Below are 60,948 nucleotides of genomic sequence, written 5' to 3' on the forward strand. Positions count from 1 at the left end.
AACATATTCTTGCATAAGGTTTGAGGTAGCGATCTAAAATTTTCTTCCCAAAAGGTTAGCTAATATCCCAACATCATCCCTCCCTCACTATCATGAAATGCCATGTATCCTATACTGAATTCTCATACTAGGATTTGTTTCTGGAATTCTACTTCTGTTTGTCCATGTCTTTTCTGCTATAGGATCACAGTTGTAATTATTACTGCTTCATTATACTGTGTTCCCTCTTGTAGTTCTGACATGATGGTTCTGCTACCGGCAACCACGGCTTTAGTCAAGAGAGAGAGGCAGGCAGGGCAAGTGCCCAGCCTTGATTCACAAGTACCAGCAACTCTCAAATATTGCAGTGCTTTAGGAAATTCCATTGAAGATTTTAGAGAAAGGCACTCACGTAAGGAATCTGAAAATGAAGCCTGAGTGGTATGTGTTTGTGATTGAAGAAGGGGGGGTGGTGGGGAGCTCATTCATGAACTTCCACTCCATCGTGTAATTTTACTTTCTGTTCATTTACATGGAGATGCCAGGTTGCCACTGTGTCCTTTCTGGTGTGGAAGAGGATTTTGCTTTTAGAGAAGTAAATGTCACTCCACTGACATTCTAAATGATTGGAAGAGAACTTTTAGCATGGTAGGGCCTTCTTGGGGCTCTGGGTCTCATCTCATTTAGGGGTAAGATGATAAGCCAAAGACAAGTATGCTACTCCTTCCTGAATTCTTACAAGTGCTAACATTATTGGAATAAAAATAAGATATCCCAAGCTCTGCTCACTATCACAGACCACTGAACCAAGTAAGGATATTAGGTTGAGATCTTTAAGGTCATTGCTTTTTTTCAAAAGTAAACTTTTGCCTTCAGTGGAAATGGCACACAATGTAACCATATTTAATAGACTAAATAGTATTCCTAAAGGGCTTATCATCCAGTTCTGAAGAATGACTTATTACGCACATTTTTACTCTTTGCGAGTACCCAATTCTTTCAAAGCATTTCAAGAATACATAAAGTTCTTCTCATGGTTTTGTTTCATAGTACCTCCATAGTAGACACTTCTTCTGGTTATCCTCTTTTCAGACTTGTCTTTGTCTTGCCTGAAAGAGAAACTCTGATGCTTTCAGTGAACTCAAGTCATCCCTTCTCTTGTTTCAGCCTGCTGTTGCTATTGCTGCTGCCTTTGGCCTTGGGGATGGATTCCTGTGCCAGTGCCAGGAAAACTTGTTAGTCATTCTCCTCTGAGTTAAGGTTTGCACTGCTGGTGTTCGAGTGTCAAACTGTAATCGTCTGTGATATATTTAGAATTTGAACTCACATTGCATTTGAACATTCGCTGCATGTCCACAAGAAAATAAATGGTCGTCCTTTAGTTGTGAAGCCATGCCTGGGCAGAATGCCATATAAAATTGTTCATAATAACACTGTTCATAGTAACACTGATTCTTTATCAAATTATAAATATTCACACTCCAGATTCCTCTTCAATCAGGAAACCTGAAAAGCAAATCATTATCATGGGGCCCAGGGCCTTTTAAAATTATTGTCCTTGAGTCTTAAAGCAAGAAGCAAAGAGCATTCTGTCCTGAGACAAAGGAGCTGTATTTAGCTGAAGGGAAACCAGCACAGGATACACTGAGTCCTGATGAATTTGATACCTTAAACAAAAAATGATAAAAAGAGTTTTGCAATTTGTAGAGGAGAGATGCCAGCTGCTACTAGGGCAGGATAGCTCCCTGCCGGGGGGTCCCTCTGTACTCAGGAACAGGACAAGCCAGAGCAAAACTGGACTGAGCAGGTCAGAGTCATGTTTCTGTCCTAAGTGGACCAGACCAACAGGCTGGACTTTGGGGGTGGAGTTGAAATGTCAGCTGCTAAAGGTGGAAGGCGGCTGAGTCTGGGGCTGGTTGAGGAGAGGGTGGAGTTTATTAGGTAAGGAGATTGTGAGTCAGGTCAGGAGAATTACCAGTGACCAAGGGAACTAGATGAAGGGGTTAAATTTTCCTGATGATATCAGCTTGGTGGCCTGGAGAATTCTGTGTAAGTGTATCCAGCATTTTAAGATTATAAAGAGGGAAAGAGCTGGGATTGATGATACTGCAGGACATATGCATAAGAGTAATCAGCCCAAATAAGGGAAAAGAGTGAGACTTTGGGGAAGGGCCTCAGAGTGACAGCATAGCGCTACTATGTAAGCAGACCGTATGATAGAAGGAGGAAGGACATTAGGATTTCAGCCAATTTGGAGTTAGAGGTGAACTGTAATGGTAGTTTCTATATCAAAAGAGTGTTCTGATTAGAAAAATGCTTAAGGGGGAAAAAATCGAGAGACTAAATTGTGCTACATGCTCAGACACTCAGTCGTGTCCAACTCTTTGCGACCTCATGGACTGTAGCCCACCAGGCTCCTCTGTCCATGGGATTCCCAGGCATGAGTACTAGAGTGGGCTGCCATTTCCTCCTTCAGGGAAATTGTGTTATACTACTCTTCATACTTATACTTGTTATATTTCCATTTGTACTTAAAATTAAACAATGTTTAAACAGGTTTATTTTAGGCTTTCTCAGAGCCTTTAAAATGACATTATTAACCTCAATATCTCATGGAATGCAGCTTGGGAAAGGCTGGTTTAACTGAATTTTAAAAAGTGAGTGAGTGAAAGTCCCTTAGTCGTGTCTGACTCTTTGTGACCCCATGGACTGTAGCCTACCAGGCTCCTCTGTCCATGGGATTCTCCAGGCAAGAAAAACATGAAAGTAAGGAAAGTCTTCCAAAAGGTCTGTAGTGAATGACTCTAGATGAATTAATTTCTCTTAATCTTTTGTAGCCTGGAGTCCTGCAGTCCATGGGGTTGAGAAAAGAGTCCTACACAATTTAGTGACTGAACAACAACAATTCTTTTATTTTACATATTTACTCTAATACTTCTTGGTGGCTCAGATGGTAAAGAATCTGCCTGCAATACAGGAGATGCGGGTTTGCTCCCTACATTGGGAAGAGCCCCTGGAGAAGGACATGGCAACCCACTCCAGTATTCTTGCCTGGAGAATTCCATGGACAGATGAGCCTGGTGGACTACAGTCCATGGGGTTCCAAAGAGTTGGACACAACTGAGAGACTAACATTTTCACGCTAATGAGGCTTTATAAAGAACACGAGCTTAAAGAAAGCAGTGGTATAGTTATAGGAGGCCACTTTGAAATCAGAGTTTTAAAAGTTATGTGACCTTGACCAAGCTCTTTAACCCCATCAGGTCTGTTTTCTCATCTTTAAAATTGGAAAATAACGCCTACCTAATGGGTTTGCTGTGAAGATTAAATAGATTATACCCAAAATACCTCAGCACAGATACCCAAACAACTCAGCACAATGTGGCACATACTGTAGGAACTGGAGATGGAGTAATTACCATTATTCCTGAGTTGTTAGAATTTTAGAGTTCAAGAAAGGAGCGCTGGTTCTGTTGCCAAAATCTTGGCTCTCTGTGCGCCAATGCCAAACAGAAATATGGAGACAGAGTTATGGAGGAGAAAGAGAGAGTGGCTTTATCACTTTGCCAGGCAAAGGGAAACACAGTAGGCTAGTGCCTTAAGAACTCTGCCACCCGCCCTTTGCCTTCACTCCCTGGTAGGTTGGGGGAGAGGTTTTATGTATATAGTTAGATGGAGTATGCGATAAGGATCAAGGCAGTAACAGTTTTTCATCCTTTCTTATGCAGAGTTTCAAAAGGATGGGGTGGCTGAAAATATGGGGGGTCTCAGGTAGTCTCATCTCCTAATCTTGGTGAGTCTCTCTGGTCCCTTTAGTTTTGCCTCTCGTGGTTTTGCTTCTGCTTCTCCTTTAATCAGTAAGCGTTCTGCCCTTTGGAACTCAAAGAAGGTCACGGAGGGTTGAGTCTTGCTGACAAGCAATGGGGGACAAAAAGGCCTTCATGCCCAGGAGTCCCTCTGGGCCCTGCTTGACATCAATTTGATGAAGGGACCTGGTCTACTCACTGTGGTACCAGGGAAGTCAGAAACCACCATTATCTGAGCTTGCAGCTTACTTGTGAAACAGATAATTCCAGAAGCCACTGCAGAATGTAGGACAGGACTCCACTGGACACCTGGTAGGGAAGATTATGAATTTCCAACTGAATTTTGTCTTACGGTGAGCAGGCTATGCACACTGTATATTTAAAATAAACAAACACTTAACTGCTTAGAACAAGATATATTTATTAAAAATTTTTTCTAAAAAATCTTTATTTATGGCTGCACTGATTCTTCATTACTGTGTGCAGACTTTCTCTAGTTGTGGCAAGTGGGAGCTACTCTCTAGTGGCAGTGTGTGGGCTTCTCATTGTAGTGGCTTCTCTTGTGGACCATGGGCTCTTGGGCCCACAGACTTAGTTGCCTGGTGGTATGCAGAATCTTCCTGGACCAGGGATCAAACCTATGTCCCCTGCACTGGCAGACAGATTCTTAACCACTGGACCACCAGGGAAGTCTATATTCAATTATTGTGTCAGAGAAAGGCATTTAACAGGTTCCTTCTAAAATACTCAAAATGCTCTGCTAAACGAAAAGAACTTGTGCTACACCCATGGTATCTTTAACATTAAATATTTTGGCAACCTTACTGCTTTACAGTTGATTCTTGGCAACTTGTCCCTTTATTCTTTGAAATTCTTAAGTAGCTTTTTTTCTGACTTCATTTATTTAAATATCCCAGAATAGCCTCTTGAGCTATAAGTTTGATGATCAGGGAAACTATTTTTAGCAGGATGAGCACTCTGTGTGACGGATGTTAGCTATACTTTATTTTGAGAAGGACAAATTGTTAAAAGGATTGATAGGGTATTTTAAACTAAAAGCTGTGCCAAGGCAAATAAGGCAGGTAGATATGAAGTTTGAGACAGATCAAGGGTGTGTTTTTGCCAGTTTAGCTTAAGGTTGTCGAGGCCTCCCACAGGATAAAAGACAGAGAGGCCACAACCCAGACATAGTGATCTTTTAGGTAGTTTAGACTCTTCACCCTAGGGTAGGCTTGTTTACCGAAAACTGGGTTCTACTTTTGGTGGATGTTGAGCTAAAAATCAACCAAGCCAAAGATGGGGAGAAAAGAGGATTTATTACATGCAGTTAGAATGGAGAACACTGGGGATATCTTCTAAAACAGTGTCTCCCTGAACAGCAAAATTGCGGAAGTTTTAAGCTAAGGAAGGGTACATGCATATCCATGAAAAGCCTTGTGTAGTGTATGCATATTCATGAAGGGGCTTGAGCTGAGAATTCTCGACATAGAATTGAGACACATTGTGAATGAAGCCACAAGGGTCAGAAAAGAAACGTCATCATTCCATCCTCCACCTGGGCAGGGGCCTTAGTTCCCATAGAACTCAAAAGATGTGTATCAGATTATGTATGTCCTTTGAGAAGGAACCAGGACTCTGTTTTCTACTGCTGAACTTTTGTTTCTTGACTAGTTTTCCTTTATTCCTGCATTCCCTCACTTTCCTTATGATAATATGGTTAATTACTGAGACTTGTTTGAAAAGGGCAAGCATTGTGCCCAGTTCAGTTCAGTCGCTCAGTCGTGTCCAACTCTTTGTGACCCTATGAACTGCAGCACGCCAGGCCTCCCTGTCCATCACCAACTCCCGGAGTCTACCCAAATCCATGTCCATCAAATCGATGATGCCATCCAGCAATCTCATCCTCTGTCCTCCCCTTCTCCTCCTGCCCTCAATCTTTCCTAGCATCAGGGTCTTTTCCAATGAGTCAGCTCTTTGCAGCAGGTGGCCAAAGTATTGGAGTTTTAGCTTCAGCATCAGTCCTTCCAATGAACACCCAGGACTGATCTCCTTTAGGATAGACTGGTTGGATCTCCTTACAGTCCAAGAGACTCTCAAGAGTCTTCTTCAACACCACAGTTCAAAAGCATCAATTCTTCTGTGCTCAGCTTTCTTTATAGTCCGACTCTCAAGTCCATACATGACTACTGGAAAACAATAGCCTTGACTAGATGGACCTTAGTCGGCAAAATAATGTCTCTGCTTTTGAATATGCTATCTAGGTTGGTCATAACTTTCCTTCCAAGGAGTAAGCGTCTTTTAATTTCATGGCTGCAGTCACCATCTGCAGTGATTTTGGAGCCCAGAAAAATAAAGTCAGCCACTGTTTCCCCATCTATCTGCCGTGAAGTGATGGGACCTGATGCCATGATCTTCATTTTCTGAATGTTGAGCTTTAAGCCAACTTTTTCACTCTCCTCTTTCACTTTCATCAAGAGGCTCTTGATTTCTTCTTCACTTTCTGCCATAAGGGTGGTGTCATCTGCATATCTGAGGTTATTGATATTTCTCCCAGCAATCTTGATTCCAGCTTGTGCTTCTTCCAGCCCAGCGTTTCTCATGATGTACTCTGCATATGAGTTAAATAAGCAGAGTGACAATATACCGCCTTGACATACTCCTTTTCCTATTTGGAACCAGTCTGTTGTTCCATGTCCAGTTCTGTTGCTTCCTGACCTGCATACAGGTTTCTCAAGAGGCAGGTCAGGTGGTCTGGTATTCCCATCTCTTTCAGAATTTTCCACAGTTTATTGTGATCCACAGAGTCAAAAGCATTGTGCCCAGGCATAGGTCAAAAAAAAGTCTTCCACCAAAAATGGCTTCTCTTACATCAAGAAAGCCATGCTTGGTTCTTTTTCTCCACGAACTGCCCCCCTCCCCCACCCAGTCTGCTTACAGAAACCAGTCTGGTTTCTGTTTGTCCAGTGCTTAATAACCCAGAGTAGACAGATGGAGACAGGACTCTGTAATAAGCAAGTTCAATAATATCTTTGGTGTTACTGATATCTGTCTAGGTGGGAAAAAAATAGGAGATAGAGGAAGGATGGTTAAGTGAAACAAAATATACATAAGAAAACTTACCATATAACCATTTAAAAAATTCATTTATTTTTATTTAGTTATTTTTGGCTTCACTGGTCTTCATTGCTATATGTGGGCTTTTCTTTGTGGTGGCTTCTCTTACCGCAGAGCCTTGGCTCTAGGTTCAAGGGCTTCAGCAATTATGGCTTGCAGGCTCCAGACTGTGGGCTCTGGAGTAGTTGGGATGCATGGGCTTAGTTGCTCCATGGCATGCAAAGATTGAACCCGGGTCCCCTGCACTGGATCACCAGGGAAGCCCCATTATAACCACTGTAAAGAGCACAAATCAGTGGCATTATGTATGTTTACACTGTTGTGCAACCATCACCACTATCCATTCAGAACTTTTTCATTACCCCAGACCGAAACTGTACCTATTAAACAATAACTTTCTAACCCCAACTACCAGCCAGCCCTTTGCACGCACATGTGTGTGTGGGTGTGCGCTCAGTCTCCTCTGACTCTTTGCAACCCCATGGACTATAGCCTGCCAGGCTCCTCCATCCATGGGATTTTCCGGGCAGTAATACTGGAATGGATTGCCATTCCCTCCTGAAGGGCATCTTCCTAACTCAGGAATCAAACCTGCATCTCCTGCACCAGCCAGCCCCTAGTGACCACTATTCCATTTTTTTTAAAGTTTCTTTTCCCAGTATTCTATTTTCTATCTCTATGAATTTGCCTAGTCTAGGCGCCTCGTGTAAACATAGTCAATATTTTTTTTTTTTTATGTTTAGCTTCTTTGACTTAGCATGGTGTTTTCAAGGCTCATTCATATTGCAGTGTGTTAGGATTTTGTTCCTTTTAGTCTGTATAATATTGCGTCATAGGTGAATTTGTTCTTCAGTCACTTTAACTCTGTGATTCTATGGACTGCAGCATGCCAGGCCTCCCTGTCCTTCATAGTCTCCTGGAGCTTATTCAAACTCATTAAATCAGTGGTGCAATCCAATCATCTCCTCCTGTCGCCCCCTTCTCCTCCTGCCTTCAATCTTTCCCAGCATCAGGGTCTTTTCTAAAGAGTTGGCTCTTCACATTGGTGGTCAAAGTATTGGAGCTTCAGCATCAGTCTTCCAGTGAATATTCACGATTGATTTCCTTTAGGATTGACTGATCTCTCCTTGCTGTCCAAAGGACTCTCAAGAGTCTTCTCCAAGACCACAGTTCAAAAACATCAATCCTTTGGTGCTCAGGCTTCTTTATGGTCCAAATCTCACATCCATACATGACTACTGGCAAAACCATAGCTTTGACTATATGGATCTTTGGTGGCAAGTAATGTCTCTGCTTTTTAATATGCTGTATAGGTTTGTTATAGCTTTTCCTCCAAGGAGCAAGCTTCTAAGTCTTTTAATTTCATGGCTGTAGTCATGATCCACAGTGACTTTGGAGCCCAAGAAAATAAAGTCTCTTACTGTTTCCATTGTTTCCCATCTGTTTGGCATGAAATGATGGGACCAGATGCCATGGTCTTCATTTTTTTAAAAATGTTGAGTTATAAGCCAGCTTTTTCACTCTTCTCTCTCACGTTTGTCAAGAGGCTCTTTAGTTCCTCTTCATTTTCTGCCATAAGGGTGGTGATATCTGCATATCTGACGTTATTGCTATTTCTACTGGCAATCTTGATTCCAGCTTGTGCTTCATCCAACCTGGCATTTCATATGATGTAGTCAAGGCTATGGTTTTTACAGTGGTCATGTATGGACGTGAGAGTTGGATTGTGAAGAAGGCTGAGTGCTGAAGAATTGATGCTTTTGAACTGTGGTGCTGGAGAAGACTCTTGAGAGTCCCTTGGATTGCAAGGAGATCCAACCAGTCCATTCTGAAGATCAGCCCTGGGATTTCTTTGGAAGGAATGATGCTAAAGCTGAAACTCCAGGACTTTGGCCACCTCATGCAAAGAGTTGACTCATTAGAAAAGACTCTGATGCTGGGAGGGATTAGGGGCAGGAGGAAAAAGGGACGACAGAGGATGAGATGGCTGGATGGCATCACTGACTTGATGGATGTGAGTTTGAGTGAACTCCGGGAGTTGGTAATGGACAGGGAGGCCTGGCGTGCTGCGATTCATAGGGTTGCAGAGTTGGACACGACTGAGCTACTGAAATGAACTGAACTCTGCATATAAATTAAATAAGCAGGGTATAGATGACAGAGGATGAGATGGCTGGATGGCATCACTGACTCGATGAACGTGAGTCTGAGTGAACTCTGGGAGTTGGTGATGGACAAGGAGGTCTGGTGTGTTTCGATTCATGGGGTCGCAAAGAGTCGGACACCGCTGAGCGACTGAACTGAACTGATACCACGTGCTAAAAAAATTCATGCATCAGTGGACATTTGGTTATTCCCAACTTTGACTGTTGTGGTAACACTGTGAATAGGGGTGTATAGCATCTGTCCTTGCCCTCTTTTTGAAAGGTTTTCTTTCTGTCTTTACACCTCTTATTATAGCCTGAGGGCACACTCTGTACTTGTTTTTGAAGACAAAAACAGGTATGAAAAAAACAAAACAAAACAGGTATGAGTCAGCCAAAATTTGAGAACCATGTGGTGATTCCTTCCTGACTCAGTTGGTAATGAATTCACCTGCAATGTAGGAGACCCAGGTTCCATCCCTGAGTTGGGAAGACCCCCTGGAGAAGAAAATGGCAACCTCCTCCAGTATTCTTCCTGGGAAATCCCATGGACAGAGAAGCCTAGTGTGCTACAGTCCATGGGGTCGTAAACAGTAGGCTACATCTTAAGGACTAAACCACCACATGTGGTAGCTAATGAGTTTAAACGCACACAACCTGGGTTTTAGGCATTGCTCCTAGAGACTGAGGAGCCTTCTTAGGTAGCAGGTATGAAATAAAATTCATATTTTATGGCAAAATAAGAAAAATTCAAACATAAAAAGCTTTCTCTGCCTCTCCCCTCCCAATTATGAGTGGCTCAAACTTGCTACCTGTCACTGGGACTCCATTTACTCCTTTACCTACTCTTGTGACCAGCTGGATTTGGGTTTTAGGGGACTTAAGCTCCTAAAGGTGACTTTGGCCACCTCATGCATTCCAAGAGTTGACTCATTGGAAAAGACTGATGCTGGGAGGGATTGGGGGCAGAAGGAAAAGGGGACGACAGAGGATGAGATGGCTGGATGGCGTCAACGACTCGATGGATCTGAGTTTGAGTGAACTCCGGGAGTTGGTGATGGACAGGGAGGCTTATTCAGTGTCAGCGGCCCTTAAAAGAATCAGAGTAAATACTTAAAACAAGGTGCTGTGCTTAGTCAGTCGTGTCCGACTTGTAACAAGACATCACAACAAATCAGTGGAGACATGGAGATTCAGACTCCATGTTTTCTGAGCTTTCAGCAATTCATCAGAAATGCTGAATACTTAGAATTGCTTCCTGATTGCCAGGTGGCTTCCCCTCCACACCTTGAAGCCACTTTCAGAAGCTTCTCTCTTCCAGATGCCCAAGCAAGTAAGGGGCCCTGAAGATTCAGTCCCGTTCAGTTCAGTCGCTCAGTCGTGTCCGACTCTTTGCGACCCCATGAATCGCAGCACGCCAGGCCTCCCTGTTCATCTCCCGGAGTTCACTCAGACTCACGTCCATCGAGTTAGTGATGCCATCCAGCCATCTCATCCTCGGTCGTCCCCTTCTCCTCCTGCCCCCAATCCCTCCCAGCATCACAGTCTTTTCCAATGAGTCACCTCTTCGCATGAGGTGGCTACCTTCAGTTTCATCCTGCCATTTACCAGGAGCATATCATCTATTTCTGTGTGTCAGGAATCGAGTTCAAGACTTGTGGTTAGAATGGGTTGGGGGCTGAAAGTCTTATGTGCTGTAGGCCCCTCAATCTGACCTAACTGCAAGAGTGGTTCAGAAAAGGGTGCGACAAGGCTGACGAACAAAAAACAAGGTGGAGTCCTGGCCTCCGGTGCAGAGGGCACTGTCTTTGACAGAGCTCGATCGAACACTCTGCTGAGGGTCGCGTTTCAAAGGAGGCCTCCTTCGCCCAGTAACCTTCCCCAAGCAGAGGAGATGAGAAGTCCCTCTGGACTTTGAAAATCATTTTGCGATCCCACTTCCCTACACAAGGTGGGGCGTAGGAGGTGCCACAACCAGAACTTCCTTTGAGATAAAGAAAAAAGACGGAAGTAGGCCAGAAGCACTTCCTCAGTTTTTGCCTCAAACCTGCTCTCCCTCGTACTTTCTACAGGAAAGGAGGTGCTCCACTGCTCTTTACCGCTGCAGGGAGTGTTGCGGAGCGTTCTGTGCGCAGGCTCAGTGACCAGCTCCGCCTCCCAACTATCTTTCGGCTTCTCTGTCGCTCCTCTGTATCTTGGGCCTGGGCTTGACGCACTCTTGTACGTAACTGGGGGGCGGAGCCTCAGGAAGAAAGGCAGCTGAGACGGGGTCTCGCGAGAACATTCCCTCTCAGTTCTCGCGCTGCAGCTTTACTCTCGTCGCAACGAGATCTTTCGAGATCTTCTCCGCCCCCGCTACCGGCGCCCACTGTGCGGCCGCTGAGCCGGAGCCGGCCTGAGCAGTGCCCTCAGCGCGGCCCTCTTTCCAAGACCGTAGGCTCTCGCGTGGATCTTCGCACGTCCCCCACTATCCCAGGTCCCCCTGTCCCACGCGGCCAGCTTTCTGCGCGCCAGCCCCGCCGGGGTCCGTGTCTTCTCTTGCCGGCCGGACCTGGGCTGGAGCCTGAGCTGTAGCCGGCGCCATGTCGGTGGTGGGCATAGACCTGGGGTTCCAGAGCTGCTACGTCGCTGTAGCCCGCGCCGGCGGCATCGAAACGATCGCTAATGAGTACAGCGACCGCTGCACGCCGTGAGTGTGGGCCAGGCTAGCCGCGTGCACTGGGGGTGGGGAGGTAGCGCTTGTCCGGGCTGTGACCCTCGCGGTTTGGGGAACGCGGACCGGCCAGTCACCTCCGTTCCGAGCCGAGGCTCCGGTTGGTAGGGGAACCCCATTGGGTTTTAGGTCATTAGGGGCTGCGACCCTTCTTGTGGGTCTGCGCTAAGGGCGACGCCTTTTTTCTGTGACTGGCCGGCCGAACAAGGGCTGTGAGTGGTTCCTTGGACTAGCGGAGGCCATGGGTAGGAACTGGAGGGAAGGCAGGCCTGGGATGTGGGATGGACCGAGACCCTCTTTTAGAAGGCACATTGTAGGCGCGGAGTGTACTAACGTTTCTTCAGGCCAGCACAGAGTTCGGGGCTATGCACACAGCAAGCGCTTAATAAAAGTTTAATTGAACCGCTTCTGGCATCTGCCGGCAGGCGTAAGACCATGCAGCGGCCAGAGTCCCACGTGAGTGGGGGTGGGGTGGCGCCCGGAAGAGAGGGAGTCGGAGCACCGGAGATCTCAAGATTGGCTTGGCACGGAAAGATTCCGAAAAAGATATAATAAAATCGATGCCTTTTGGATACCTTTGCATTCACTTTGGCTTTTCACGTCGCTTCAGTAGTGTATTGAACTGTGTTTTGTCATTTTCTGCTATCCTGTGCGCATCCACCCCAACAGCGTTCCACTTTTACGGTAATATACATTCCAGCCAGGGTGTTGGTCCCAATTGTTAATGAATGACTCAGGGGCTCACTTTGGCTTTTAAAAGAACCTATAGTAAGTTATGGGACCAATAAAGACACAGCACTAAAAAAAATAATGACTCACCCACGTTTTTCCTTGCATAGGGTAAGTAAGAATCTACTTGTATTCTTAGAGGTACCTTTCAATCATTGTCTTCCTTTTGGACAAAATCTTTTAAGAAGTTTCGTATTATTTGTTTGGTTCTCATTGTGTCTCATTAAGGGCCTCTGTTCTAAGGCTCCTTTTTTGCCCTGATTTTTGTTAAGCTTCGGTGATAGATTTCTGGCCAACTCGATTGCTCCGTTTACCAAACTGACAACATTTTCCTTAAACCTATCAGATTTCTACCTCTTATTTTAGACCTAACCCAAGTGCTTCCCCGAAAACCCATCCCAGATTCAAAATCTCAGTTTGATGTTCCTTTCTCAATTTTGTAGTTTTTAACAGCATTAATGAGATATAATTCACATACCGTACAGTTAATTAACTCTTTAAAAGTGTACAATTGATTTTTAGTGTAGTCACAATTGTGCAATTATCAACACAATTTTAACGGTTTCTTTTCCCCACAAGAGAAACCCTGTACTCATTAAGAGCCACAACCCAATCCCCCACCCTCCCATCTTCATAGTTTGTAATAGTGCGTCTAATTTGTATTTCCAGGCAAGTGTATTGTACACGAAGTTTTTTAAGTATTTAAGCATTAATTTCCTATTTGTTACTGTCTTTCTGGATCCTGTTGTGCTTCATCTGTAGAGATAGTTTTCCTCAAGAAGTTAAAAGGACTAGAGCACTGAGTTAATCATGTAACTTTTTGGTCTTTTCACCACCTAGAAGTGAGCATATTTTATTTAGCTCCAAAGGTAAGAATATCAAGTATTAGAATGAAATGTTCCTGACCTTTCTTTTTAGCCTATTATGATGCCCCATCTTTCTCCTTTAGACAGATAGGAACTGTAACAGAATTACCGTGAATCTCATTATTTGGAACTGAAAGAGTTGTTTCAGGAAAGGATAGATAGACCATGTAATTGTGACAAAGAATGTCTGTTTAAAAATAGTTTTCCTTATATCTCTTGGAAACTTAGATGCCATATGTTCAAGTAATTTTTGAACTATGATCTTGATTAGCTTCGATTTCTGCCTTGGAGTCTTTGGTTAAGTAGAACATGGGGGCAGAAAGGTTGATTTTTTTTTTTTTTTTTAAGTAATTAACCAAAGCATGGATTTATACCTCAAACATACACAGGGACTGATGTAGATTTGCTTGAGTGTGAGAGTGGAATGAAATGGAGGGTTGGGTATGATGAAAGTAATGCATTTCAGATGAGATCAGGAGCGTTCAGAGTGGTATGGCAGTAGATATAACTCATTTCAGTGTGTGGGTACGACAGGATTTGATTTCCATTTTTGAGGGGCTAGTTGAATTTTACCTGGAAGAGATCCTTGCTTTCTCAGCAAATAAGATCCTTCCATCATGGACACATGGCTGGTGGGCAAAGCCAAATGTTAAATGTATAATTACTGACTGTGGTAAGGACCCTGATGGGAAAGTATGGAAAACAGTGATGGGGGACCTAATTTAAGTGGATATGAGGGGTGGTGGAAGGCATTCTTAAAAAAGTGTCATGTAAGATGTAACCTGGAGGATGAATAGGGTTTTACCATGGAGATCTGTGGTGGGAGTGAGCAACAGTTGTTTAGGCAAAAGAAATAGCAGGTGAGGAAGACCTGAACTTGGCACGTTTGACTCTACTGGGGGGCTTTTGGCCTTTTGAAATGTTGAACTGAATGTAGAGAGAGGTTAGGCAGGGTGGATTAGATCATGGTAAGGCATTGCAAATCATAGATTTTTATCTAGGTGCTGTGGGAGGTGATTCAGTTGATACTTCAAAAATGTGATTGGCTTTTTTTTGTGGAGAGTGGATTTATTTGAGAAGGGGGAGAGAAGCCTGTTGCACCCGAGGATACTTATGAGGCTACTGCAATATTTGGTCCACGTGGGAGTTGCTGTTGCTCTCCACTGGCATGGAACCGGGAGGAAAGTGTGGGCGGCTTAGAGATAAACTGTGGAGTTCTAAATTATGAGTGTTGACATTTTATGACCATAGGCTTTGGTATAAGATGGAAAGCCTATTTTTATATTTAGTTGGATTATTATAATAGGAAGAGTACAACCTTAAAGCTTTGGAATTGAAATGTTAACAGACTGCCAAACTTTACAGGAGTGAGTTGGACTGCATTATGCAGAGTTTATAGGGTAGAGATGAGTTACCTAAGAAAAGCATTCTGTGTATGAATAATTTATATTATTTTCATGGACTTAGTTCCTAATAGAACAATATATTAGGAATTTGAAGAGATGAAATTGTCAATAAGTACCTTTGAGAGGGAAAGCTGAAAATAAGTATAGGTTCTGGTTAACTGGCAGATTAACTTCTGATATGTAATTTGTGCAAGAAAAGCATTCCTCTCTAGACTAAATGTCTTTAATAAATGTTGTAGATCTGTGTAGAGCTGCAAGATGACTTGGATCTTTTGGGTTCAATGAAAAGGAAAGTTGATTTGTTAACTAAAGCTTTAGACTACTTACACTTCCCATATATAATTTTGAAGGTTATCAAAGTAGTTTTAAAAAAGACTCAAGAACTAAAAAGCTTGTATACAGAATTGGTGGGCATAGTCTACAGGAGCTTTGTCATCAGGTTCTAAATTGGATTTCCGATATTATAACTTTTTTCCTGACTTAACAAAATACTTGTTTGCCACAACAACAACAAAATAAAGTACTAAGTAAAATTGTTTCTTATCTAATTATTTGCTGTTATATACATATATATATATCATTTCATGACTTTTCTAGATTTATACAAATATAAATATATGTATATTTATTTATATTTGTAAATGTACAGATATACCCGTATAAACAAATAGGATCATACAGTATTTTGTAACTATTTCACTTATGTTTTAGACAACTTTCAGAGTCAGTAAATACGAAGTCACCTCAAGTATATGAGTCCATATTATGACTTGAACATGCTTTACTCAAATGTTGAGGTGGTTTCTAAATTTTTGCAATTAGAAATAATCTTCAACAAATAGTCTTTTATATTTATGTTTGCATGTTGTACTTTTATTTTTGTTGGATAGATTCCCAGATGTGGTTGGACAAAGGATATATATATGCCTAGAATTTCAGTGCATATTGCCTGAATACTTTACAAAAATTTAAGAGATTAATTCACACCAGGAACATAAGTGATTTCTCTGTTTCACTGGAATTTGTGAGGATTATGAGTTAAAATTACATAAAGTACTTAGAATACTCCCTAAGTGTTTGTTAATACTGCTTTTATTACCTTTTTGTATTTTTTATTATTTCTCTTTATTGACGGACTACATTGGGACAGTAAAAGGAAATGTATGGAACTTTGCCTTTAGCACTTATCAGATATGTAGCTTTTAATGTTCAAATCTTATTGACTCAGGAGTTTAGTTCTTTAGAAACTGCATAGCTTGCAAGTATGAGTTCTGTTTGATACTGTTTTGGGTACTTTCTAGCTCAGGGCTAAGACAGTGGTCATGGGATACACTAATTAATGTAACCATTTTCATGCCAGTTTCACCATTATCTCTTATTTAATAGTCTAAATACTCTTGTAGGTTCTCTGTAAAACTCATTTTCTTACATTGTTTAAAACACTGAATTAGAGCAACAGCTGACTTTATCCTGAGAACAGTTCCACACACACATATAAACATGAAGCTACCTTTTAAGGATCTGTGCTGGTTGCAGCTGTTGGTAATATCCTATTAGAATGTGCATAAATGTTTGGTCAGTGGTATCTCATACCCAGGAAGGAGAACAACATTGTTACCTAGTTTAAATGGATAATTTTTTCTAGGACTTAAAGACTAGAACAGAGATGTCTTGAACTTGATTTTTGATGTCAACCTGTAATTTGGAATGGAGGAAAAGTAGTATCAGTCAAGTAGCAAGTGTCTTGAGTACTACTGTTCTTAGCAGCGTTAAGTTAGCCTTGTGTGGAATATAGAGGAAGTGTAAGATAAAGAGCCCTGCTGTGGAGGGCTCTTGCAATCAGTCTAGTTGGAAGTATGAAAGCAACAGTAAATAGAATAAGGGTAGAGTATAATTATGGGTGAAGTTATTAAGTACATACCTTAATTAAGTACAAGTTAAATGGAGAGGGAGCATTAGTGGGGGATGGGTGATATGGAAAGGCAGGACTGGGACTTGCAAATAGGGTTAGAATAACGGAGCCTGGATTGGGACAGTCTCAGTGAAGGCATAGAAGTAGGGATAAATCTAGAGGGTTTGGTAAGCGTTACAAAAGTATGTTTATGGATAGGATTTGGAGTTTGAGAGTCCTGATTTTGAATGCTGGACTCTAGTTATGTTTCTAGGCACATAACGACTTTATTCAATTCTTCATTTACAAAGTAGGGTCAGTAATAGTTCTTTTCTCAGAGTGTGTGGGAGAAGCAAATGTAGAATGCTTAGTGCACTGCCTGGCATAGAAAGGTTCAGCAATGAAAGCTGTAGAACAAGAGAACTTGACCTGCTTGGATGAAGGGCTTCCTGCCATACATGGGGACTCCATATAGGCTGTGTGCAAATTTTGTCCTGGTGAGTGGTAAGTGGTACATGTTTACTTTAAATATCTGGTTCGCTATCAAAACTCGGACAGAATTATTCAGTTACTGAAGATTTTAGAGCATGTTTGTTGAGAAATTTACTGGGGGTATGTAGCTTCTGTTTTTAAAATAATTACTTATTAGGATTGCATAGGAATATTTACCTAAATGGTAGTGGTGGCCATTTATGGGGGGAGGGTTTTGGTTGTGGAGTTGCTGATAATACTTACTTTATTCTTTACACTTTGCTAATTTTCTGCAATGAGATTGTTCTAGTGGTGGCCCCAGTATCTGAGGTAATCTTTTTGGACCCTTTTCATATTTAAGTATTTGTAAGCTTGTAGTTGAAAAACCTCTGCGGTTAGTGCTGTTTAACATACTGATCTCATTCAGTTGTCCTATTGAGAAGGAAATGGTAGAATTTTTATTTCTTATGATTTAAAGATGACTGAGTGGGTTTTAGTAAATAGTTTGAGAAGGTGAAGTAGAACTTTCAGGGCAAACTATTTGGTATATTTTCATCTTGTTTTGGTCATCTGCTCAGCTTGTGGAATCTCAGTTCCTTGACTAGTGATTAAACCCAGGCCACCGCAGTGAAAACCCTGAATGCTAACCACTAAGCCATTGGGGAACTCCTTAGTTGGTATGTTTTTTGTATAAAACTTGCAATTGTTGGAGGATTAATAATAGCTATTATTATTTATGATGTGCCAGTCTCTGATAATAAAGCCCTTTATAAGTGGATCTCTGATACCTCAGTTGGTACAGAATCGGCTTGCAATGCAGGATCCGATTCGATTAGGATCAATTCCTGGGTCGGGAAGATCTGCTGGAGAAGGGAAAGGCTATCCACTCCAGTATTCTGGCCTGGAGAGTTCCAATGGATTGTACAGTCCATGGGGTCCCACAGAGTTGGACATGACTGAGCGACTTTCACTTTCACTTTCAAAAGTGGATCAACAAATTTAGTCCTTAGAGCAACCATATGTAATCCTCCCTATTTTAGAGATGAGCAAATTGAATTTCAGAGACGGTAAATACCACAGGTCACACAGCTTGAAAGCTAGAGAAGGGATTCAGACAGACTCATACTGTCTAATTCTAGAGCCTGAGCCCTTTTTTTTCCCCTTCAAACTGTACATATGTTGTACTCAGTCAAGTTGATAGAGTGGAAAAGCCAAGGATTTCTTTCCGTAGTGTAATAGTTGGCTTGTTACAGAACTTGTTTTAGAATGTAAACGTTATATAATAATATATTAGTGATTTTCTACAATATGACAAGAGTGTGAACTCTGCCAATACTTTACAAGAGCTATGCTTTGTTTGAGGTGTGTGCTATATTATGTGGTAAAGATTGATGTTCCATTAGTAAGATTTGATTGCTTTGTAGCAGAAGTGGGGAACTGTTTGTAGCATGTGCATGCATAGACAAATAAGAGGATGAATAATTTGAACTGAGACAGACTTGTATTCGGCCTTTCAAAATCTATGAGACACTTGCAAACTATTACTGTTAAGGATATGTCGTTTTTAAGGGTAGGTGAAAATGTTAACTGACTTCAAACAGAACATTGCTTGGAGCATCTCTGCACAGTAGAACATTGCGTGATGGTGGACATTTGCATTGCCCAAAGTCCAGTAAGTTGTAAGAGGTTGAAGTGATTAACTTTTACTTGAGAGGAATTGGGAATGCATCACAAACATCACAAAGTGTGTGCTGTTTCTGGGAAATGAGTGAGATTTAGAAGGACCAGGGCATTTCAGGTGGTGAGAGTGATAGAGCAAAGCAGGAAGATTGGAAGACTGCCTGACTTGTGTTGAGGCACAGTGTGCATGAGATGCAGCTGGAAAATGGGAGTGGGGTTGGAATTATGAGAGGCCTTAAGTTCTGCATTAAGGAATCTGGACACTATTTGATGGTAATTCATTTTGTTTGGAAGATAAGTAGAAGCAAAACAGTTACCAAGGTAGAACAGAAAATTAAACCTTCAATAGGACATACAGTAAAGTTGGGGACATTAATTTTTTCATGCTTAGAGCTTGTCCTGTTTTGAGGAGATGAAGGTTTGAAAACGGCTGCAGGAAACAAAGATGAATAATATGGGCTTTTAGTTTTGTTGGGATACATCTTAGAAATTCAGATCTGATGGCTTTTGGAAAGATGTATGTTTGCATGTATAGGCTAGAAGCAGTGGAGAGGGTGAGTGGAGTGGATGAGATTACAGTGGGCAGTTTCCTAAAGGGCTCTATGGGCTGTGATATGCATGTGTGTTCAGTCACTCGGTCGTGTTCGACTCTTTGCGACCTTATGGACTGGAGCTCTCCAGGCTCTTCTGTCCATGGGATTCTCCAGGCAAGAATACTGGAGTGGGTTGCTGTGCCCTCCTCCAGGGGATCTTCATGACCCAGGGATCGAACCCACGTCTGTTATCTGCCACATTGACAGGCAGGTTCTAGCACCACCATAGGAGAGACAGGTAAGTGTAAGTACTCAGGAAATTTTTTTTTAAAGTGATAGGTCGTCTATTTGCAGGAAGGCTGATCTTGACACCTGTGCTTCTTGAAGGGCTCTCCCAGCATGTTCCTGGCCTGTAGAGCTTAGAGTTCTTAGGAAATCTCATGAGATCCCAGACTGTGCTGTATGGATACAGGGCATAGCTGCCTATAACTGCTCTGGGACTTGGAAAGGGCTGTTGAGGCACAGAGTAAGTTTATCTAAGTGAAATGGTTCTATTTAATTGTGTCAGATTTGGACCAAGGCAGTATGGCGCCAGAGCTTTCATTCCTCCTCATTCCACTAAATTAGAAAAATTAGGGGTCCAGGGAGGCTAGGGAGATGAAAGCTAGCTAGTGGAGAAATGATCTATAGTCCTGACTCCTGTTGTTTTCAGATTTTATGACTTGGGGTGCATTTACCTATAATACCTTTTTATGGACTCAGTTTCCTCTTCTATACGGTAGAAATAAGATAGGGTGCTTATGAGGATTAAATAAGATAGTGCACATAAGCAATTTATTACTTTAGTAATTATGTAGGAGTAGAAGGGTTTACTAACCTGAGGGGGAAATGGACTCTGGGAACAACTTTGTCTTTTAGAATTTTTTGGGTGGCATGGGTGAATTTGATCTTAGTTTGAGAGAAATCTGCCCCTGGAAAGGGAGGCAACATAAGAATATGAGAGTAAAGGGAACACAGGCAAGGGAAACACAGGGAGAAGCATAGAGGCCGTGATAACAAAGGCATCAACTCCCAAATATAACTGACTTTCTAAGCTTAAACACGGTATTTTAAAGTATTTATACCTTTAAGCAGGTATAAATTTTGCTTCCTAAAATAAGTGTCATATAGGTGAAACCAGCAGGCAGTATATGAATTGATTTGGAGGAATGTGTTCAGAAGTGGGAATGAAGTTCCTTGTCAGAAATTGTCTTTTTTTAAAAAAAGAAAAATTGAGTCCTTGAAAACTAGTAGAAAAACAACTTCCCATATATTTACAATAAGATAAGAGTTGTTTTCAGGGCTTGTAGACTACTTTCTTGGCGAAGTTATGAGCTGTTTCTAAAACACAAAGAACATTTAATTGATGTGTTAATATGACAGCATATTATTTTATGTTGGAATTTTGAACACCAGACTTGAAGAATTAGGATAGTGGAGACTGGTTTAGTCCACCTTTCTCTAGTATTTTAGACAGATGGTCATATCAGACTTGTGCTTCAACATCTCAGTGACAGAATTCCCATTATTCTAAGAAGCAGTGCATTCCGTGGACAGTTTTACTCAGTAGAAAGGTCAAAATCATAGACTTATTGTATGCAGTTAAAAAAACAGGGCTTTTTGGCTGAGGCTCAGAAATCTTGTCTGCTCTGGTTTTGGATGTAATGTTGCAGTAAGGTTTAATGCTTAAATGTTTGTTTTATCTTTTAGGGCTTGCATTTCTTTTGGACCTAAGAATCGCTCAATTGGAGCAGCAGCTAAAAGCCAGGTAGAGTTCTGTTTTTTTTTCTTACTTATTTCTGTGGTTGATCCATCCTTCACATGCAGGAGCTCTTTTCGGTGCCCATTGTGTGTGGAGCACTGGGAGCCCCTACGTGTACAACTGAGAGACAAACCTATTCTCATGTACCTGAGTGAGAAGCAAACAGCTTTTTAAAATAGCACGAACAGTGGTCTGTTTAATGCAAACTACCAGGATGTGTTTTACCTAGACACTGTTAATGCAAGGTTTTACTTGTTCCTGAGTTGTTGTTAACAATTTTTCCCCCCGGATATTTAAAATAATCGGTAAAATCTGTCTTGTTGAATTTCCATCTTACTCATATTTAGGGTCAGTGTTGTCTCTAGATTTGACCTTGTTGATCAGGGTTCTCAAGGAAGGAAAGCATACTTGGAGAAACACATTTACCATTAGTTTACTTTTAAACCAGGAGCCTGACTTATTTGCTTGTTTCTCAGTAAGCAGAGCAGCAGAACTTGAAGAGTTGTATTTTCCTCAGTGCCTGAGGTTGCTATAAAATTAAGGAGTTCCATGTTAGATCTTTCTATAGTTCAGTCTGGAGCAACATAATAGAATGATAACTGTCTTTCTGGACCAGTCTGGGCCTAAGATTTATAAGCCCCCACCAAATGGTGCTTAACCAATTGATTTTTAATTAAATTGGGTGTTTTATAAGTTGCAGAAAGTTCAAGATGTTTTAGGAGACAGCAGGTAGCAAATACAGAGCTGTTTTGGTTTTAAACTTGCTTTCATTATTGAGAATAGTTGTTATACTAAACTGGCTGCCTAGTTCTAGGTTGACATAGTTATTGTGGTATTGAATTTCTTGGCAGCTTACTGAAGCAGAGCCTGACTTTGGAGGCTTCATATTGTTTTACAAAAGAACTTCTGTTTGTGCCTTTGACATATTGGATTCAGAGGAGCTCTGTTGTTGTTTTTCCTTGGGACTTGTTGCACTCCTGCATTGGGAAGAAGAGTCCATAAGTCTTGAGCAGAAATTCATTTTCAGTTTTTGAATATCTTTGCCAGCATTTTTTTCATAAAGTACAGTAGTTTTTGTTAGAGATAAATTAGGAAATGCAGGTGTACGAGTATAAGGCATTTAGAAGTTAGCATCCTACCACTGTCCAAAAATTACTGTTACTATCTTAATGTGTAACCTTTTATATTATAAGCATATAAGTGTTTTTCTCCCCCACTCTAAGAAGGTGACATCATATCATATAGATACTTGTCTCCAGACTTCTAAAATAATTTGTCCATTGTATGGATAGACTATAATTTATTTACTCATTTCCCTGTCATTGACCCTCTAGGCTCTTTCCAGTTTTCTGTTGTGATAAATAATACTGTGTCAGTTTATCTGCATTTGTCTTTGTGGGCTTAGTGTCATCTGTTTTTTCTTTATGGTAAGTTTCATTCACTAGGATAACTGGATTAATATATACTGTTGGATTGACTCCTGGGAAGTTTGAATCACAAACTACAGGTAATTTTTAAAAGATGAAAATTATTTAATATAAAGGTTCATTAGAAGTATGAAGGGTAATGATCTGTCTTACTGAGGAAGTAAGACAAACTGGGCTCTGGTCCTAGCCTGCCACTATGTGACCTGTATAGGTTCATCACTCCTCACTTCAGAAGGCATCATTTAGAAAGGTTTAGTGCTGGAGGAAACAAACTAGGAAGGAAAGGTTGTGGCATGAAAAGGATTCTAATTTAATCCTGAGATTTTTGAATCTCCCCCCCAATTTAATTGCTGTTATAATAGTCTTTCTACTCTTTAACTCTGATATCCTTTCTCTTAGGTAATTTCCAATGCAAAGAACACAGTCCAAGGATTTAAAAGATTCCATGGCCGAGCATTCTCTGATCCATTTGTGGAGGCAGAAAAATCCAAACTTGCATATGATATTGTGCAGTTGGCCACTGGGTTAACAGGTATAAAGGTAAGGTTCTGAAGATAATGCCTTATGATTGAAATACAGTATTTTATGTTATCAGATCAGTGTATAGAAGTGAGTAGCCATTCCCTCCTCTAGGGGATCTTCCCAACCTAGGGGTCAAACCCAGGTCTCCCATACTGCAAGTGGATTCTTTACCAGCTGAGCCACAAGGGAAGTCCAAGAATACTAGAGCGGATAGCCTAACCCTTTGCCAGCAGATCTTCCTGATCCTGGAATCGAACTGGAGTCTCCTGCATTGCAGGTGGATTCTTTACCAACTGGGCTATCAGGGAAGCCCTTGAGAATGTTATCAGATCAATATATCATACCATTCTAGTTTTAAGTTGTAATGAAAATTGTTACAAATGCTTTGGAAAGTCTTGCTGGTGAAGACCATTTGGCAATGGTTTTTTAAATGATCTGGCTTTTATTTGGGAGCCATAGGTAGCACTGTTAATAGGGGTTGGACAGATAGGTGGTGATGATGTGAAGTTAACTTCTTGTCTTGTTTTCTAATGCAGCAGTCTTCCCAGTAGTCTTTCTGTTATGATTTTAGTGAGTGATCACTGGAAGAGCAAGAAAAGAAATCAACTTTAAAGTTACTCCCAGATATGTAGTCATACTCTTGACAGTAGGATTGGAAAGCGGTGGTGTTTTTTTGGAGAAAAGGAAGTTTAGTCTTTGCTATCTCTGGAACATCTAGGAGAATCTCTTTGTGAAGCATGGTGTGAGCTGACCATTCGAAAAAGATGAGAGGCTGAGCGATGGGTGGTGAACACATCTGTCTCTTGCACTCAGGTCATAAGAGGAATCCAGAAGTATGTTTGAGCTTTCCAGACAACTGAGTTTAGGGAAAGGAGATTTGATGTTTGAGACACCCCATTTGGAGAACTAAGGATCATGGGAACAGGTTCAAGTCCAAGAGATGTTGAAAATTGTGGGAAAAAGATAGTCAGTTTTGCGGTTGTAACTGAGAACTCAGTTGAATTTGAAAGTAAAGAATTCTGATAACTGAAAAATGATCACTGGGTTTACTTAGGGTATTTTCAGCAGTAATTTTTTAAAACAGTTTTAAAGGGCCTAATGATGGATAAGAAGTGCAGAGGAGGAAAAGAAATGGAGATGAGGAAATGAGGATTACTTAATAGTTATGGAAGAAATAGGGTGGGCATTGGCAGATTTAGTCCGAAGAGCCAAGGGAGGAAGAGACTAGGGAGAACACCTGTGGATCCAAGTATGAGGCTGGAGGAATTTTGGAAGACTTATATGAGAAAAGAAGAGGTAGCCTTGAAAGAGGCTCACCGGGAGGATTATTTTCCCATCTATATTCAGTAAGGTGAGAAACTGTTCTAAACCAGAATAAATTATGGTTGGGTTTGGGAGGGAGAAGGTGAGAAGATGGTGTTCAAGGTGGAGCAGGAGCTAAATGTACAGAGTTGACATTTTTGGTCTGTATTGTAGTTGGGAAGTATGGACGTGGAATAGGACCTTACCTCAGCCAGTCTTTTCTGCATTTACAGTTTGAAACTTGTCAGAATTTCATACCTTTATGCAGGGTGTAGGATATCTTGAAGGTGTCAGCAGTTATTTATTTTGTCAGGTGTGTCCTTGATGTTGGGGCTAAGACAGTGAATAGTCAGTTTAGCCGCTCAGTCGTGTCCGACTCTTTGTGACCCCACGGACTGCAGCATGCCAGGCTTCCCTGTCCATCACCAACTCTTGGAGCTTGCTCAAACTCAGTTCCATCGAGTCAACAGTGAACCGATCTGACAAAAACTATTACCTTAGATTGGATCCTAATTGAGGTGATGATTATAAAGTCAACACAGTGAGCAAAGTAAAATATACATAGTATGTCAGATGGTAAAATAGTTTCCACCACCAGGCCCTTTAATGGAGGGGCAGTGTGGGTTATGGGGAGCTATACACCAGTTCGCTTCTTCCCAGGTAGTTGTCTTAAGTTTTGTTGGTGGTCAGAACATACCATTTACATAGTGGTCTTCATGGATGCCAGATGAGAGTAGTAGTGACCCTACAAGAGACTGAGTCAGACTTGCCTGTGAGTGTCCAGGAGTCTCTGGAGGAGGTGTGGGTCGGCGGTGGCCTGCTGCAGGGTTGGGGACACTGAGTGTGGCAGTGCAGGCGTGGGACCTTTTGAAGGAGGTCACCATTACCTTCATTACTTCCGCCACAGTTTGATCTCCCAAACAGTTTGGTCAAACAACAGGGAGGGAACACAGCCCTGCTCATTGACAGAAAATTGGATTAAAGATTTACTGAGCATGGCCCTACCCATCAGAACAAGACCCAGTTTACCCCACAGTCATTGTCTCCCATCAGAAGCTTCCCTAAGCCTCTTATCCTTACCTGTCAGAGGGCAGACAGAATGAAAACCACAATCACAGAAAACTAATCAAACTGATCCCATGGACCACAGCCTTGTCTAGCTCAGAGAAACTATGAGCCATGCTGTGTAGGGCCACCCAAGACAGATGGGTCATGGTGGAGAGGTCTGACAAAACGTGGTCCACTGGAGAAGGGAATGGCAAACCCCTTCAGTATTCTTGCCTTGAGAGCCCCGTGAAAATATGAAAAGGCGAAAAGATATGACACTGAAAGATGAACTCCCCAGGCCAGTAGGTACTCAATATGCTACTGGAAAAGAGCGGAGAAATAACTCCAGAAAGAATGAAGAGATGGAGCCAAAACAAAAACAGTGCTCAGTTGTGGATGTGAATGGTGATGGAAGTAAAGTCCGATGCTGTAAAGAACAACGCTAGCAAGGTAATGCTCAAAATTCTCCAAGCCAGGCTTCAATAGTACGTGAGCTGAGAACTTCCAGATGTTCAAGCTAGGTTTTGAAAAGGCAGAGGAACCAGAGATCAAATTGCCAACATCCCTTCAATCACAGAAAAAGCAAGAGAGTTCCAGAAAAACGTCTGCTTCTGCTTTATTGACTATGCCAAAGCCTTTTGACTGTGTGTATTACAGCATACTGTGAAAAATTCTTCGAAAGATGGGAATACCAGACTACCTACCTGCCTCCTGAGAAATCTGTGTGCAGGTCAAGAAACAACAGTTAGAACTGGACATGAAACAATAGACTGGTTCCACATCAGGAAAGGAGTATGTCAAGGCTGTATATTGTCACCCTGCTTATTTAACTTGTATGCAGAGTACATCATGTGAAATGCTGGGCTGGATATAGCACAAGCTGGCATCAAGATTGCTGGGAGAAATATCAATAGCCTCAGATACGCAGATGACACCACCCTTACGACAGAAAGTGAGGAGGAACTCAAGAGCCTCTTGATGAAAGTGGAAGAGGAGAGTGGAAAAGTTGGCTTAAAGCTCAACATTCAGAAAACTAAGATCATGGCATCTGGTCCCATCACTTCATGGCAGATAGATGGGGAAATAGTGGAAACAGAGGCTGACTTAATTTTTCTGGGCTCCAAAGTCACTGCAGATGGTGATTGCAGCCATGAAATTAAAAGACGCTTACTCTTTGGAACGAAAGTTATGACCAACCTAGACAACATATTAAAAAGCAGAGACATCATTTTGTCAACAAAGGTCTGTCTAGTCAAGGCTATGATGTTTCCAGTGGTCATGTATGGATGTGAGAGTTGGACTATAAAGAAAGCTGAGCACCGAAGAATTGATGCTTTTGAACTGTGGTGTTGGAGAAGACTCTTGAGAGTCCCTTGGACTGCAAGGAGATCCAGCCAGTCCATCCTAAAGGAGATCAGTTCTGGGTGTTGATTGGAAGGACTGATGCTGAAGCTGTAACTCCAATACTTGGATGTGAAGAACTGACTCATTTGAAAAGACCCTAATGCTGGGAAAGATTGAAGGCACGAAGAGAAGGGGAGGACAGAGGATGAGATGGTTGGATGGCATCACCGACTTGATGGACATGAGTTTGAGCAAGCTCTGGGAGTTGGTGATGGATAGGGAAGCCTGGCATGCTGCAGTCCATGGGGTCTCAGAGTCAGACATGACTGAGCTTCTGAGTTGAACTGAATCTCATCTCCAGGTATCCTGGTTGGTAAGCACATTTAACAAGCTAAAAGTGACCTTTAAATTATTTTTGCTTCCAAAACTAGCTTTCTTAATTTCCTCTTGAGATAATGTTCCACTGATGATTTAGAAATTATTCATTTTAGGTTTTTAGGACATGAAGAAATACAATAAGTTTAGATCCTTTTGTTTTTTATTGCAGGTGAAATACATGGAGGAGGAACGTAGTTTTACCACGGAGCAGGTGACTGCCATGCTTTTATCCAAACTGAAGGAGACGGCAGAAAGTGTTCTTAAGAAGCCTGTTGTGGACTGTGTTGTTTCGGTAAGTTTCATCCCTTTATTAGGGTCTATGAAGAAGCAGAAAGAAGAAAGCTGTTAATTGAAAATAAAATTGCTTTTTGTCTTAGGCGGTAACCATTATTTTAAGAACTTTTCAGACTGGTTCTCATATTGAATTTTTTTTCCTCTTTAGTTTTTGCTCTTGCTTCTATTCTGTCTGTTTAAAGGCTTATCTCTGACTAAGCCCGCTTCTTCCTGGATTCCTTCTAGCACCCCGCATAGTGCCTGGCACATGGTAGCCTCTTGTTTGTTGAATTAGTTGAATACTCTCAATAAGAAATGCTTTTTCTCTATTCCTGTCTCTGTATCTTTGCTGTTTTTATATCCGGCACTAAAGGCAAGACAGCAGTAGACCTCATCTTGTATTTTCTACTTGCCTATTTAGATGGAAGCCTGGCTGTTTATAGCTTTGTGCTTGTAGTGTGGTGGCGTCCTTAGGTACTGTTGAAATTTAGGTGGTTGTATTTGCTTTTCCAGTGAATCTCCTCATTCTGCAGTAGTTATCTGATATTTTAGCTCTTTGGCTTCTTTTGTCTTTGTAAATTTTTATTAAAATTTTTTTTGACATACAGCTGATTTACAGTGTATAATTTCCCTGTATAGCAGAGTGACTTGGTTATATTGAATATATTTATATATGTATAGATGTAATGTGTTAGTCACTAAGTTGTATCTGACTCATTTGTGACCCCATGGACTGTAGCCTGCCAGGCCCCTCTGTCCATGGGATTTTCCAGGCAGGAAGACTGGAGTGGGTTGCTGTTCCCTTCTCTGGGAGATCTTCCCCACATAGAACCCAGGTCTTTTGCATTGCAGGCAGATTCTTTATCATCTGAACCACCAGGGAAGCCCCATATATGTGTGTGTGTATGTGCGTATATATGTATTCCTTTCCATTATGAATTGTGACAGGATATTGAACATAGTTCCCTGTGCTGTACAGTAGAACTTTGTTGTTTATTGGCCTATTTTGTCTTAATTTTGGTGCACTGATTGGCAAAGCAAGTGGGCTTATTTCACCCCATAGTTTTTGTCTGATGGAGTTCTTGTTTTTTGGCTATCTGGTAAAATCGTACTGACTTTCGTCAGGAAGAACTGGATTATGGCCCATAATCCACATTTGGAGGACACAAAGAAGAAGAATGCTACTTTCTTTAAAGAGCTCAAATTCAGTACAGGCACTGTGTTTCTTAGATGGTTTCTGCTTTCCCCCAAATCTCTAGTGGACTTTCAGGTTTCAGTGGACATTTCCCCCACCTACTGTCCTAACTTGGATTCTGAATTTTGCTTTGCATTCAGTTCACTTCAGTCGCTCAGTTGTGTCCGACTCTTTGCGACCCCATGAATCACAGCATGCCAGGACTCCCTGTCCATCACGAACTCCAGAGTCCACCCAAACCCATGTCCATTGAGTCGGTGATGCCACCCAACCATCTCATCCTCTTTTGTCCCCTTCTCCTCCTGCCCTCAATCTTTCCTAGCATTAGGGTCTTTTCCAGTGAGTCAGCTCTTCGCATCAGTTGGCCAAAGTATTGGAGTTTCAGCTTCAGCATCAGTCCTTCCAATGAATACCCAGGACTGATCTCCTTTAGGATGGACTGGCTGGATCTCCTTGCAGTCCAAGGGACTCTGAAGAGTCTTCTCCAACACCACAGTTCAAAAGCATCAATTCTTCGGCACTCAGCTTTCTTAATAGTCCAGCTCTCACATCCATGCATGACCACTGGAAAAACCGCAGCCTTGACTAGATAGACCTTTGTTGGCAAAGTAATATCTCTGCTTTTGAATATGCTATCTAGGTTGGTCATAACTTTCCTTCCAAAGAGTAAGCGTCTTTTAATTTCATGGCTGCAATCACCATCTGCAGTGATTTTGGAGCCCAGAAAAATAAAGTCAGCCACTGTTTCCACTGTTTCCCCATCTATCTGCCATGAAGTGATGGGACCAGATGCCATGATCTTAGTTTTCTGAATGTTGAGTTTTAAGCCAACTTTTCCACTCTCCTCTTCCACTTTCATCAAGAGGCTCTTGAGTTCCTCTTCGCTTTCTGCCATAAGGGTGGTGTCATCTGCATATCTGAGGTTATTGATATTTCTCCTGGCAATCTTGATTCCAGCTTGTGCTTCCTCCAGCCCCACGTTTCTCGTGATGTACTGTTCATATAAGGTAAATAAGCAGGGTGACAAAATTTGCTCTGTATAGAGGTAAATTTTATGTAAAATGGCAAGACTGCCTGAGATGCTTTTCCAGCTTTTGGGATCAAGTTAAAAGGTGATGGGTTAAGTTATGTGTTGTGGGTCGAGAATTTTGGTGATTTGCTTGGAGAGTTTACAAGACTCAGAATAAAGCCATATTCATGGCTAAGATTTATTATAGTGAAAGGATGCAAAGCGGAATCAGTAAAGGGAAATGGTGTGGGGAGAACATCTGGAGGAAACCAGCTAAAAGATTCCAAGAGTCCCCATCTATTGGAGTTAGACCAGAAGTGCTTAATTCCTCCAACAACAAGTTGTAACAACACACGTGAAATACTATACACCAGGGAAGTTCTGCCTGAGGCTCAGTCCAGGATTTCTGTTGGAGGTCATTCACAGAGGCATGCTATACCTTGGATGTACCAAAATGCGAGAATTCCAGAAGGAAATTTAAGTATAAAAACATAAGCTACATAGTATAAGCAGTTTAGGCACAGTGAAGCACTGCAATGATTTAGGGAAATCTTTCTGTCGCTTTAGGGGACTACTTACTCAGCTTCCTGGATTCAGGAAGGGCCAGCCTTGCCATCGGGCCTGTCTCAGGATAGTGGCCTCTGACCTCTGTGTGAGCTCTCTTCTGTGCAGCCGCTGCTCTAGATGTTGGTGCTATTTTGTTCTATTTGTAAACTGATGATTGTTTAATGTAAGCTTTATATTTTGGGAAACATGGTAATAGCCCTCGTGTTCGAATCAAATCACACGTATAAGAGGGTGTATGGGAAGCTTTAGCACCTCTGCTACCTAGTAAGTAGATTTTCTTTGCCAGAGATGACTAGTTTTACCGTTTTATTACAGATCTTTTCAGAGGTTTTTATTTACCCAATCAAGTAAGTACAGGTCCTTCTTTACTTTTATTTTTCTTTTAATAAATTTTGGATGGTTTACCTTATTTGTTCCATAGCTTTAGAGAGGTGCTTCGTTCCATGTAGTAGAGCAGAATGTCCCAGTTTATGCATGTACCATAATCTATTAATACTTAAATATAGTCTCTTTTTTTGGGGGGGGGGTTTCCCTGGTGGCTTAGCTGGTAATGCATCCTCCTACAACAGAAGAAACCCTGGTTCGGTTCCTGGGTCGGGAAGATCCCCTGGAGAAGGGATAGGCTACCTACTCCAGTATTCATGGGCTTTCCTGGTGGCTCAGACAGTAAAGAATCTGCCTGCAATGCAAGAGACCTGGCTTTGATCCCTGGGTTGGGAAAATCCCCTGGAGGGTGGCATGGCAATCCACTCCAGTATTCTTGCCTAGACAATTCCCATGGACAGAGGAGCCTGGTGGGCCACAGTCCATGGAGTCAAAAAGTCGGATAGGACTGAGCGACTAAACACACAACACAGCATAGTCTCTTTTTGTTGGACATCTCGGTTACACTTCCAGATTTTGTCTCTTTAATTGCAAAGAATACTACAGTGAGTAAAAGTTGGACAAATATATTTTGCTCTTACATGATAAGTTTGTAGGTTATAGGCTAACTTCCTAGAAGTGCAGTTGTTGGGCCTGAGGATACATGTTTTAAATTTTAACAACTATTGTTTAATTGCCATTTAGAGAATTTGTACTAATTTATACTTAGGTCAGCAATGCATAAGAGGGCTTGTTTGACCACAGCCTCATCAGCTCAGCTTATTGGCATGTCAAATAATTCTGATCGATGAATAATGGTAGCAAAGTATGTGCGATTTTGATATTTTACTTTTTAGGTAAACTTGAATGTTTTAGAATTTATAAACCATTTTGTATTTCACTGTTTGTGAAGTATTCCTATCCTTTCCTCATCTTATTTTGAATTTATGGTCTTCAGTTTTTTAGAAAACATTTTTTAAAATCCTTTTCTCCACTGCATTTTTAAAACTTAATTAAAAAAAATTGTCTATTTTTGGCCGTGCTAGGTCTTTGTTGCCGCATGAGCTTTTCTCTAGTTGCTGCAAGAGGGGCTGCTGTCTAGTTGTAGTGTGTGGGCTCCTCATTGTGGGTTCCTCTTCTGTGACAGAGCACGCGGGCTTCATTAGTTACAACTCCAGGGCTCTAGAGCACAGGCTGAATAGCTGTGGCCCACAGGCTTAGTTGCTCGGTGGCATGTGTGATCCTCCCGGATCAGGCATCGAACCTGCGTCTCCTGTGATTGGCAGGCAGATTCTTTATTAGGGAGCTACCAGGGAAGCGTGGTCTTCATTTTGATTTGCAGTTCTTCGAATATTAGATTAGCTCTTTTTGCTATTTTATAATGTGAGTTGCAAATATTTTCCCTCATTAGGTTATTAGAATTTTTTAATGAGTCAAATGTTTCAGTTCTGCTCCCCCTTTTCCTTCCCTAGCGAAACATTCTCTTTATCTTAGCAAATGTTCTCATTTGGCACCTGATTGACATTAAAGCAAAGACATCAGTCCAACAGACGTGGGCTGTGATCCCTTGTAAACTTAACATTCGTAGGTCTCAGTGCCTATGAGCATTAGAACACCTGCCCCTCCCTCTGATCCCTTGTGTGTGAGCTCAGTCATGCCCGACTCTAGCCTGCCAGGCCTCTATGTCCATGGAATTTTCCAGGGCAGAATACTGGAGTGGGTTGCAATTTCCCCCTTCAGGGGACCTTCCTGACCCAGGGATCAAACCTGCATCTCCTGTGTTGGAAGGCGAATACTTAACCACTGTGCCACCTGGAAAGCCCCTCTTCTTACCCCTTTGTTGTTCAGTCACTAAGTTGTGTCTGTCTCTTTGCAAGCCCATGGACTGCAGCACGTGAGGCTTCCCTGTCCTTCACCATCTCCCCGAGCTTGCTCAAACTCGTGTCCATTGAGTCAGTGACACCATCCAGCCTTCTCATCCTCTGTCACTGCCTTCTGCTCCTGCCCTCAGTCTTTCCGAGCATCAAGGTCTTTTCCAGTGGGTTGGCTTTTTCCACTAGGTGGCCAAAGTATTGGAGTTTCATCATCAGTCTTTCCAATGACTTTTCTTTAAGATTGACTGGTTTGATCTCCTTGCTGTCCAAGGGACTCTCAAGAGTCTTCTCTAGTTACCACCATTGGAAAGCAGCAATTCTTCAGCACTCAGCCTTCTTTATAGTTCAACTGTCCCATCCATACATGACTACTGGAAAAACCATAGCTTTGACTGTATGGACCTTTGTTGGCAGAGTTATGTCCCTGCTTCTTCTTATGCTAAGTTTGTCAGTAGCTTTTCTTCCCAAGGAGCAAGTGTCTTTTAATTTCATGATTGCAGTCACCATCTGTAGTGATTTTGGAGGCCAAGAAAATAAAATCTGCCACTATTTCTACTTTTTCCCCATCTGTTTGCCATGAAGTGATAGGACTAGATGCCATGATCTTATTTTTTTGAATGTTGAGTTTTTAAGCCAGCTTTTTCATTCTCTTCTTTTACCACTCATCAAGAAGCTGTTTAGTTCCTCTTCGCTTTCTGTCGTTAAAGTGGTATCATCTGCATAACTGAGGTGGTTTATATTTCTCCTGGGAATCTTGATTCCAAGTTGTGATTCATCCAACCTGACATGTCACATAATGTACTCCGCATATAAGTTAAATAAGCAGAGAGAGAATATACAGCCTTGATGTACTTCTTTCTCAATTTTGAATCAGTATGTTGTTCCATGTCTGGTTCTAACTGTTGCTTCTTGATATGCATACAGATTTCTCAGGAGACAAGTAAGGTGGTCTAGTATTTCCATCTCTTTTTTTTTGACAGTTTGTTGTGATCCACACAGTCCAAGGCTTTAGTGTAATCAATGAAGCAGTAGTAGACGTTTTTCTGAAATTCCATTGCTTTATCTGTGATCCAGCGGATACTGGCAATTTGATCTCTGGTTCCTATGTCTTTTCTAAATCCTGGTTGTACCTCTGGAAGTTCTTGGTTCATGTATTGTTGAAGCCTAGTTTGAAGGATTTTGAGCATGACCTTGCTAGCATGTGAAATGAGCACAATTGTATGGTGGTTTAAAGATTCTTTGGCATTGCCCTTCTTTGGGATTGGAATGAAAACTGATCTTTTTCAGTCCTGTGGCCACTGCTGAGTTTTCAAAATTTGCTGGCGTATTGAGTGCAGCACTTTAACAGCATCCTGTTGTGGAATTAGAAATAGCTTAACTGGAATTCCATCACTCCACTAGCTTTGTTCGTTGTAATGCTTCCTAAGGTTCACTTAACTTCATATTCCAGGCTGTCTGGCTCTAGGTGAGTGAGCATGCCATCGTGGTTATCCAGGTCATTAAGACCTTTTCTGTATACTTCTGTGTATTCTTGCCGCGTCGTCTTAATCTCTTCTGCTTTTGTTAGGTCCTTGCCGTTTCTGTCCTTTATTGTGCCCATCTTTGCATCACATGTTCTCCTGGTGTCTCCAGTTTTCTTGAAAAGATCTGTCTGGTCCTAAATCTGTTTTAGGTGTGCTAACAGTGCTGGCCACAAGGTGGTGGAAGAGTCATGGCACTGCTGTCTCCTGAGATTGGAAGCCAAGTAGTGCATTGAAAGCAAGTGAAAAGTTCTTTTTTCTTACGCGACAGGACTCCAGATAGGGTCCCAATCATGGTTACTCAACATACTGTGGCTGGGTTGGAATGACGATAAGGGCCATCCTCCCCAGTAGCACAGGGGAGAATTCACAAGCTAGTTTATACTTTTTAAAAAAGAGATCGAGTGTCAAGGAAGTCTCGTCACAGGGGATGGGACAGAGAACTCACAGGTTGGCTCTGCTGGCCAGGGGAAACACTGATTCCAGCTTAGCAGCCTTTGTACTTTCCCAGATCCATGAAAATACTCAGAGATCATCAGACCATTTTACTTACGTGCAGTTTTCAACTGTCAGAGGAGGTCAGGACTGTCTGGCCTGGGGCTTTTACTAGGGTCTTAATTCAGGATTAGCTATTCAAAGCGTGAAATAAGAGGGAATACATTTTAAGGATCAAGGCTGCTCTTTGTATCCCTGCTGAGGGAATAATTTTAGACATGATAGGAATAGAGAAAAGTGGGCACTGGGTAGGGTACAAGCCGACTTTGAGGCCCAGGCTTCTTCAGTGGTATGGTGGAAGTGGGACCTCAGCCTGGGGTCCGGCTTATCCTCTGCAAGGCTGGTTGCCTCAGCAGGTGCAGCTCATGAGCAGCTTCAGGAGAATGAAGATGTGAGACATGATCAGGCCAAATCAGAGCTCCTAAGTCTGCTCTACCAGCTTCTGGCACAATATCATCTTGAACTTGAATTGTGTATACCCAGAAAAGGCTGAGGAGAAGGCAATGGCAAGCCACACCAGTACTCTTGCCTAGAAAGTCCCATGGATTGGAGGAGCCTGGTAGGCTGCAGTCCATGGGCTTGCTCCGAGTCTGACACGACTGAGCAACTTCACTTTCACGCATTGGAGAAGGAAATGGCAACCCACTCCAGTGTTCTTGTCTGGAGAATCCCAGGGACGGGGTCGCACAGAGTCAGACACGACTGAAGCAACTTAGCAGCAGCAGAAAAGGCTGAGCACAGCCAGCCACTTCTCTCTGTCCTGGAAGAGGTGCATGGAGATGATAGTGGGGAAGTAGGTGCCAAGCTTGTGAGCAGTTTAGAAGGGCACAAACATGTTTAACCAGGAGAAGCTTGGAGCCTGGCTGTAATCACACAGGGCCAGTAGCGCACAAAACACCCAGCAAGTGCACAAAGGTCTCAGAGGCAGTGAATCCTAGCCACTGCACCAGCTTCCAGAGCAAGAAAAGCATCATGCAGGTTGAGTGAACCAGGGTCCAGCTGAGTGTCCCACACACCGGGCTGTGCCCCCACTCCTGTGGGCCTCGCTGATGCCTGCTGTTGTTGCTGCCAGGCGAGTGCGAGGTAGCGAGCCGTCCTGCTTGCTGTTGCCCTTGGCCCCGGTGCCACTGATTTCCCAGCCACATCTTGGGACCCAGCACTGGCCACCAGAGGATGCTCATCTTGACCTGCTGGTTCTTTTGGGTTTTGTGTTATATTTAGAAAATCCCTTCTTTTTTTCCCCCTTCTTTCTTTGACAGTAAAGATTCCCTTTTATTCTGATACTCATGATTTTTAAAAAACATTTACATCTTTGGTTTGAGATATATTTTGGTATTTTGTGTTTAGTAGGGATACAACTTTATTTTCTAGATGGCTGTGCATTTGTCCCAAGACTATAGAATAGCCCAGATAAGCTGTGCTGGTTTGAAAGATTTCCTTGATCATATACAGAGTAAATAGCTGTAGCTATTTGAGGGCATTTCTGGATTTTACTGTTTTTTTGACAGGTATATTTTAAATCAGGAATCTCCGTAATAATGATAAATTTAAAAATTCTTTCATAGGTTCCTTGTTTCTATACTGATGCAGAAAGACGATCAGTGATGGATGCAACACAGATTGCTGGTCTCAATTGTCTGCGATTAATGAATGAAACTACTGCAGGTGAGTGACTGTTAACTGAAATTTTTTTTTTTACTTGCTCAATCTCAAAGGTTGTGAAATCTTAAAACCCTAGGGTTTCTTATCCATATTTTACTTGGAGCCCTTACCAGTATTTTTGGGTACTCTGTCACATATGAAGAGTTTACTTGACAAGTACTTTTTCTGTATCTTTATAGCACTTCGATATGTAATTGCATGCTTTTTTGGAAAGGAAGTGCATTTATTACGTGTTTGGAGCATTGCTTTGGTTTAAATATTAGGTTTTTCTCCCAACTTGTGGGCTGATAGAGTCAGAGGGCTGGGGTTTATAAAGCAAGATCTCAGGAGGCAGAATATATGGGGATGTTGAGAGATGGCACAAGGGAATATGGGGGAAAATGTTTGGAAAAGTGGGAGAAAGTGGTTTTGGAAAAAATTGCCACAGTTGCTAGAACTGGAAATTAGAAACATTAAGGAAGCCAAAGTGAAATGGATGTCAACGTATATCTCTTTGAAGTCAGTGTTATTCGTGAATAAACCATGCAGAGTTTATAAGGATTTTGAATCCTTTTTGTAGCTGTAAATATATTTTTCCTATGTAAATGAATTTTAATTTTACTACTAAAATGATAACATTATGTTTATTTTTGTATTATTGTGTAGTTGCTCTTGCATATGGAATCTATAAACAAGATCTTCCTGCCTTAGAAGAGAAACCAAGAAATGTAGTTTTTGTAGACATGGGGCATTCTTCTTATCAAGTTTCTGTATGTGCATTTAATAGAGGAAAACTTAAAGTAAGTATGTTTTTCCCAGGAGACTGCATTACAGATGTATGATAATTAGGAATTCATGAGAGGCAACTTAAAGTAGTTGGTTATGGAGTTGTGTTTTGGGGCTTCCCTGGTGGTCCAGTGGGTAAGAATCGTCCTGCCAATGCAGGGGATATGGGTTTGCTCTCTGGTCCAGGAACATGGCACGTGCTGCTGAGCAGTGAAGCCTGTGTGCCACAACTTTTGACCCTGTGCTCTGGAGCCCTTGGGCTGCGACTGTCGAGCCTGTGCGCCACAAGTACTGCATCTCGTATACCTGGAGCCTGTGCTCTGCAGCATGAGAAGCCCCTGCAGCTAAAGAAAGCCTGCTAGAGAGAGCGGTGATGGCCCGCCTCAGCCATAAATAAGTATATCTCAAAGAAGTTTGTTTCACTAGTGGAAACTTGGTATGAGCCGTCTGAACTAGAAATTAGTTGTGTAGGGGTGGGGTGGAAGTTGGAGGCCTAAAGTAATTTTTGAGGTGTTGACAAGATAATGAAGCAAAGAGCATAGAACTTGAGGAAAAAGTTCTTAGATTCCTGAGCCTGTTTTTTTTTGTCTGTAATACGGGGAAAATAATGCTTGCTTTCCAGGGTTACTAGGGGGAGTCTTCAACGTATAGTCCCTTCAGATGTCTTACACTGAGGATTAAGGGATGATAAAGGTATTCTCTTAAGGTTTTGAATGTTCTGGGAACAGGGTGGAGTGACTAGAACGTGTCTGGCCAAAAGAAACCAGCCTAGGAGTTCTACTCTAGATGTCTAGAGATGATAGAGCTCTGGAGAAAGCAGTTTTGTACACAGAGAAGTCTAGTAATGTTAATAGCAAAGAGGGACTGGAGGATGATGCTGGTCACAGTTTAAAAAAGCTTTTTTAGTATGTATATACACTTCCTATATTAGTCTCTTTATTAAAATAAAATTTATGTAGAGTGAAAGGTATAGATTTTAGGTGTTCAGTGAGTTAAAAAAATTTTAATTGAAGTGTAGTTGATTTATTACAATGTTGTGTTAATTTCAGGTATTACAGCATAGTGATTCACTTGTACATATATTGATAAATTCTTTTTCAGATTCTTTTTTCCTTATAGGGAAAATTACAAAATTGCAAAATACTGAGTGTAGTTCCCTGTGCTATACAGTAGGTCCTTATTGGTTCCCTAGTTTATTTATAGTAGTGTTAATCCCATCTTCCTAATTTATCCCTCCCCCTCACCTTCCTGTGGTTAACCTTGGTGACCATAAGTTTGTTTCCTGTGTCTGTGGGTCACAGTCAGATTTGATAGTATTTGCTAGTTCCTCGGTACATAAAATCAATTTTCTAGCTTGGTGATTTTATCTAGAATGTACTTAAAAACCAAGGATAATCTGCATATTTCCTTTAATACTTGGGTTCTGTATCAGGGTTTTTGCTGCAGGCTCTAAATTGGCTTTCTGCTCCCCCAACTTGGGGATTGGTCCAATGGAACTACCTATCCCAGAATAAATATTTGTTAGATTTGAAGGGTATTTTGAGTTTCTCTTTGTTACAGTCCTTTGTTTCTTTGAAAAATGGACTTGCTTCTGCTTTATATTCTGATTTGTCCCCCCCCCCCCTTTTTTTTTTAAATATAAAGCAGCTCTTGGGGATGGTTGGGAAATAAGAGGATCATGATTTTTACAGATACAAATGATGGACCAAGTGTTATTCTCAGAGTTTAAGCTTTACTTTTATCCATAATAGGATTATTTCTAAATCCCAGTTTAGACTCTCACCTTTTTAGACAGCAGATATTGGCTATAATTTAGCCTTGTCTTTGAGTCAGAGTGATGTGTATTAGTATTTGCTTCACTATCAGCTGTCACTTGTCACTTTTCCAATTACAGTTTAAATTTAACTATCAAAATACTTACTCTAGAATCATACCAAATTTGGAAACATATATATACGAAGGAAAGACATTCATGATCTTACTGCAGTTTGATATATTTCATTCTAGTCATTTATGAAGACAAAATTGGAATTACACAGAACTGTACTCAGTTCTGTGTTTTTTTTTTTCTTTCTTTCATGAGATCACTAAGAAAAAGTTCCTAAGGACATTTAACATTCTTTGAAGAAATGGTTTTGCGGATGTTGGACATTACTTACTTAGCCAGTTTTCTGTTATTGAATCTGATTAGATCTAGTTTGCTTCTGCTTTCCTTTAGAGATTTAGAAAAGGATAACCCAACCTAATTGTAGTCTTCTGTGTTGACTCGAAACAGATTACTGTGAGTTAAGGCTTTAGCTTATTTTCTGGTGGTAAATTGCGTGGATCTAAATAAGCCTTTGGTGTTATTTGCAGTTTTGTGGTAGAGATAAGACTAGAACTGTATATGACATGTTAGCGTATTGGCTCTTGGATTATAATTATTGTTTGGAGCCAGACTGGTGTAGTGGGGAAGGCATAGGTTTTGAAATTGAGATTGGGTTTTGAATTCTACTCCTACCAGTTAATATCTTTGTGACCTGTAGATTGTCTGATCTGTCTAGATCTGTAAATTGAGGGTTATGATGTCTCATTTCATAGTGGTAGTAACCTTGTTTAAGTGACATATGCACATTGTCTTGTTTCGACCTTAATGTCCCTTACCACCTTTTTATTACAGTTTACCAGTTAAATATATGTCATGATAAAATTTTAAATTGGTTAGTTTTTTAACTAATTATCATCTTTTCCCAAAGGTTCTGGCCACTGCATTTGACACAACACTGGGAGGCAGAAAATTTGATGAGGTGCTAGTAAATCATTTTTGTGAAGAATTTGGAAAGAAATACAAGCTAGACATAAAGTCCAAAATCCGTGCATTATTACGACTGTCTCAGGAGTGTGAGAAACTCAAGAAATTGATGAGCGCAAATGCTTCAGACCTTCCTTTGAGCATCGAATGTTTTATGAATGATGTCGATGTTTCTGGAACTATGAATAGGTAACCATATTAATATTTTGACAGTAAACTGAACTGTGGGTGTTTCTCTGCATTAGCCTTAATTATCTAATTGTTGAAGTTATCATGACTGTTACAACTTCAGATTTTGTTGGTAAAAATTAGAGGCCATTCAGGATCTTGCCTTTAATGTGAAGGCTGGGTTTGATTATTCAGATAAATTCAACTAATTGATTTGTTCTGGTTAATTGGTTAATTGAATATTCCAAGAAATTGGCAGTTCTTTGACATGTGCCTGTGTTAAATGTGAGTCACTAGTTTTCATAAATTCAGGACAGAGTGCTTTAATGCAGAATTATATGGAATTTGCTTTAGTCATTGATTCAGAAATTGTGTTTTTGAGTAATTCAGTATCACTTGAGACAACAGGTCTTTTTGTATAACATGATAAGAATTCTGGGTAATTTGATGTTTCAGGATTATCCTCAGAAACACCCAGAATGTTTCCATTGCCAGGTCAGGTTGCTTGGATGTTTTTCAGGATGTGAACTCTACTTACTGGTAGAATTGAAAGAAGACTAACGGAGTGTTTGGGAAAGTGTGGCCTGAGCCATGCTCAGAATATTGAGATGGGCATCAGAATTGCTTCCAGTCTGCCAGAATTAGATTACTGTGCCTAGTAACCAGATTGTAGTCACCTTTTTCTTCTACTTGAAGTGATGGTTTTCATTTTTTTTTCATTAAAATGTAGCTTTCTTGTGTTTGTATAATGTATTAAGTGGAATCCTACACTATATGTTTGGCTTCTTTTGTGTCTGGCTTCTTTAACTTAATGTTTTTAAGTTCATCCATGTTGTATGTGTTCGTACCTCGTTGCTTTCTATAGCAAGTAATATTCCACTTATGTGGGAATACCACATTTTATTTATCCATTTGTCAATTACTGGACATCTGTGTTTCCACCTTTTAGCTTTTGTGATGAGTGCTTTATAAACATTCACCACAGGTTGTTTGAGTATCTTGTTTTCAGTTCTTTTGGGTATGTAACCAGGAGTGGAATTGTTCAGTCATGTCGTAATTATATACTTAGATTTTTGTGGAATCACCAAACTATTTTCAGTGTGTCCATTGCATCTCTAGTGGAAGTGCTCATTTCCCTCCTAAAAGCTCAGAAATCCTTATTTCACGTAAAAATAAGTAAAATACTGAGTTACCATATGATTCAGCATTTCCGCTCTTAGGTTTATATCCAAGAGAACTGAAAACATTTACACAAAAATTTATACACAAATGTTCATAACAGCGCTATTTATAATACCCCCCAAATGGAAACAGCCCAGATTCCCATCAACTGATAAACTAGATAAACAAAATGCAACTGATAAAATATGATACGTCCATATACTAGAATATTCTTTGGCAATTAAAAAACTGTTGTATAGATGTGTAGTATAGCATGAATGAACCTTGAAAAGTTTATGCTAGAGGAAAGAAAGAAGTTAAAATTACCTCATTTTGTCTAATTCTGTTTATATGAAATGTCCAAAATGAGTGGTTGCCTAGGGCTAGGGTTTCGGTGGAGTTGGAAGACTAATGTTAGTAGTGGTAAAAATAATCTCTTAGGGTCATGATAATGTTTTAAAATTGATAGTGGTGATGCTTGCACAGTTCTGAATATACTAGAAGCCATTGAATTGTGCACTTTAAATATGACACTTTTTGTGTCATTTCTATTGTATGTGAATTTAAATTTCAATAAAACTTTATAAAAAGGAATGACCTCTGCCACTGCTGTCTTTCTAGAATGCTCTGTGTACTTCACTTTCTATGTTTTTATACGGACATTTTCAAATATGCAGCAAAGGTGGAAGAATTTCACAGTGAACACTCTTCGCCGCCGCTTCGGCTGTACCGATAGTGTTAACTGCTTGGTTTTTCACCTCCCCATTGGTCTGTCCGTCCTTCTGCCTACCCATCAGTTTTATCTTTTGATGCATCTCAAAGCCATCTTTCTAGACACTTTTAAGTAGGCGTATTAACCAGAGTTTAATGTTTGTAGTTTCTGGTATACTTTACATAAAGACATGCTCAAGTTTTAAGTGTCATTTGCTGAGTTTTGACGGTTGCGTGCATCCTGCAAACCACTACTCCATCATTTTAGAAGTTTTCTCAGGCCTCCATCCTCCAGGGCAGCCACTGATAAGGTCTTTTATTCTGAGGGGCATAGATTACGCTTACCTTTTCTAGAAGGATGAGTGAAATCATACAGTATTTCGTCTTTTGTGTGACTTCTTTGGTCAGCATGAGACTGAGATTCATTTAGTTCAGCAGTCCCCAGCTGTTTCAGCAACAGGGCCTGGTTTCGTAGAAGACCATTTTTCCACAGATGTTGGGGGTAGGGAAGATGGGAATGTCCTGGATGATTCAAGAGCATTACATTTACTACGCTGCTGCTGATCTGACAGGAGGTGGAGCTCAGGTAGTAATGCGTGTGATGGGGAACGACTGCAAATACAGATGAAGCTTGCCCTCCAGTCACTTCCGGCTGTGTGGCCTGGTTCCTAACAGGCCAAGGACCAGTGCTGGTCTATGGCCCGGGCTTTGGACCTCTGACTTAGCTGTTGCATATATCATCTGTTCTTGTGTATTGCTGCCTAGTGTGACACTGTAGACTTACGTTTTCTCTTATTGCTGGACTCTTTAACTCTCACTTTTTTGATATTAGGAGCAAAACTGTCATTTTAAACCTGATTTTGGTTGCTACACATCCTCATCAATATTGGTATTAGTGATCTTGAATTTTTGCCGTTCTGGTGGGTGCATTCTATACCTCTACTGTTTTTCTTTTTTTGAGATGTAATTCGTAAAAGTTAACACATTTATAATTCAGTGGGTTTTAATGTATTCACAGAATTGTGCAACCATTACCATAACTGAGTTTTAGAATATTTTCACCACCTCATAAAGAAACTCTAGATGAGCTATCATTCTGTGAAAAGACATGGGAAAATCTTAAATGTATATTTCTAATCAATAGTAGTCAGTCTAAAAAGGCTGTATGATTCCAACTATATGACATTCTAGAAATATTTGACATTGTATATGACATTCTATATGATAATGATATGACATTCTAGAAGAGAGAAAACTGTGGAGACAATAAAAAGATCAATGGTTAGAGGGTCAGTGGAAGGGAGGGATGAATAGAGTATGAAAGATTTTTAGAGTAGTGAAACTATTCAGTACAGTACGGTAATGGTGAATACTTGCACCATTTGTCAAATTATGTAGAACCTTAATTTATACTACCATGTATCCGTGTTGGCTCATCAGTTGTTAGAGATGCTAATAGGGAAACTGAGTTGGGAGTAAGAGGTGTATGGGAATTCTCTACTTTCTGTTTATTTCTCTGTAAACCTAAAACCAGTCTAAAAAATAAAGCGTTAATTAAAGGGAAAAATATCTCCTTACCCAGTAACTTGCCTTTCCCCATTTGTTCTTCCTGTCCTTAGCCCTAGGCAGTCATTAATCTTTGTCTCTTTGGTTTTAGTTCTGATAGTTTCATATAAATGGGGTCAGTCATATAATACGTCTTCCTTGTGATTGGCTTTATTTTACCTAGCATAATGTTTTCAAAGTTCATCGACGTTTCAGCGTGTTATCAGTCATTTTTATTATTTTCATCTCGTTTTGCTGAATACAGTTAATGGATATTAGGGTTTTTCACACTTTTTTGCCTCTTGTGAATGATGTTGGTGTGACCATTCATGTGTGGAGTCTCGTGTAGTCACATGTTTTCAGTTGTGGAGAAACACCACCTAGAGTGGCATTGCTGGGTCATATGGGAGCACCATGTTTAATATGTTGAGGAATTGCTAAAGTCTTCCAAAGTGGCTGTAACATTTTATATTCCTGCCAAGAATGTATATGAGGTCCAGTTTCTCTGCATCTTTGCCAGCACTTGTTATGTCTGTTTGATTGTAGGTATTTATTCTATATAAGAGTGGACTGTGACTTGACCTGTTTTTTTTTTTTTTTTAATAGAGGCAAATTTCTGGAGATGTGTGATGATCTCTTAGCTAGAGTGGAGCCACCACTTCGTAGTGTTTTGGAACAGGCCAGTAAGTATTTTTGTGATTAAATTGTTCATCTTGGGCTGTTTGGAGAATGTTAACTCTCCCCACCCCTCCATCCCCAGTTCTACCAGTGTTTGTTGTATGAACTACTTCAATGCTATATTAAACTTCTTTTTACCAGTATCTCCCCCCTGCAGTACCTCCAGTAGTGTCTGGGAGAGTCTTAATAGTTTTCCCCGGAAACATAATTCAGACAGATTCAAAGATGGGTTTAATGTCTCAGGTATTTCATGGTGGTAAAAATTATCTTAAGCAATGTTGCTGTGGTAGTTTTGTAGGACTTTCTGTCGGTGAATCTTGTTGACTAAGAAGGGGGAGGATACGATAACCACATACTTAATTTAATCTCAGGGTAAAAGGTAGAAGTTTGATTTAGGAATATATTACCGTTGTTTCCCAAATCTTTGACAGACCTTTTCCTAGAGTCCACTCTCGTACTCTGATCTTGACATAAGGCTCAGATACGAAAATGGAGCGGTTTTGACAGATGCATGTTCCTTTCATACTGATACAGCCCATTTCTTTAAATAGCCCTTCTCAACAGATTGTCACTCAGCAGATTGTTGTATAAAATGTGAGCAGGAAACTAAATGGTGTTAAGAGGTATTTTATGAATGACAGCAGAGCCTTGGGTAGTAGCCTCTTTCCTTCTGTTATGAGGAGACTGAACCTGTGTTATAATCTGAGCCAGCAGAGCCCTGAGGTCCCTCGGCTGATACTCTCAGACTGTGTCCTGAAGTCTATTTAGTCTTAGTCCACACAGGCCTGTCAGGCTGGGTCAGACAGAACTTCCTTACCACTTTGTGTCAGCCCTTTTATTTTCTTTATGGCTAGCTTAACTGTTGGTATTTTAACACTTATTTGTGTGAGTCTGTCTGAGATTGCAGGACTTAGGCACTATAGGACTTTAGATATTCTTCACGCTCACCTCTTAAATCTCAGTACTGTTGTGCCACCCTGCCCTCATTATTTTGAGCATTAAAATATAACTACTTGCTTCCAAATGGCACACACTTTTGTGTGTGTATATATGTTACTGTGGAGGGGATGAAGAGTGGTGGTGGGTTTTCTTACATATTTGTGAATTATTTTGTGGTGATACGCTGTTATATTGCTCTTTTATTTCATTGTAGAACATGAATTGAAAGATTCTTTTAATCTAAATGTCTATTCTAATTGTTTTTAAATAGAGTTAAAGAAAGAAGATATTTATGCAGTGGAGATAGTTGGTGGTGCAACACGAATCCCTGCAGTGAAAGAGAAGATCAGCAAATTTTTTGGTAAAGAAATTAGTACGACACTAAATGCCGATGAAGCTGTTACTCGAGGCTGTGCATTGCAGGTGAGCTTGCTTTCTTTCGCAGGTAGCCACTGACAGGTCATTGTAGCAGTACAGCAGTGGTTAATGTATCCAGCTAGTCTGAGACTAGCTCCTTGATTTTAAGGTCTAAGATTCTGAAACATTTGTTTTAAAATTGGTACTAGAGGTGGCATTCATAAATGGAATTGTTTGTACTATATAACATGTAATAAGATGAAAGAATTAACTAGAAACATAAGTAGGCCTGAAATACTACTAGAATTTGGCATATTTGTTACATGAAGTAGTGTTATACATCAGTTAAATAAAGGTTGAGATTAATGGAAAAATAATAGGGAATAGCTAGATTAATAGGTGATTTGACAAATGATAGATACTTGTAAAACCACTTATTTAGATACTGCTAAGTTATTAATGTAAGTAGATGCTCTTCTGAAGTCATTTTTCTTATAGGTCTTATAATAGTTCATAATGCCTGTTTGCCAAATGGAATTTTTAAAAATTCTTATTCTAGTGTGCAATCTTATCGCCTGCTTTCAAAGTCAGAGAATTTTCTATCACTGATGTAGTTCCATATCCAATATCTCTGAGATGGAATTCTCCAGCTGAAGAAGGGTCAAGGTAATGTTTTTTAATGATTTTTGTACTTAACAAGTAAGTCTTGGTAAATACTCTGTTTCAGCTTACACAAATCTCTTATGTTATAGTGCATGAAGCAAAGTGATTATTTATTTTACTCATCAGAATAAGTTTGTGTCCTTACTAGTTTTGTTTATTTGATCCTGCTGAAATAATTGGTACTTTTTATGTGCCCTGGTGGCTCAGACGGTAAAGAGTCTGCCTGCAGTTCGAGAGACCTGTGTTCGATCCCTGGGTCGGGAAGATCCTCTGGAGAAGGAAATGGCAACCCACTCCAGTATTCTTTCCTGGAGAATCCCATGGACGAAGGAGCCTGACAGGCTACAGTCCATTGGGCTGCAAAGAGTTGGACACGACTTCACTTTCACTTTTACCTTAGTGTGTCGAATTGTGTGTGTGTGTTTAAAACTGATACTGCATATACATACACTTACATTTTTTGTTTTTCTTGGGAACTCTTACGAACTGGAAGTGCCAGTTGAGAAGAGTAACTGGAGTTGTACAATAATTACAAAACTAGAATACCTGAGTAAAAGTGTTAGAAATGTCCTAAATTTGTTGTTTGTCTTTTTTCCTCCATTCAGTGACTGTGAAGTCTTTTCAAAAAATCATGCTGCTCCTTTCTCTAAAGTACTCACATTTTATAGAAAGGAACCTTTCACTCTTGAGGCTTATTATAGCTCTCCGCAAGATTTGCCTTATCCAGATCCTGCTATAGGTAAGTAAAGAGTTGGGAATTTTAAAAAAATTGTGTGCATGGGAGAATGGGAATAGCAAAACAAGTATAATATGCTGAAATTTGAGTATTTTAAATCACATGCACAAAAAGCCTTTCAGAATGGGAATAGCAAAGTGAGTATAATATACTGAAATTTTAGTACTTTAAATCACATGCACAAAAAAACCTTTCAGTCTTACTATGAGGTTCAGAACCAGCAGGATGGTCATTATTTAATTGGATCTCCTACTGTGGACTGAAGTTCTTTTTTTTTTTTTTTTTAAGATTTTTAAAGTTAATTTTAATCAGTTAAAAAATGTTTTGGCTGCACCATGTGGCTTATGAGATCTTAGTTCCCTGACCAGGAATCAAACCTGTGCCCTTGGCAGTGAAAGCATGGAGTCCTGACCATTGGACCACCAAGGAGTTCCCTAGGCTGTAGTTCTTGGTTAATGGACATTATTGTTATACTTTGTGCATAATGTGATGCTGGTTACTGAAAGTATTCAGTTCTGACCCTAACGTAGAGCTAGGTGTACACAGAAAAATTATTAGCAGGTTGTGATAATCAGTACCATAGGCTATGGAACCATGTTGTCTTCATTCTTCATTGACTATGAGAAACTTAGTATCTGGAAATAATACCAGTTGAGGAGAGAGAATCTAGAGTTAATGATAGTTACAGAACTAGAGTACATGCGTAAAGTATTAGGAACATCCTGAATGGCACTTAGAAGCTTAGAAAGTTAACCTACTGTGTTTTCCTCACTTGTAAAACAGAAATAAACATGGTAATTAATAGTTTACAGAGTTTTATGAAATTAAATACATGAGCAAAATGCTAGTATAGTAACTGAATCTAGAAACGGCAGTTTCTTAATAAGTGACAAAGAGTATGGAATCTTTGGGGTTTTCAGTAGATGAAAATGTGACCTGTCCTAGGAATTTACTCTGCAGTAGCATATAAAGGTGAATTGGGATAAGGGACTGGAGGGAAGGACGTGTTTAAAGAGTTAGGAGATACTTGAGTTCTTAATTGGGAGAAGATAATTAAAAGTTTGGTTATATGGGAAAGAAGAAGGAGAAATCTGATGACGTATTAAGATTCTAAGAGTGCCCGCCTTGCTTATTTGAAGTATCATGCTACTGACCTTTCACTGAGAAATGGACATAACCTGGCAGTATGGGCATATATTTGTGTTTGAATTCATCCTCTTAGGTTATGTGTTCTCTTTTGTCTCTCATATGTCCTTAGCTCAGTTCTCAGTTCAGAAAGTCACTCCTCAGTCTGATGGCTCCAGTTCAAAAGTGAAAGTCAAGGTTCGAGTAAATGTCCATGGCATTTTCAGTGTGTCCAGTGCATCTCTAGTGGAAGTGCACAAGTTTGAGGAAAATGAGGAACCGATGGAAACAGATCAGAATGCAAAGGAGGAAGAGGTAATCTAGACAATTTTATACCATTTTAGGCCATTTATAATGGCTCAGAGGTGACACTTGTCTAGAAATTTTGGCAAATAGGGTGACAGCTGCTGAGAGTAGGTTTGCATGCATACCTCATCATGTGTGAACTAGAACAAAGTCTTTATACGGAATTTGTATAGAAATGGGACATAGTTGGCTTCCTCCTTGAGACCATCCACTTGTCAATTTGAGTTATTCTTGATTCTTTTGTGATTACTGGAGAATGCTGAGTCTCAGTTGATTATTTCCATAGGTAGCATAGAATTCACACTCATTCGTTGGAGTCATGCACTGGGCCTTGTCCTTATTGTGTGTAAAAATCAAGGCTTTATAAAACTGCGCATGTTCATGTCTCATCCCCACAGATTTTGTTCAAGTCGGTCTAGGCTACGGCCTAGGTGTTTGTTTTAAAAACCTCCAAGGCTATTATAATATGCCGAAGGCATTGAAAGCTAGTGTGATTCAAGGTCTCTACAAACGTCTTTATTATTGGCAGGCGTTGTTCTTTAATCACTTCTAACAGAATTTTCAAGGTGTCCACTTTCCCTACTGCATACAGTGGTTGTACTTTTGAGGATGAAATGTCTGATTCTAAAAGCTACTATAAGAAGTTTAGACTCTTGAGAGAAATGTGTTCATGAGGAAGCAAGGACAAACTCATGCTCTCTTCAAGTTTTATTGTGTTAGATATTGCCACTCTGTGTACTTTGGGCAAGTACACATTGCCACACTGAGTACTGCTATGGCTTTATAATGTAGTTCTGTAACCACTCTTGTTTATATAAGGGCAGGCAAATGTTATCTCCATTGTACAGACGTGGTAACAGATCCAGAGAGGAAAACTTTTGTGTTCTAAGTATAACATATATGTCATAGCTGGAATTAGAGTCTGGTTTGTCTGATTGCTGGTAATTAGCAGGAATTTCATATACTGTGATTTTTGCCAATGTGTCGTGAAAGTTGCTTTAGTCTTTTGCTAGTATTTCCTAGTTTCAGAATTCGATGTGACCTATTTTTCAGAAGATGCAAGTGGACCAGGAGGAGCCACATGTTGAAGAGCAACAGCAGCAGACACCAGCAGAAAATAGGGTGGAGTCTGAAGAAATGGAGGTATAAATTGTATTTTACAGTGTGATTTGCTGTCTTTTTACATACATGGTTTTGACCTGACATATTATGTCTTGGAAGGGGTTTATATTAGATAGAAATCTTCATTGCTTTGAACAGTCCATTTTTTTTGGTATTGAAATAGAATTTATTTAGAATAGTTTTTTGTTTAAAAGTGGCATTCAGCACATATCCAGGCTGCCTTAACAGCCTTTAGAAATATTAAAATTGTAAACATTAATGAACACTCTGAGTCTTCCTTAAATAATATATGACAAGTTCCAGTCTAGTACTCTTAAAGGCAAAGTTATATCAGTTCTCATAATTTTGACATGTTGTAGTTTTTATAACTTAAGAGATCAATGTAACATTCCCCTAAAGAGCTGTTTATAACACTGTGTACCAGGAAGAGAGAGAATACAGAGGTCCTTCAGTTCTGCCTTGCATAGAGATAAAACTCAATAATAACTCCACAATACTTAAAAGCCTTTCATAAAAAAATGTAACAGCTTTCTGCTTTAGTTTGCAAGAAGCCAGAAAACTGATCTCTAAATTTGAAGCTTTACGCCCCTGTGCCTCAAATTCTGAGATGCTCTTTTGATTTACACCAGTTTTACATGAGGCTGATTGTACCATTTAAGAATGGTCTGAGTATTGTGATTTTCTTTTTTAAGATAAATATTCAACTGGAAAATCCCTGGGCAAGGCCTTACCAATCAGTATTTTAATATTGAAAACTGAAGCGTTTCAGTTCAGTTCAGTCGCTCAGTCATGTCTGACTCTTTGCGACCCCATGAATCGCAGCACCCCAGGCCTCCCTGTTCAATTTAACACAATATGAATTCGCTTAGGCCTTGAAGCTTTTAAGTTCCTTTCAGACCAAAAGCTCTCAGTGCAGTGGGGTGAGATTGAGAGCTGTGTGGTGGACCTTATTTGCTACCGTGATAAGACTAGATTTCTTCAGGTCTTGTGGCTCTGTCCTGTCAGTGTAGTTTCAGTCTTACTACTTCCTGTTGCAGTTTTCCAGCTAATTTATAACGGACCTAACTATTGACAAGTAGCCTAATACAAAAGAAATCGAAAGGAGAAAATTTCAAATCATTTGCTTGAGATTACAGGACTGTATTATTGTTGAAATGACTGTCTCAAGCAGTATGAATCTGTTAGCAGTGAGCCTTGGGGTCCTCAGGAAGTCTGTGGGAAATAAAAGACCTTGTAAACTTGGCTAAGGTTGTACAGTCCCACTCATGAGACTGTGCTGCTATCCCCTCTCTGCCAGTGTATTTGAAGTCTTAAAGCAAGATTTTGTAGCGTGTTTGGCAAGATGGTCTTTTTTTTTTTTTTTTTTTTTTTACTTTATTTTACTTTACAATGCAAGATGGTCTTTGAACTTTAGTCTGGATGGCATGTGGGATGAAAGCACTCAGAAGCCCTAGTTTGACTAGCTTAGTGATTGGTTCATGCTGATTTCTGAATAGCTGTTACTAATAGTCATCTTACCCATAACTTACTCTTTACTAGTAGTGAAACATGAGTTTTTCAAATCTTGTCAACTCTTCTAAAACTTATCTTTACGTTGAAATACTGTTCTAAATAATAATATATTGAAATGAATGTGTAACATTTTTGGGTCTGTTACAGCCTGTTCTTTAACTTTTGAGTTTTCATGTTTAAATTTTGTCATCAGCATTGAAAACAGCTTTTCTTACAAATTATTTATGACATTGCAGGGTATAATCTTACCTTCTAAGGTATTTCTGATTGTGGCGTTTAAAAAAGTTTGGCAGAGTCTTTAGGAGGCTCAAGTCTGGTACCCATTTTCATGTCGGTAACTTTGCAAATAATTGTAAAAAGAGAAAATAATGGACAGAGGAAGTAATGCTCACAGATGCTTTAGTGTTTTGTAAGCCTTTTTGGAGGTGAAGACCTGTTGCCTAGGTTGAGGGCAGCAGTGGGGAAGGGAAATACCTATTTTTCTTTGTTCTTGAAGGTGGGGGAGAAGGGAATGAGGTGGGCCTGACCTTTTTCCCTCCCCCAATCAGGCCTTAGAGGTGTGGGAAGTTTCATGGAGTTATTTAGGTTCCTTTCGTGAGGTGGCTTGGGAACTGACACCTTTTATAGTATTGTTTCTAAATGAAATAAAATGATAACATAAATTTCAGCTCTGATGTAAGATTTGGACAGGAGGTGGGGAAATGACTTTGAAATCTTGCCTCATATCATAGAGAAGATTATATTCCAGATTATTTGAAAGTTACAGATGAAGAATTAAAAACAGCTGGAATGGGACTTCCCTGATGGTCCAGTGGTTAAAAATTTATCTGCCAGTGCAGACATGGGTTTGATCCCTGGTTCAGGAGGATTCCATATGCCACAGATCACACAGCTAAGCTTGTGCCCCACAACTACTGAGCTTGCTGCTCTGTAGAAAGAGAACCACCTCAATGAGAAGCCTTGCACCACAGCTAGAGAAAGCCTGTGTGTAGCAGCAATGAAGGCCCAGCCCAGCCAAAAATAAATAAATATTTTTTAAAAAGCTCAAATGAATATTTTTCTAATCTGTGAATCAGCAGGAGCTTTGAAAGCGTGAAAGCAGTGAAAGTAATCACAAAGGGAAAGATGGATGTATTAAAAAATAAAAGCTTGTGTAGACTAATAATAAAAGATTAGAAAAAATCTAGAAGAGTCAATCACTGGGGTAAAAACCCACAAAGATCCTAAGAGCATGGTGAATGGAATATGACTAGGCAATTTGGAGGAGTAAATAAGCCTTATAAATGTGTAAGAAAAGGTTATTGCCCCAATGAAAATAATAGATCACGGCAAACGAATTCCTTTTTGTGGCCAGGGTACAGCCAAATGGACTCCCTTACTCCTTGTGAGAATCGAAATAGGTACAGATACTCTGGAAGTCATCTTATTGCTGTATTTCTGAGCCTTAAAAATTTCATTACCCTCTCCCTATTTATTTCCTATGCGCGTTTGTATGTTTAGATAAGAGTGGAAGAAAATTAGAGAATATTTAATTGTAATGTTGATGGTGGGGTGATGGGAGTTTGTTTTTGTGTGTATGTGTGAATATAAGTGTATGTGTGTGTATATAGGTGTAATGGGAGTTTGTTTCTGTGTGTGTGTGTATATATATATGTGTGTGTATATAAGTGTATATGTGTGTACAGATCAGCAGTATTAAGTATAATCACACTGTGGTACGGTCAGTCTCCAGAACTTCTTTCATCTGTCCAACCAAAATTACCTGTGAAATAATAATTCCCATTTCCTCTATTCGTTCTCCCCCCATCCTCTAGGAACCACCATTACTTTTTATCTCTATGGATTTGACTATTCATATATTTCTAACTTTCCAGATATTATGAGAACAAACTTAAGTTAGTAAAAAAGCAAAACCAGCCTTTGAAACGTGACCCATTTGGAAGCTGGAGTCTGTATGTGTGTACTTAATGATTTCTCTTATTTTAGACCTCTCAAGCTGGATCAAAAGACAAAAAGATGGACCAACCACCTCAAGCCAAGAAGGCAAAAGTGAAGACCAGTACTGTGGACCTGCCAATTGAGAATCAGCTCTTATGGCAGATAGACAGAGAGATGCTCAACTTATACATTGAAAATGAGGTGGTTATTTTAAGTCTGCTAGAGCAGTAAGCTACAACATTAATGTGACCATAGTGTTCGAATGCTGTGTCTAGTGACCTTTATGCATTGTGTGGGGTTTGGGAACAAGTGAACGTTTTGGGGTATTGGAGGACAAGTTTAATAGATCCCAAGATATATCTTCAAAATTGTTTTATGGTGATACGTCTATTGCTAAAAACTCTCTTATGAAATCTTCTGACATTTCGGGGAGGTGTCATTCATGTTCTTGGTTATGTGAGTTTGGTTGTTCACTAGAGATTGGGATGTGTGAGGCCAGGGTCAGGGAAGTCGACCAGTGGGAGAACTCAGAGTAGCTTCAATGTTTTGTTTATTAGTTTCTTTCCCTGTTACCAGTCAGTATGTAACTCTGCTTATGGTGAGTGATGCATTGTTTGGGACCTTGGGGCACAATTATTCAATTAATTGTTGTCTGTGAGGTTTCTTATGATAGGTACGTTCGGTCTTAGAATAGTTTTATAGAACCTTTAGCATCTATGCTATATGAATAATTTTTATTTTTCCTGGGTATGTAATACAAGCAGGTTATACCCACCTTGTGACAGTGAGCTAATAGTTTCTTTCAGTTCTTGTCCTAGCATTTTCCTTATTTTTACTTTTGAGTTTCAACATCTTGCTATTTCTTCTGTTGCTCTGTTTCCCTAAGCATACCTACGAAACTCTCACTTGATCGTCATAATTTACTGAAGACTAATGCTTCCAGCTCTTTTCTCGGATGATTTTCAGAACTAAGGATTTTGGGAAGAAGGCTTCTCTTAACCTTTATTACTATATTGCTTAACAGTTAAGAGGAAATTGTCTCAGTTTTTTGAATGTCTGACTGCTGTTCACAGGGTAAGATGATCATGCAGGATAAACTAGAGAAAGAGAGGAATGATGCTAAGAATGCAGTAGAAGAATATGTGTACGAAATGAGAGACAAGCTGAGTGGTGAATATGAGAAGTTTGTGAGTGAAGATGTAAGTATGTGCCGTAGTGTGTCTGCTCATTTTGTGTCTTCCGGGAGGATCCTTAAATGTACTTACAAGTGATGTTTTGCATCTGTAGGTATACAGTAAAATGATTAAAAATATTTTTTTGGGGTAGTTTTATATATATATATTTTTTAATATAGAATTGGTGGAGTGTTTCCTAAAGGTTAGTCTTTGTGCATCACTTTTTTTTGGTGTGTCACTTTTTGATACACTTGCATGCTATTATTTACCTAGTATTTTTCTTTCCAAAAAAGCTCACTTTTCTCCTGATGCTGATTTTAACTCACTTGTTAGAAAAAGATTTAGGTATAATTGACATATCATTTTAGTTGTTTCAGATGTACAGCATAGTGATTAGATGTTTATATACGTTGTGAAATGATTTCCATCATAAGTCTAAACATCTATCACTACACATACTTAATTTTTGAACTTTTAAGATTTATTCTCTCAGTAGCTTTCAACACAGTGTTGTTTACTATTAACTCACTTACTTTTAAACGTAATTTTTAATTCTGAAATTTTCAAACATATCCGAATGTCTCGTACAGTGGAGAAAACAATGTAATAAACCCCCTTGTACCTATAAAGCAAAATAAGATTGTGTCAATCTTATTTCCTATATCCCCATCTACCCACTACCTCATGTTTTAAAAAAAATCCAGATGTATCATTGTCTGTGACTGTTTTCTTTATTCTTGAATCAACTAATTTTTGATGGACTTAATTGCATTGTTTCCTTCATCTTTAGGACCGTAACAATTTTACCTTGAAACTAGAAGATACTGAAAATTGGTTGTATGAGGATGGAGAAGACCAGCCAAAGCAAGTTTACGTTGATAAATTGGCTGAATTAAAAGTAAGTGATTCTTGAAAGCGAAATGTTGTACTTTGCATGGAGAATACCTCAAAATTGTAATTCTCATGTTAAATGAAGGCAGGCTGAAAGTGATTGAAAAGCTATACTTTTTATCATTTAGTTTCACTATCTTTTTTTTTTAACTTGATAATAACAAAACAATTTTTCTGAAAATTGAGTTCAGACATAAAAGGTTTTACTGAATTGGAGCTTGAGTGTGTTCTTAATGTCGAGAAATTGAAAGACTAACAAGATGTATTCCTGTCCTCTAACAGGCAGTGGCAATGTAGTTGGAGCAGGGCTGTGTATATACAGCTTCAATTCTCAATAGAGTAGAAGTGACTGGTTTTTTATGTAAAGGAGTGATAGTTACACTTTAGAGTTAAAAGTCCAAAGAATTATTTAAAAAGTTGAGGCCTCTTGTTTGGAAGAAGATGCAAGTACACAAGAACTTTTTCCATTTCTCTGGTTACTTAGTTTCTTGTTAAACTGTTCCATTGCTGACTAACCTTTGGAATGAAATCGCTCAAGGACAGTAAGTACATGCAGTTTCCTGTCGTTCTGGCAAGAATGTTGAGAGTCTCCAGTGAGCTCCTGCTCATTGAGTTTTTTTATTTACTTTTTTTTCCTATGGGACCTGTCTAACACATGGAAGGAGACAGAATAATAGCTTCAGCTATTATCAGCTTATGTCCAGTTTTGTTCCATTTCTGCTCCTTTCCACTTCCAGTTATTTTTAAGCAAGTCTCTTAGGTTATATTTAACCCCAGAATACATCAGTGTGTATTTAAAAGAAAATATAACCTTATGCTGTACCATTATCACATGTATAAAAATTCCTTAACATCACTATTAATATCACCATATGTCCAGTCAGTTTTGAGGTTCCAGTTGTTTCATAAATTATTTTTTAGCTTCTTTGACTCAGGATCCAAATAGAGCCCATACATTGTGTTGATGCTTCTCTTAAATCTGTATCCATAGTTCTCCTTCCGTCAGTTTCTCTTCCTTTACTTAGTTGATGAAAAAACTGAATCATCTGTCCTGGAGAATTTATTCCCAGTCTATATTTTACTCCTTTTCACCCCTGTGGTGTTTTATCTTATTGGTAAATTTATGGTTAGAGCTGGAGGCTTTGTAAGATACAGATTTAAACATTTTTGGCACGTGTACATCATATACAGTGTTGTATATCACTGTCAGGCATCTAGTTTTTGGTTGTCTCCCCAATGTATTTTGAGAACTAGGGTTCAGGTGACAAGTTGCAGTGGCTCCACATGGAACAGTATTGATGTATATTCTAATGAAGCCTGAGGGTACTATTTCAACAGTCTGGGGAAAAATATTCAACTTCTTATATATAGAACACAGAGATTAAATGTATTTTAATTCATAATCAGTCTTAGTAGAAAAATACTGCTTTGTTAAATTCCCCTGTGAAGAATTTGTATATTCTCTCTTCTAATAAGAACCTAGGTCAGCCTATTAAGATGCGATTCCAGGAATCTGAAGAAAGACCAAAATTATTTGACGAACTAGGGAAACAAATCCAACAGTATATGAAAGTAATCAGCTCTTTCAAAAACAAGGTATCTTTTCTTTTTTTTCCTCTTCCCTACTAATGTTTTGGTAGAGTTCTCAGACATTTTCATAGCAGTTTTTTCTGTTATTTAATAACATTGTTTTCTTTTTGGATGTTAATGGCATGTATATTTTATTTAACCTTAATAAGAACCCTGGGATTTGCCGCTTCTCTTTAGTAAGGAGACTCAGTAATTGAGCAGTATTACTCAGTTTCCTTTTCTTGTTATGAAATGTTTCATTAGTGACTTAACTTGCTCTAGTCTGGTCTTAGAACACATTAGGCAAATAATTTAGTTTGTAGGACTGTTTGAACAATACACTATGGGTATATCATTTTCTTGAGTACTATATGATACTCTAAAATATATCATTAAATCTACACAGTACATTTATGAAATAGGTGGTTTAATCCTTACCCAGGTTACTCTTGGGGGAGCTGGGAATTGGCCTGTGGTCTGGGTTGCTCCCAGACTTTGGTCAATAGTTTGGTTAATTCTACTTTTATACTCTAGGTTCTTGATGTATTGTCAGTGTTGGTTCAGTTCAGTTGCTCAGTTGTGTCCAACTCTTTGCGACTCCATGAACTGCAGCATGCCAGACTTCCCCGTCCATCACCAGCTCCTGGAGCCTACCCAAACTCATGTCCATTGAGTCGGTGATGCCATCCAACCATCTCATCCTCTGTCCTCCCCTTCTCCTCCTGCCCTCAGTCTTTCCCAGCATCAGGGTCTTTTCCAGTGAGTCAGCTCTTTGCATGAGGTAGCCAAAGTATTGGAGTTTCAGCTTCAACATCAGTCCTTCCAGTGAACACCCAGGACTGATCTTTAGGATGGACTGGTTGGATCTCCTTGCAGTCCAAGGGACTCTCAAGAGTCTTCTCCAACACCACAGTTCAAAAGCATCAATTCTTTGGCACTCAGCTTTCTTTATAGTCCAACTCTCACATCCATACATGACCACTGGAAAAACCATAGCCTTGACTAGATGGACTTTTGTTGGCAAAGTAATGTCTCTGCTTTTGAATATGCTGTCTAGATTGGTCATAACTTTCCTTCCAAGGAGTAAATGTCTTTTTAATTTCATGGCTGCAATCACCATCTGCAGTGATTTTGGAGCCCCCCCCACCGCCCCCCCCGCCCCCCCTACCAAATAAAGTCAACCACTGTTTCTCCATCTATTTCCCATGAAGTGATGGGAACAGATGCCATGATCTTCGTTTTCTGAATGTTGAGCTTTAAGCCAACTTTTTCACTCTCCTCTTTCACTTTCATCAAGAGGCTCTTGATTTCTTCTTCACTTTCTGCCATAAGGGTGGTGTTATTTGCATGTAAGAAACTTAAATATAGTAAACTAAGCTTTCTAAAAAGATTAATTTTAAAATTTTACTTCTGAAAGGATTCTTTTAAAAAACTGTATTCATAATTATTTTGTTTCTCAACTTCGATGCCTAAACCTCCAGTCTCATATCTAATGACATGGCCTTTTTTTTTGCATTGTAAAATTATATTTACTCATTTGCAGAATTATATTTATAAGATTTTGTATAAAGCATGTGTTGTTTATACTGCTGAAACCTTTTAATTGCCACCATGTGTATTCCTTTTGGCCTTGAAATGTATTTCCTCTGTTTTAAAAATTGAGGTTACTTTCCTTTATTGAATTTTTAGGGAATTGAATGTATAGCTTGTGAGGCTAGATGGGCTTCATTTTGGGAAAGATTGTAACTTTTTGGAAGATGCTGAAGAACTAGGCAGTATTTGAGTAGGGACCGTATCAGTCTTTGACGCTTGTCTGGTTGGCTTCTGGTTATAGGAGGACCAGTATGATCATTTGGATGCTGCTGACATGCTGAAAGTGGAAAAAGGCACGAATGAGGCCATGGAGTGGATGAATAACAAGCTGAATCTGCAGAACAAGCAGAGTCTGACCATGGATCCGGTTGTCAAGGCAAAAGAGATTGAAGCTAAAATTAAAGTAATTCATGATTTTAAAGATTTAATAGTTTTTTCTAGTTAGTATTGGTATTATTAATAGAGAATTCCATTACTCCATCTTTGCTTACATCTTGGGGATAGGATAGGACAGGGTGGACTTGGATTTTAGTATACTATGTAAAATTACAAAAACCACTGTTTTCTCTCCTGTTGTTCTAGGAGCTGACGAGTATCTGCAGCCCTATAATTTCAAAGCCCAAACCCAAAGTGGAACCTCCAAAAGAGGAGCAAAAAAATGCAGAGCAGAATGGACCAGTGGATGGACAAGGAGACAACCCGGGCCCTCAGGCTGCTGAGCAGGGTACAGACACAGCTGTGCCTTTGGATTCAGACAAGAAGCTTCCTGAAATGGACATTGATTGATTCCAACAATTGTTTATATTAAAACAGACTATTATAAAGCTTTAAGTTGTCAACTTTGTTCTAAATATCAACTAGAGCAATTAAATACTGGAGATTTCTTAGTCAGTTTTTAGGGGACTTGAAGGGGAGGGGATATCGGTAATGTATGGAGCATTTTGACTTCTAAATAGTTAGATACATAAATGAAGTGCATTGTATCTTTTTCATAACGGTACTATTTAGAAGCCCAGTTAGTCTTACTGAGCTTATGCTTCACTCCTTTTATGTTTAATCATGCCTATACAAAGAGAAGTTTGTTTTAGAAAGTTGAGCTATAGCACAGGCTATACTTAGCTATCAGGCAAACTTTTTGTTATGACATAAATGACAGGAACTCTTAGTTGTGCTTAAAAATTCTGCTGTGGAGGTTGCCACAAAGGCTCCCCGCCTGGTGTGGGGATGGGGGAGGGATCTCCCTTTGTTTCTGAGGGCTAGAGCATGGCACAGATTAACGTAGAACAACAAAGATGTGCTCTGAGCTTCATGTGTCACTCCGCTCCCCTGGGACTCCCCCCACCATCTTCCCATCTTTTCCAGAGGAAAGGGTTCCCATTACAAATGCCATGTGTTGCTCTTGGGAAAATAGACCCTTTCACCTGGAGCAGGTTGTTAACTGAGAATTTTAAACCTGGAGGTTCTTCCTGAGAATGTATATTTCTGAAAGTATGTTCATTAATATCCCAAGCATCAAAGTCTAAATAATTTTCTCTTCAGAAGGTTAGAATTGGGTAGATGTATTGTTGGATATAGGCATGGTAAATTTAACTGAGGGATTGATTCTTGTTAATTATGGTATAAAGATTTGTATCCTGGCCTGCTTGTTCAGGTGAGAGATATTCTGTGTAAATTTGAGGTATAGCGTGAAGTCTTAGGATGAGAATTAAGTTCTTTTTCTGGCTCATTCACAGTCACTTATGTGTTAAGCATTAACATCTGTCATGAATCTGCCAATGTGTATGTGTTAAACGGCTGACAGACTGTACAAAAAACTAAGATGCACTGGATTGTACTGGATGAGTCTGAAGTTAGTGGTAAAAAAGCGTGGTGCCTGACTTTAGCAGTGCCTCATTCTTACTCTGCAGTCACTGTCAGGAGCACCAAAGCATTCCCTGTGACAGCGCTTTGGGCTATGTTGATAGGAGTGAGGCGATTTGGGAACTCTAAGGGAAACTTGTAGTATTAGAGGAGCCCAGAGCCCGTCCTTGCCCTAGAAACTGTTACAAGCTTTGTTGGTTACATTTTGGACCTTTGTAATAATTGTTAATCTGTATAACAGAGTGCTTCTCTGTTACTTTTGACTTATGTTGTTAGAAATAAGAGTATACCTTGGCATATTTAGAATGAGTTTCTGTCCATCTCTGCACTAAAAAATTCAGACTGTTATAAGCGCTAAAGTGCTGTACAGAAACGTCGCTTAGAGGAGGAAGGTGGAAGTGTATTTATGTTGGCGTGTAAGCATGCATGGAAGCCTCGCAGCACCAGGACTTGGCCCTGTTCTTAGAACATCTTTTGTCCATTCTCTACCTGTCCAGCTTCAAGAGTTCAGCTGGCCTGCTGTGAGGCCAGGAGCTACTTTGGAGTGCTGGCTGCAGGATTAAGCCAATGCTTATGCAGCTTGACTCAGTCCTTAATGGCCATTTCTCCTAGACATTTTCTTTTGTGTGTGGGGAGGGTGTGGGACTTGGGATGGGGTTGAATTTGAGGTTTAAACTAGAATTAAGATGATGTGGTCTTCTTGCTCTCTGTTTAGACAGGCTTGCAGACCAATTGAATTTACATGGAGACCAGACCAGAGAGTAACAGTTGATGACTTGTGTGCAGACAAGCATTTATCCAGGTTGCATTATCTAAATTGGTTTGTTAAAGCTCCAGGTTACATTCTTACACAAAGAAAAACATTCAGTAAACATGAGACTAGTTTAGGAAAACTTAATAAAAAGAAACCTGTCTTACACTCTTAAGGAATGGTTTTCTTAATTTCATAATTGTGTGTGTGTGTTTCTGTGTTTTCAATAAAAAATTTTCTCTGGAGTCCTCTTAGCTAAATTCCAAGTTGTTAACTTTTGTCAGTGATCTCCATTCTGAAGAACATTCAGAGTTCAGCACATTGGGTGGTAGGAAGTAGTTGTCTTACCATACTCAACTCTCCCATGCTGAGTCTCAGCCCAGTTCTCTGGTTTAGGAATCCTTACCTTGCTCCTGTAACTGGGCCTTATTTTGAGGGTTTTTACAATAGCAGGAAGTGACTTATGGCCCCACGGCCAGTG

General features: G+C 40.1%; 1 protein-coding gene across 2 annotated transcripts; it reads left to right on the forward strand.

Moving 5' to 3' along the window:
• Positions 1-11,379: 11,379 nt before the first annotated feature.
• On the forward strand, positions 11,380-60,727 carry HSPA4 (heat shock protein family A (Hsp70) member 4). Of its 2 annotated transcripts, XM_004008795.6 has the most exons (19): positions 11,380-11,732; positions 21,082-21,139; positions 22,960-23,100; positions 27,323-27,445; positions 36,015-36,114; positions 36,757-36,890; positions 39,612-39,856; positions 43,859-43,935; positions 45,141-45,292; positions 45,786-45,892; positions 46,495-46,628; positions 47,884-48,065; positions 49,110-49,199; positions 52,677-52,829; positions 53,702-53,827; positions 54,594-54,701; positions 56,171-56,290; positions 58,098-58,259; positions 58,439-60,727. In XM_004008795.6, exons 1-19 carry the CDS (start codon positions 11,626-11,628, stop codon positions 58,640-58,642), a joined length of 2,523 nt encoding a protein of 840 aa, XP_004008844.1. In that variant the 5' UTR covers positions 11,380-11,625; the 3' UTR covers positions 58,643-60,727. The 2 variants fall into 2 exon arrangements, with proteins under 2 accessions (XP_004008844.1, XP_012033870.1); XM_012178480.5 differs by lacking the exons at positions 11,380-11,732; positions 21,082-21,139 and having other exon boundaries at positions 23,035-24,433.
• Positions 60,728-60,948: the final 221 nt, after the last annotated feature.

The sequence above is a fragment of the Ovis aries genome, chromosome 5 (assembly GCF_016772045.2).
Source record: "Ovis aries strain OAR_USU_Benz2616 breed Rambouillet chromosome 5, ARS-UI_Ramb_v3.0, whole genome shotgun sequence".
In the NCBI taxonomy this organism is placed as follows: Eukaryota; Metazoa; Chordata; class Mammalia; order Artiodactyla; family Bovidae; genus Ovis; species Ovis aries.

Excerpts from the sequence above, each read along its gene's own strand:
- HSPA4 (XM_004008795.6), top strand. The coding sequence starts at position 11,626 with ATGTCGGTGGTGGGCATAGACCTGGGGTTCCAGAGCTGCTACGTCGCT. Across the intron at positions 46,629-47,883 it reads TTATCCAGATCCTGCTATAG|CTCAGTTCTCAGTTCAGAAA; the intron begins GTAAGTAAAGAG and ends ATATGTCCTTAG. Across the intron at positions 54,702-56,170 it reads ATAAATTGGCTGAATTAAAA|AACCTAGGTCAGCCTATTAA; the intron begins GTAAGTGATTCT and ends TCTTCTAATAAG.